The 72,089-nt window shown below is 37.1% G+C and overlaps 3 long non-coding RNA genes and 1 pseudogene across 3 annotated transcripts; 2 read left to right on the top strand and 2 right to left on the bottom strand.

Annotated features, from left to right (window-relative positions):
* Window positions 1-4,223: 4,223 nt before the first annotated feature.
* On the bottom strand, window positions 4,224-8,384 carry LOC111896243 (ribonucleoside-diphosphate reductase large subunit-like; annotated as a pseudogene).
* A 1,632-nt stretch (window positions 8,385-10,016) lies between these two features.
* LOC111896231 (uncharacterized) lies at window positions 10,017-16,173 on the bottom strand. The gene is made up of 3 exons (XR_002851836.3): window positions 14,476-16,173; window positions 11,653-11,880; window positions 10,017-10,612 (listed from the first exon to the last, which is right to left on the bottom strand). It is a non-coding gene; the product is annotated as an uncharacterized LOC111896231 (long non-coding RNA).
* On the top strand, window positions 11,682-17,800 carry LOC111896230 (uncharacterized). The gene is made up of 3 exons (XR_002851835.3): window positions 11,682-11,820; window positions 16,156-16,523; window positions 17,497-17,800. It is a non-coding gene; the product is annotated as an uncharacterized LOC111896230 (long non-coding RNA).
* Window positions 17,801-22,705: 4,905 nt separating this feature from the next.
* LOC128133050 (uncharacterized) lies at window positions 22,706-24,646 on the top strand. The gene is made up of 2 exons (XR_008231242.1): window positions 22,706-23,342; window positions 23,493-24,646. It is a non-coding gene; the product is annotated as an uncharacterized LOC128133050 (long non-coding RNA).
* Window positions 24,647-72,089: the final 47,443 nt, after the last annotated feature.

Consider the following 72,089-nt stretch of genomic DNA (forward strand, 5'->3'; position numbering starts at 1 on the left):
GAAAAGGTTTGCTGCAACGTTCATGAGTGCTTATGAACAAGTTTTGAGCATTGGAATAAACTCGCGCTTGCTGGAATCACTTTGGGTGATCGCAAGACGATAATATCATATAGTCTTAAAACCTAGATATATGGTTTATTATTTACTAATTGGTTGTACATTGATAATGCGAAACCGCATCAGTAAATTGATGTCATAAAACACATTGTTGTGTATAGTTGATTAGTCGATAAGTAGATGCATATAAGTCGAAGTTTATCTGTTACTTTTATCCTAAGAGGGTAAGAGCGATATCACGGCCACTCAATGATTTGATTTGACTTATGTGCCAGGCCCGGTCAGGACTGAATTGATGTGTTCAATTAAGTTCTATGTCAAATAAATCTGAGATCGAGAAAATAGTTGCTAGATAATAAGTATGACAATGTTTCATAAAATCGTCTGCACGATATCAAAACAGAGGACTGTACGATCCCTTATCTAAATGACAGGTTACTGATAAGATCAGAGTTGACAGCATCTTTGAGAGCTACGATTGCTGATCGGATTGTGTTTGCATTTATAGTTACTAGACTTATCCAAGTGGGAGACTGTTGGATTAGTGTCTAAGGCTGTAACTATATTTGGTAAGTACTTGACCCGATTGTGCATGGTCCTTTTAGGTTGCCTTCACCATAGCAACTTGACAGGATGATTTGTTAAGAGAGAAGAAATATTATTGTTAATATATTATGAGAATAATATATTAAAGGAATAATAATATTATTTGATTAATATAAGTCATAAATTAATTAGGAATTAATTTTGTGACTTAAAGAGATTAATTGAAGAAAGGGGTATAAACTGTCAAATGTGTGATAGTTGTATTTTGAGATAAGAATCTTTATGGATATGGGTTGGACGATTTTAGGGATGTGGATCACCTAGAAATCGTCCAAGGCTTATCTAGGAGGGATATTGGATTGCTTTGAGGCTAAGTTATCCAATTAGGGTTTTATGGTGAAACCCTAGGAGCTCATAGTATAAATAGACCCTTGGGGTTGTGGAAATCGACACCTTTGTTATTGGAGTAACCCTAGAGCCGATTTCCCTCTTCCTTACCTCTCTCAAATCATCTTCTTGCTAGTTGGTGTTTGTAAGCCATTAGAGGAGTGACAATTATGACTCTAAGCTCCAAGGAGAAGAAGGTTTCAAGCAAGTAACTCAAGGTACAATTCTAGATCTGTTTTCCTATGTTTTGATTGTTAGTTTACATTAGATCTAGCCATGAAAGTCTTGGATATATTGCATGTTCAATTAGAGAAACCTAGATCCAAGCAATTAGGGTTTGCGTATGCACATAGGAAAGTTCTTATGGCTCAAACCCATCAGTAATATTATACTTACCATCTTCAAACTGGTATTTCCATGCCTTAACAATGCCAAGAAGTTAATATCTTATTTCAGCATGGTGTTCATAAACAATGTGAAGAAGTTAATCTTGAATAAGTCATCACATTTGTGGGTACCTCATATTTTCTTCAAGTAGTTTGTAATATTATACTTACCATCTTCAAACTGGTATTTCCAAGCTTTAAGTAAAGGATCTACTTTCTCACAATTTTGCACTGTCTTGAAATCTAACCCGCAATTTGGTAGTCCAAACATAGAATGCATTGTATCTTTGGTAATCTTTACTTCACTATTTCTAAAACCTGATTTCACATGTGCTGCTTACAAAAATTTCAACAAGGTAATAACATAGTTTTCCCGACAATGAATACAGATCCATACCTATGAATCCACCAAACCCCGTATCTTTTACTACTTTCCTTTGTTCTTTTGATAGGCTTTTAAGCGCAAGATACAACGAATTTGGTGACATAAGTGTAGTTAACCTTCTAAATCATGTAACATTTTTTTACCTCCTCCTCACTCTCAATATATCATAGCATAGTCCTTTCCTTTTACCCCCTTAGTTATCTCATTTGGAATTTCTAAATTGATGTTTTATCATTCTTTGCCTTTGTTCTTCTTTTATTAGCTTCATATTCAATCTTTTCATTCTTTACTTTCACCCTTCTTTCATTAATAACTTCATCATCAATTTTATCCACAACCACTATTAGTCTTGGTAGCTTTCTATTCTTCTTATCTTCAATTACATCTTCTACCTGCTCTGTCTCTTCTCCTCTGTCTCTTCTGATTTCTTAAACAAATTTCTTCCATTATGACCTTTTCTCTTTTTTCTCTCATCAACAATATTGGAATCCAGAATAGCAAGACTTTATGATCATGTAAAAGTTAATCAACAAAACAATTATTAACTATATTACATAAACATAACAAACTTTTATACCAAGAACCATGATTCTTTTAAATTTCTTATACAAGTCATATCAATTCCTTTTTAGCAACAAAAAAAACACTAACTTGCTAACATAAACTACTTGTTCACAAATTGCTTGTATTCAATATCTATTTCCTTATAGAATATGATCAATAGAATTATTTTACTCAATAAACATAACCAAAAAAAATACAATTATTAACATTATTACATAAACATAACAAATTTTATACCAAAGTACATGACTCTTTTTAGTTTCTTATATCAGTCCTATCAATTAAGTTTTAGCAACAAAAAAAACACACTAACTTGCTATACTAATATAAACTTATTGTTCACAAAATGGTTGTATGCAATACATATTTCCTTATAGAATATGATTAATACATTAATCTTACTCAGTAAACATCACACAAAAAAAAACCCATAAATTGTCTTTTTTATAAAACCCTAACATACTATCAAATAGGAAGTATTACAAACCTTAGTTATTATTTACCTACACATGCAGACTAGAATACCATGTCTAACATATATTTTTATAAATCGACTATGTTGTATGAACAAAAAAAACCCTAACTTGCTATACGAATATAACATTATTGTTCCCAAAATGATTCAAAATCTTCTCCTTTTTGAATATGATCGCTATTGAAGTTTGACTCAGTAAACATAAAAATAAAAAAAATAAAAATAAATAAAAAAAAAATTCCACACATCGTCATGTTTAAAAAAAACTTAACTCAAAATCAACTTAGAAGTACTACATACCTGAGTTAATGTTAACAAAATTATCTTCATCAATCGATTGCAGTACTTTCGGTGTTTTAAAACTTCGATAGGTATGCACTCGCCTTCATTCTCGAAGCGCTTCGTAGAGTTCTCATTCCTGGTTTCCTTTTATGATACTAACATATTTATACCGGAATGCAATCGGTCGGATTATCTTGATTCTCAGAAAATCTTTCAAATTTTTTGATAGTTCCTCTTGCACCACAAAACGATTTTGTGGGAGAAGATGAAGGGGATATGATCGAATTTGATTAAGAAGCTAGCTAAGAGCGTGTTTGGCTTAGCTTTTAAAAGCTCAAAAGTTCTTTTCCAAAAAGTTACAAAAAGTCAGGAAATCCTGACTTTTCCAAAAAGTTGTTTTTCCTTGTATTAAAACTCCAAAAGTTACTATTTTGCCAAACATCTTTTTGTTTTTTTCTTTTACAAAAAGGACTTTTGGCTGTGAAAAGCTAAGCCAAACACCCCCTAAGTTTCCTTTTGAATTCTGTAAGCAATTTTACTATTTTAGCCCTCTCCGGAATTTGTAGTATTTAATTCTATTTTGAAAAAAAAAAACTAATCTTATTTATTAGTAGCATCTAATTGATTCATCCGATGGTTAATAGTTGTCCTCACGCACTCACTTTAGGGGTGTCTTTAATTTGAACCATCCCCTAGGAGAATAACGTTTATGGTCATGGCTTGACAGAATTGTAAAGAAGATGCTTAACCATTTCATTAAGAAGTAATTTATTTCCTTTCTTCCCTTTTCTGTATGTATAAATTCATGGCATTGCTTGCATAACTTGTTAATGAAGATGTTTACATAATTACAAGTTTTAAAGACTTATGAAACCAGGTACCCAATAACAGAATCGGACCCAAAATTTAAAGAACCCGTAAGCTGTTCCAATATTTTAGGAACTATTGGTTCAACGGTTTCCATTCAATAAGGGCAGGTACCCGCCTATGCTCAACCCTACGTATGTCCATTACGAGTGACATGAACTCACACACACAATATAAAATAATCCAATCATGTTCCAATTTAAAGTACATACCAAACTCTAAAATCTTAAACAAGACCTCAACGCATACGTTTCCAACCTCATTAATCAATTGACCAAACAATTTTAACTTCCACAAGTCATATCCATTCATTCCTCACAGTTCATCAAGAAACACATCATTTGTGTTATCTTCTTCATCACACCTTGCCTTTGCAATCATCACAATCATTTTAACTATGCATTTTAAAAAATGCGTACAATTTCAATCATTATCCTAACCTTACCTACACAAGTCAAGTATGAAAAGTAAGCTGCTCTAGTCCGAGATCGCAGGCAATACATCCCTGTTTTAAGCCCCTGATGCCCAGAAAAAAAGGCTAAATTCAAGAAATAGCGATGTACGTACAATTTTTGTGTATTATAGCATATTTCTTTCTATCTACAGCATTATACTTGCGACTTTTGTGAATGCTGCCCAATTATAGCCTTATACATGCATTTTTTTTCCTTATTAGGACAATGTACTTTGAAAAGACTGCCTAATTATGGCACTGAAAATTGTTTTATATTCGGATGACATTGCTATAATTAGGTTGAATTTTCAAACTTCAAAGCACAATATTGTGACAACACTGTTTTTTCTTGCATTTAATCCAACTATACTGTTTTAATCCCCTGATGTCCAGAAACATAAATATTTTGCCAACCAAATTAGCAGATAACAGAAACAAAACTTAACCCGGTGAAGTATGTCGGGTTAAATGCAAGAAATGGCGACATACTTCCATTTATTTGTTTGTTATAGCCTTCTACTTTTATTCTTTTCTATTAGAGCATTCACATTTTCACTTTTGTTTTCTTCTCATACATTGAAAAAACTGCCAGGTTCTAGCCTTATACTTTCAATTTTTTTTCTTATTAGGATACTGTACTTTGAAAAATCTACCAAATTATAGCACTGAAATCTGCTTTAATGACATTGCCATAACTAAGTAGATTTTTCAAAAGACAATGTTGAAATAAGGAGAAATAAAAATATGATTATATAGTAAACAAAATCAACAAAGGTATATGGGAGTTATATTTGAGTTGATGCAAATTTGAAAACATAATAAAGAAAATCAGGGAATGAAATAACTGCCCGATTCTAGCCCTATACTTTCCATTTACCCCAAGCGTTTAATTATTTCTCGGATTTTTTTTTTGGTTGAAAAAAAAAACACTTTCATGGGGAGGGGGTTGGTAGAAGATACATGGCTTAGTAATAATTTTAAAATTATAACAATTTCATAGTTTAACCATAACTAAAATAGTTGATATACCTTGGACCAAGCATGAAAGTGCAGTGCAGTGAGCTTGTCAAAGTTGGGTCGATCCACATGAATGTTGAGACTTTGACTCTGGTCAATGTAGCATCCATGGTCGACAGCCATGTCAACCAAAGTCCTTTGCTCGATCTCCCAAACAGTTCTGATTCCAACAACACCAGAAAAAGGTATAAAGGTAAGATAAATAAAAATAAAGGCATTGTAATTTAGATCATGCTTATAAATAGCTTTCAAATCTTCAGGGATAACAGAAATTTTCTGAACAGAACCGTCCGGGATCATGTGATTCATCAGATCAGGAGACCAGAGGCCCATTTGAGTTATGTCATGCAACAAATGTTTGTTCACAACAAAACATGTAGCACTACAAAACACAATTACCAGTCAACCACTATACATAATTTACTTAATAGTTAATCAATATTCCAACTACAAAGATTAAACATAATAAAAGCTTATCAAAACCCATATAAGGTGACATTAAAAAAAAATACATATTTTCCAGTTATTTAAAAGGAATAGAATCATAAGTTACTTCAAATCATGGATTTCATTAGAAGTTATTTAAATAAAAACCATATATATATATATATATATATATATATATATATATATATATATTGCAATTTTGCATTTCATTCCATAGTGGAATTAAAAAAACCACCCTTAGCCATGTTCTCTAAGAATGATCCATTCCATCACATAAATGATAAAACAAACAATCTTTTTCATTCCATAACGCAAGACCATAGAATTACGCACTGTGAAACTCTGTGACTCGAGATATTGGAGTTGTATGGCGCAAAGCACTCATTGTTTCCAAGAATTTGGCTTGTTAAAGCAGTTGGCATGAGAGCAACAAGAAGGGAATTTCGTACGCCATTCTTGGCTAAGATTTTTCCAGTCCCACTTTTCCGACGGCGTTACATCCCACATGTCTAGTTGGAGAATCCCCTAAAAGTATATTACAAAAAAAAATAACAGGGTATTAGCTAAAATTTCTTAAACCCTATGAATAATTCTACAAAAAGGTTACTTTTCCAACAACCCCTAAGATGGTCCATACTTTCCCAACCCGAAGAGCATCATGTGAGATGTAAATCAGATACATAATACCCTGCTAAATGACTGGCAAGGAACCAATCCACATTTGAATTGAAACTCTGACACTATAACTGTAGTCAGTTTCAAAGATACCACTCAAAACAAAGTGTACTACACCCTCGGGGCAAAAAGGTAAAAGAAGCATCACCCTTTAAAGTAAACATCCAAAGAGACACACCTTACTAACAGGACTCCCATTATATGTTTCATAGACACCTTCTTTTTTAGCTAATCCAGATGAAGCTTTCAGTATATGGCCTCAAATATGTCTTTATTCAACTGTTGCGCCTGCATTTCAAGACAAAAAAGAAAATAATAAATAAATAAATAAAAGTCAATAAGCAGCAAGCTATTTAAGAATAATTATAAAATAAATGAAGAAAACTATTTACCTCTGGTGAATCATATGGCATACCAAGCAATATGAAAGCATCTGCAAGACCTTGGACCCCAATTCCAATGGGTCTATGCCTTCTATTTGACATTTTTGCAGTTTCAACAGGGTAATAGTTCACATCGATGGTTTTGTTGAGATTTGTGGTAACAACTAATGTGATCTGCCCTACACAACACGCGCAAAGATTTACGATCATGGTGTAATAATAGATTCTAGGGATAAATGCAAGATATAGCATCCTACTTTCAATAAAATCATTATAACTTTCAAGCAGTGTCCTTTCAATAATCTACCCAACAATAGCATTGTTCTATAGAAAAATTCAAATTAGGACTTTATACTTAGAAAATTCAACAAAGTTATAGTAGTGAAAATTTCTTATAATATAATGGAGAAAAATTTAGATAGTGCAATGTTGTAATTAAAGAAAAAGTAGGATGTTAACATCAATGAAAAGTACGTTGCTATTTCTTAGCATAACCCGTGATAAGTTTCAAAGCCAGACCTCAGCTAGTTTGTCGAAATCAAAGTATCTGTTGCCAGAACCAATGCTACCAACAAGCTTTGATGGTTGAGATTCTGCTGAAACTCCCTGAAATAAATATATTAAATACAAGTTCAAATGAATCATAACCATATTAAAATGGGCTAATCATATTTACGAGTTAGAACCCACTTGATACGAACGAGTTGTACACTATTTGGCATGCATTGGACTCAAAACAAGACTTGGATACAAAAAGATCGATGGAACAAAGTGGGACTAGGACCAGTTCTCAATCTGTTGTTTGCGAAAATACATTAATTAATGACCTCATTTTCAAATCTATTTCTCTAAAAACATACCTTCACTCGAACAAATTGAGGTAATGCGATGGATGCCAGATTACACACAGCAGTTTCTGTTGGACTTGTGTACTCAATAATCTCAGCACACAGAGTCGAAGAATTGATGGTGCCAAGATTCTTTTGATTGCTTTTTCTATTACAAGAATCCTAAGAATGAAGCATCATAACTTAACTTATGAAAATATGAAAAACAAAACATAATATATATAACTAGAAAATCTTCCATCTTACTGAATTACCTTGAAGAGCATGTAAGGGGTTCCGGTTTCAATCTGGGACTTGAAAACTTCATACCAAAGTTTCTGTGCCTTGACAACTTTCTTAGCTTTCCCCTGGGTTTGTAAGGAAGATTTACTATTAACAGAAAAGAGCTACTCAGCTACAAATCGCATTATCGACTCCGTGTTAAAAGCAAGGAAACAAATAGCAGAATGCAGTTAACAGGAAATGGTGAGAACAAATCATACTTGGGGCTTGGGTGTCCCAGCATTGAGGAGGGTGGGAGAAGCATGAGTGAACCAGCTCTGTGAGGTCAACTCATAAGTCTTGATTACAGAATCAATGTCATCCTTATGAATCCCAACTGCAACTCTCATCAGCATATGTTGAGGCCTTTCGACAACCTTCCCTTCTATCTTCAAGAGATAATATTACTCTAGGGTTTTAAAACCAACATAATCATAATCAAGATCCCTGTCATATATAATCTCACTGTCCAACTTTTCAGCATGCTGAAACAAAAAGGTTATGCCATTAAAAATAAAAAATCAAGATTCACAATTTCAACTTATATTTTGTTGTTCATGGGTTAATTAAATTTGGCTAAAACAAGTATATAGAAAAACCATCAGTTATATATATATATATATATATATATATATATATATATATATATATATATATATATATATATATATATATATATATATATATATAGCTTGTGGGTGTGGATGCCGTAAGAAGCTCCAACACTGATTACTACAAGTAAAAAACAGGAAACATACATTCAGATGATTTAATAGTCCGTCATCCTGGATCAACAAATTTTGTCTGCCGACTAAAATTTTTTGTTTTTTTAGGACAAATATAAGAGGGTAAAGCAAACATGGAGATAAAAAAAAACACGAACAGCAGTGCAGATTATATCCGAAGAGCTCATCGTAAATAGTATATCAAATCAGAAGCGTATACATTAAATTAATACGAGACAGGGTGAAAAAATAGAATCATTATGCAACACCTCCGCCGGAAAATTAACATTGCAAACTCACAATAGCTGACGCCGATGGCAGATTTTGTAATCAATTGGTACCGAGGAGTGCAATGCAAGTTCGCATCTTGCATCTCAAGACATGATTATCGGCCTATGAGGCGCAAACCGTTGCATACTCTCAAATATGCAAAAGATAAATAAACCAGGTAAATTTCTAAATGGGTTGAGATTGGAAATTACTGAGCAACATAACCAAATTTGTCATGTTTTTAGAAAAATACATATGCTTAATGAAATTTTGAAAAAAGATCACATAGTCTAGAATACATATGTTTCGGAAACTCAGGAACAAGGCGAAATAAAGAAAATTTTCCTTCCCTCATTTTCTTTTTGTCAATCTTTTTCTTCTCTTTCCTTTATTGAATTTACAAAAAAAACTCGGGAACATCCCTCACTTTCTCTCCATTCCCATCCATATCTCTCCTTAAGTAGAACTCGGGGAGAAGGTGTAAAGTGAATGATATGACTTGTTATTGTAGTCCCCTACACCGCTATACGTATATATCATTACAGAAAATCAGAACATTCATTTTAGACTTCACGGCATTTCAGAGTTGCATTAGATTGCATTTGGGACTACTCTTAATTCGAAATATACAGTCTGACAAATGAAACAAACGAAGAGCTCCAATATTAATGGGTATATGTCCATTCTTTTGTAGGTTATTATGTGACTATATGTTTAAAAAAATAGTTTGAGTGTTTTTTGTATGGTTATATTTGATTAGCCGGAAATAATTCGTGTTGGCTCGATTTTAATGGTTGTTATGCTTATTGTATAATTATATGTGATTAATAGGACAAGTAAAACCATAAAATAATCCGCATCACTCCGGATGCATAGATATAGTCTGAAATACGTAGATATAGTCTAAAATATATAGAAAGTGTCAATTTTGGTGGTACTTAGGCTTTTTTTATGATTACTATTAGTATTAGCAACAACTAAGACAAATAAAAACTCTAAAAAACAACATTGTTATACTTTGAAATGCAAACATTTAGTTCGTAATACGTAGAACTTGTAAAATACGAAGAACGGTCCTGAATTCTATTTTGGAATAGTGGCCATTTTAGTCTAGAAACACTAAATAATTAGCTAATTTAAATCATTTTTATTGTAGCATGGCGATAATTACGAAACGGTTGTAACTACAACCTGCAAACCTAGACTGGTCAGGGAAATTATGGCTTGTTTACAGCCCACCCCCACACGGGTGGCGCTCTGTGGGCGTCTTGTTTTGGTGTGTGGGTTGATGAGTTGATGGGTGTAGCCAAAGATCGTACACATTCTTTTTGTTCTCTGGAAGATAGTCGGTAACAACTCTTGAACATCTATTTTCCTTAGAATAAAATTCTTTTACGACTCGTACTTTCTTATCTGGTGAATCCTTTTTCTTTAGCTTTTTGGATGGACTCTTTCGAAATCTGAATTTAAATCTTCTAGTTGTTGCTTTTCTTTGGTGTTGGAGACTGTTGTCATTTTTGTTTTGCTGGACTTTTTTCTTTTTGAATCTTTCTTTTCTTTGGTGTGTGTGTTCCTTTATTTTTCTGGTAAATGAAAATATACAATACATGAATAAGATAGAAGTATTCATATATGAATAGGCAAATAGGACAAAAATAGAACAATGATATATATATATATATATATATATATATATATATATATATATATATATATATATATATATATATATATATATATATATACACACACACACACACTAGCCGTTTACCCGCGCCAAGCGACGGGTGCGAATAATTTTTTTAGAAATTCGTTTTTAAAAGTCATTAGTTTTTTTGCGCAAATAGTTTAAAAAATAAAACTTTGTTATGGATTAAATAACTGCATATTTTTATTTTTATATATAAATTTACATTGTTGATTACAACCCTCATTAAATCATTGTTTTTTTAGTATAATTATGATTTTTGTTGTTTTTTGGTCACAACAGACGGGCGGCGAACAAGTTCACTTAACAATTATTTCCATTTGAAAATATGTTATATTTTAAGGAACACAAATTACTAACAATGAGCATGTTCAAGAATTCTACATGTTAGAAGTTATTTGTATCCTCTATTGTTTTCATTAAAACTATAATAAATTCTCTCTTTCTCCATAACCAGATAGTTTTTCTTTATAGCAATCAATTTCTTCTAAAATCATTTCATTTCATATTCTAATGAACAAAGTATATAGAATAGAATGGGGTATTAAAACTTATTTATACACTTTATTTTTTCATATTTTTAATTATATCAAGATTTCATTTTGGTATTGTAGTAGTTTGTTTTACTTGAGCTTATATGCCAAAATTCCGGTTTTTCTCTTACAACGAAATCTTACGGAATAAGGATCAACATTTCTTTCATTTAACAAATAAAGGAAATCGAGTTTAACAGAGAATGTGATCACGTTTTTCATTTTTTGGACTACATCAAAAGAGATGTTGTATGTAGTTTAGGGACTATTTTGTAAAATACTACCTAACGTTCAACCCTTTTTATTGACTTAAAACCCGTCGTATAAAAGCCAAAAAAAAAAACCCATAATTCACATTTAAATTGTTTTCATATATACAAACCTCCTTGGAGGGATTGAGTGTATCCTTCTTCCAAGTCGACACCCCTGCCTCTGGTTAGAATCGTAGAGTCGGAGCCGATCATCTTCCAATGGTCGACTTCTTCTATTACTCTGTCAACGGCGAAACATGGCTCCTAAATTTCACTAAGAAGACCCTTATTCCACCAAGGTAAAACTGAAATCTTCTTCTTCCTTAAACTGTTTTGTTTCTTCTTCTTTACATTGTCATCTGAAACCAACTAACAAATCAGTTATTTGAGAAACAGGTAATCTCCCAATAGTCAAAGACTCAATTTTATTAATCGATGAAAACCCCTAAGCTATGGAGCGTTATAATTATAACGTCGTGCTACAAATCCAGAATAACAAACACCCTAATTCAAATAATAGATAAAACTATCTTTAAATACTAACTAATAGTTATGAGCTGAAATAAAAAATAAACCCTTATCCCAAAACTTGAGCCTAGCCACGTCTTTGATAGACCCTCCCAAAACGCCTCTCAGTTGCAAAGACTGACTTATCATTACTCCCCTGCCAAAGTTGAACCTTGTCCTCAAGGTTAAACTCCGGAAACTGCCTGTTGATTGCAGCAAACAGCTCCCAAGTTGCTTCATACTCAGGCAAATCCTTCCATTTAATCAACACCTCCCGACCTTCAAGCGCCTCGCGCAACCCCTCCACCTGACCCGGTTGCAGAATCACTTCCATCTCATCCGTGAGGGTAGCTGGTAACTGTGGAGTAGCAGTACGATTCCCAATCGACTTCTTCAATTGGGAGACATGAAAAACGTCATGAATCCTAGCTGTCTCCGGTAGTTTCAGCCTATAAGCCACGTGTCCCACTCTCTCCAAAACTTCAAATGGCCCGAAATACCTAGGAGCCAATTACTCGTTCCTCCTCCTTGCCACCGTATGTTGTCTATAAGGTCGCAACTTGAGGAATACCTGGTCACCCACCTGAAAAGAAACATCACGCCGCCCTCCATCAGCTACACACTTCATCTGCTGATGTGCCTTTAGTAAATGCCCCCTCAGTTCCTGCAGCACCCGATCCCGTTCCTCTAAGAATGCTTCAATGGTACCCACCAGTGTCCGTTTGTTCCCGTAATATAGCAGCTGTGGCGGATCTCTACCGTACAAAACCCGAAAAGGAGTCGTTTTAGTGGACGTGTGAAAAGAGGTATTATACCAAAATTCTGCCCACGGTAACCACTTCACCCACTGTTTGGGCGCATCCTGCACAAAACACCTTAAATACGTCTCCAAACACCTATTCACCACTTCAGTTTGACCATCCGTTTGAGGACGGTACGCTGTACTTCTCTTCAAGGTCGTACTCATTGCTTTAAACAACTCCCGCCAGAATTGACTAACGAAAACCTTGTCCCGATCAAACACAATAGACTCCGGAACCCCATGCAAACGAACAATTTCCCTTATAAACACCCCGGCTACCGACAGCGCTGTGTAAGGATGTTTAAGAGGGATAAAATGGGCATACTTACTCAACCTATCCACTACCACAAAAATGAAGGTATTACCCTCTGACTTTGGTAAACCGTCTATGAAGTCCATAGCGATATCAGACCATACCCTCAAAGGCAATTCCAAGGGCTGAAGTAATCCCCCGGGAGCCAAGGTCGAGTACTTCTGCCTTTGACACGTATCACACTCCGCCACCCACCTGGCAACATCCGTCCGCATACCCTGTCAAAAAACTTCACGCGACAACTGCTGGTACGTTTTATGAACTCCTGAGTGTCCTCCCACCACTCCCTCATGGTATTCCTTAAATAAAATTGGTACCCAACGAGAAGCTTTTGGAATAACCAACCTTCCTTTGAATAACAGCCTTCCGTTTTCACACGTATACCCCACAACTTCGTCTCCACCCTGACTACACTTTTGCTTGATAGCTTGAATACCCGGGTCCACATCTAATTCCTTCCAAAGTTCCGCCCAATCCACCTGACAACTAGCATGTAACGAAGCCATAACTGGGACTTCTACCCGCCTAGACAACGCGTCTGCCACCCCATTTTCTTTTCCCGGACGATAAACAATGTCGAAATTATACCCCATCAGCTTAGAGAGCCATTTTTGGTGGTCCTCCGACACGGTACGTTGCTTGAGTAAGTACTTTAAGCTGCGTTGATCAGTACGAACCACAAACTTCCGACCCAGCAAATACTGGCGCCATTTCTGAATGGCAAAAACGATGGCCATGAGCTCACGTTCATACACCGACTTCAATCGTGCCCGTGCCCCCAAAGTATGGCTATAAAAAGCCACTGGTCTATCATCTTGGAGTAGAACTGCACCCAATGCATAACCGGACACATCCGTCTCAACTATGAACTCCTTTGAGAAATCTGGAAGTGTAAGAACTGGTACCTTTCTCATAGCCTGCTGGAGTTAAAAGCTTCAGTAGCTTCATTGGTCCAATGAAAACCATCTTTCTTCAATTGCTCTGTTAACGACCAAGCAATTTTCCCATAATCTTTGACAAATTTACGATAATACCCCGTGAGACCCAAAAAACCCTGTAACTCGCGCAAGGTTTTTGGGACCGGCCATTCAAGCATAGCACTGATCTTCGAAGGATCAGCAGCAACTCCTTCCTTAGATACGATATGGCCCAAGTACTCGGCCTGAGCTTGCCCAAAGATGCACTTTTTCTGGTTAGCAAACAACCGATTCAATTGTAACATCTCCAAAACTGAGGACAAATGTTGGACATGTTCTTTCTCGTTTTTGCTATACACGAGAATATCATAAAAAAAAAAACTAGAACAAACTTCCTCAAAAACGTTCGGAATACCTTGTTCATCAAGGCTTGACCACCATATCCCCCAAACGCTGCAGCCAAGTCATTCCTAATATGAGATCCGACCCGCCCAGGTCCAATAGAAAAAAATCTTCAATTATTTCAGTCTCAGGAAGGTTTAGTATGACCTCCTTGCAAGCCCCCCAACTTGTGTCCGTCCTCCCGTTCCCTAGCGTCACTGCCACCTTACGCCTACCCAAACTCTCCAACCCTAACCTCCCCGCTGTGGCCTTGGAGATGAACGAGTGAGTAGCCCCACAGTCTATCAATACCACCACCTTATTGCCTCCGATTTCTGCCCATATCTTCATCGTGTGAGGAGGGGTTAACCCACTCACTGATTTCAGCGAAACCTCCAAGGAATCAAAGTGAGCGTGCTCCTCCTCTTCATCCTCCGGTTCCACATCATCACCCTCCTCATGGACCATCATAACTTGCAACGATTTGTTTGGGCACCGGTGACCCGGCCCAAACTTCCCGTCACATTTAAAACATAACCCCTTAGCCCTCTTATCAAGAAATTCTGCTTCTGTGAGCCTTTTAAAAGTTGAATTAAGCCCACTCTCTTTCTTCATCAGCTGACTTGGGTTAGTATTAACTTGATTGGGTTTGGTTTGGAACCCGTGTTCCCCCTTAGACACAGAACCGGGTCCTGATTTTGCTGCCGTACCCGATTTGACAATTCTGCCCCCCCTTATTATCATCAATCTTAATTGCCACCCTGATTGCTTGTTCCAGTGAAACCGGTTCAGCAATTCGTACCTCCGCCCGGACTTCCGGTTTCAGCCCCTTGATGAAGGTGCACTCCATTATGTCGTCCGGAACACCCAATAACTGACCCGCGAACCCTTCAAATTTGTCAACATACTCCCGAACTGTGCCCTCTTGACGGATGTCAAGAAATTGCTCTTTGACACTTCCTTCCTGTGATTGTTGAAACCTCTCCAGCAACTTGCGTTTAAAACGAGACCATGAACCAAAAGGCGACTTCTCCTCCTTCCAACGAAACCATGACAGAGGTGATCCCTCTAAGCAGATTCCCACAGCTTTCAATTTATCCTTCCCACGGAATTGATGCAATTCAAAATATCTTTCAACCTTGTAAAGCCAGCCCTGTGCATCGTCCCCTGAGAAAATTGGTATTTCATCTTCCTACAATCACGGACCAGGTCTCGTTTCTTTCCCTCTTTCCCTTTCCTCGATCGCTTTGAAACTCCTGATCTTGAACTTCTGTCCGACAAATCCGAGTCTTCATCTGACTCGTCGCTGGGGTCTGATGGCGAGTCGTATTTGGATTGCTTCTTCTTAGATCCACCCACAGTCACCATTAATTCCGCCACCGCCTGGGTTAATTGTTGGATTTGATCAGCAAATTCCGCCTGGCGAGCCTCAGACGATTCCACAGCCTTGTTGACAACATCCTCCAAAGCCACAATCCGTTCGGTGTTGCTGCCTTTGCCGGAAAGCTTTCCCCCTCTATCTCTCTCACAGTCCCCACCATACTAACTCTTTTTGTACTTTTTTCCCAGAGGAATGAAGATGAAGTGTTTGTTTCTTTATCATTGCATCTTCCTACCACCTACTAATGTAATTAACCATTGCTTCTTTTTTTAGATCTTGTACCATCTTTTCCTTATATAAAAGTTGTTAATTGTTACATTTCATAATTTGTAGAAAACCTAACCAGATTTGTTGGGTTGTTGATTTTGGGGGGATTTGTGTCAATTGTTGTGAATATATCAGAATCTCTTGAAGGATGATGGAAAAAAATAAGAACAGGGAAAATACCTATGAGGTTAATTTATTTGATTTGTTTATTTTATCATTGAATTTCTTGCATTTTGATTCCATGTTTCCTTGCAAGTGAAGGGTTTGAGGATTAACTCAATATGAACTACTACCAACATCCAGAATGGTATGCATCTAATTAAAAAAGCAACATACAGTTAGGGTTTGAGGATGTTTACATTATCATTGAGTGTCTTGTATTTTTTATGGTAAACATCATATGGATTTTCACTTAAAGGCATCCCCAAGACTAAGTAAGTTATTTTCTAGCCCTAAACTAATTTATGCTTTCAATGTCAAAATGTCTTTTATATTTTGTTAATCTTTTTTTCATTTATGACAACGATAATTTAGTTTAAGTTATACAAATATGGTGTAATTATAGTCTTAATTTGTCAAAAATGGTATATTTTTACACTGAATGTGGTATCATTGATTTTTTTATTATTAAAACAAATCATCTTTTTTCATATTAGCAATACACTTTGAAAATATACCATTTACATCAACCTACATTAATTTTACTTCACTTTACAACAATGTACTTTGTAAATTTACTAATTAGAGCATCCTACTTTCATTTTAATAAGAAATAAAATAAAAGTAGGATTATGTGATCGGTAGATATTCAAAGTTCATTACTCTACAATGAAGTAGAAATATAGTTGGTTGCTGTAATTAGTAGATTCTCAAAATCTGATCTAGAGTGCAGATTTGTCATGAGTTATTTTTTTGGTGTATTAGGGTTGAAGCTTTAGATGAAAAACAGTAAAATAATTGGATTTTAACTTTTAAAGGTTAGTGTATTCGTACATTAATTTCTTACCAAAAAAATATTGGATTATGGCTGTTTTTTTCTTACTTTCTCACTGGTTTTAGTGTCACCGGCAAGAAGAAAGAAAAATAGTTGTTTGGCTACATCCATTAACGTGTAGATTTAATCTGAAAAAAAACACACATTGGTTGTCGGTTATTTATGGGTAGAAAAAATAAAATATAAAACAATGTTGTAAACTTGTGGATTTAAACACCAATTGCATATATATATGGTATAAAAAACAATTGCAGACCTGATATATTTTATCTGCCGTAATATAAGATTGATTGGTGGCTGATATAGGACACACACACACACAATTAAAGAGAGCCATGATATAAAAGGGGTTATAATGTATATTAATAGCATTTCACAAAGAACTTACCTATTAAGGTTTTTTCTTTTGCAAGGACCGAGAAAGAGAGAATGCAGGAAAAAAACGTTGGCTGTTTCGGGTCCTGTAAACACACATACATCATTAAGAGAGTGTAACTTTGTGTAGAGTGAGTTTGTGTATGTCTGTAGTTTTTTTTCTCTTGTATTAAAGAGGGAGATAGAGAGCGAGTTTATGTATGTAGTAAACACACCCAACACACACCATTAATCGCATTCACAACCTACATACATGTTAGGTTTTATGTATGCAAAACACACACAAACACACACCTATAATCTCATTCATAAAGACTATACATGTTTCGTATTTTTCCTGCAGGAACCGATCAAGATATTTGACAAAATAGGGTTTTAGATCGGATATATAAATAATAAGTAGGTAGAGATATCGTAAACAATAACAAATTTATCGTCACGTTTCCTATAAAAATAGGTTTATTATTTGAATAGGCATGCTTGACTTATTCAAATGATAATAGACATTGACTTTTTCAATTTAAACAATAATATATATTGACTTTTTCAATTTAAACGATAATATATATTGATTTTTTTCAATGGTTGACCAGATAAGTTTTATATTTTCTGTATGCATAAATTCATTGTATATATTGCATAAGGTCTTGTACCTCTTAAAATTCAGCATTTTAGGCTAAATGCTTATTAAGGTATTAGCTGTTTATCCGCGCCAAGCACCGGGTGCAAATAGTTTTTTTTGAAAATTAGTTTCTAAAGACGATTATTCTTTTGTACAGATAGTTTACTACATCTCAAGACATGATTGATTGTGCGTTATCAATTGTGCAACATGTTGTTATACACCACATTTAATGTGTAATGGAATTGTTCGTCAAACTTCATCAACTCGGAAATGATTCAAAAAGAATACACGTCTGATCAAATCATGTTCACAAACAATGACCTCAAACACTATGGGACGATTGCCAAAATTGTCTCTCTGAGATATGTAATAAATAGTTATGTAAATTATAATAATATATTAATTAACAGAAAATGACATTCATTTTATTGTATTCAAAGTACGATTAAGCATCAAAATGAGAACTATGTTCCGTTTAGCGTTGTCCCAAAATTTCTACATGAAAAGTTATCGACAAAAGGTTAATAGGCTAGTTTAAAACAATTTGAATTATTAAGTCTTTGGAATCAGAAAGATTTATTCGAAAACCGAGATTCAAACACTTTTGAATAAATGATTGTTTTTAAAACAATTTAGATTTATCCCTAAAACAAAGATTCAAACACTTTTGAATAAAAGACTATCTTTAGACAATTTAATTTTTCTTTAGAACGAAAATTAATATATTAAAAAAAACCACTTGGACAATACTTACGTAAAACAACGAACTAAAAAAATGTTGATTGACTTATATAAGAATACAATGGAAAAAAAAAACTTTATTATACAATTATCCAAAATCCACTATCAATTTAAACCATTAATAAACACCCATTTTCGAAGTGAACACTTTAATGGATAATAACGTGACATGATCATTTGTTTTAGCGAAATTGTTGACAACTTCCATCAAATGTCACAGTTTGGTGGTCTTATTTGACGGAGATGGGCTCAAATAAATAGTAATATAAATCCCTGCACATTTAAAATATAATTAAATTGTCATGTCTAAAAAATATTAGTGTTTGAAGTTAATAGAAATTCTTATGTGAACATTTCATGACATGGTAAATGCATCCGGGAGATTCCCATTAAGGTTTCTCCGTTTTCACATGTTTTGGTTTTTAAAATATATATATCCATTTTTTCAAAAAATAATATATAAGTTTAAATTTAAAGTAGTAAATATGTTTCATATAAAAAAATATTTTACCATATTAAAAAAGTTAATATATAAAAATGTTTGATAAGGATGAAAATAAGAACACATACAAATTTTCATATATTATAAAAGTACAAAGAATTTATATAAATTATTATCAAACCTCCAACCATGTGAAAGCAGCTAGTTAGCAACAACACACCTTCCATTCACATTTTCTATCAATGTTTTAAATTGAAAATTCTACCCAATTTAGTGGTGCAATCATCTCGCATCATTAACCTGCATCACCATACAAACATTAAATAAGAAAAAGATCATATATAGATTACATCAAGTCGATGCAAAAACAAACTTATATTTAGATGACATACTTATAATTGAGAAAAATTTAGAATAAACAAATTAGATGAAGATGTTAAAATAAACAAATAATACTTTGTATGTTATTGCTTCTTGCAACCTGAAACAGGGGAAACTATACTTACAACTTTGTCTATTAATTATGTAAACACGCTAACCATTATGATATAGATTAACATGTTCATAAGAGACATAATATTTCCAGAGATTTGATGTTTGCATCCTTCATTTACTACAACCCAAAAAAAATGTAATTAAAACAACATATTTATATTATAAGATTAAATTATCTTTTTTTAGTGAATAATTAACAAACATGTGAGCCTTAGACTTTGTTGAGTTGCTTCTTTTTTCATTGTGCAAAGTTGCACCTGAGGTATAGTTTCACTACCTTTGGTCCTTTTTTCTCTTAGGAGTTTTTTGTTCTTGCCTCTTCAATTATATATATTTACAATGAATGTAAATGTATAAATATAAATAAACTTGAAAAATTATTTAAAAATATCATTGAATCCGTGTGTGCAAAGTAGATTGCTATATAAAAATGCCAAGGATATAATTGGTATAAAAACATGAACTTGCCACTCAACCTAAGGATATCATAAGCAAAATCCTTGAGTGCATGTAATCCATCAATGTCCTTCCATCAACAGGTGAAAGTTAAAACGAATGAAAATTAGCCACCAACTTAAGAAGGGTAGTTTTGTCATTCGAATTTATATGCCCTCTAAACTAACTCATCAGGTGACTGCCAACAAAAATCAATCCCAAATCAAATACAAATTTAGAAACCTATATTTTCCCAATATTACCCTCCAACACCATATTATGCTAAACCTCCAGTTGATTCCTTAAGACGAACTTTCGTCACATCATGTTATTGTGCTCTGCCTATACAATCACTCCTCGCGAAGCTTCAAGTCATGGAATGGAATTTAGTATGAGTTAAACATTATATGATAATAAGTATTTATAAAAAACCAAGTAAAGGGCAGCATGGTCATTTCTTATGGAATAGGGACGGAAATCATTGAAAAACTCCAAAAAATTCCCAACAAGTGGTATCAGAGCGGGTTCTTGTAGATATCAACGATTTTTGCAAGAATCGATCTTGTTTATGGCGAAATTTTATCTTGAATCTCACCTTGTTCTTCAAGTTTTGTAATTTTTATGAAAAGAAAAAGTCTACTACTTCGTTTTATTGCCAAATCTTGTTCAGATCTGTTTCTTCTACCCATTCTATCATATAATTTGTTCTTAATTCGTGTTTTGGAAGAAAAAGAAGAAGAATTTCGTGATTTGTCAAAGTATTTGTGTTCAGATCTACTTTATCACTCTAGAAACCTTCTCAGATCCGTTTTCTCTCTCTAAAATCTTATCAGATCTACTTTCTCTCTCTTCAAGTTCTGTCATTTGTTGAAGATCTAGGCTGTGTTTGGCGCGCCACAGCTAGCTGATAAGCTAGCTTATTTTTCGAGCTTTTTTATGTCGTCGTGTTTAGTAAGCAAAAAAGTAGCTTTTAAGCTAGCTTATAAGTTAGCTTTTTGAAAAGCTACTTAGACTAGCTTTTTAGGAGCTTACCCCTTAATTAATTATAGAAACACATACTCCTACATGTCCTTTTATGTAATTTTATATATTTCAGCTAGCTTTTCAGCTAGTTTTGCCAAACGTTATTTTTTATCAGCTAGCTTTTCAGCTATCAGCTAGCTTTTTATTTAACAGCTAGCTTTTCAGCTATCAACTAGCTCTTCAGCTAACAGCTAGCTTTTCAGCTTGTACGCCAAACATAGCCCTAATGGATAAAACAAATTTATTGTTTGACTCCATTTTAGAACTTGGATTAAAGGTTACTAAACCAATCTATGGTGTTAACAAAGTGACCATGTTTCAAATCAGTGGTCGATCTATGTTGAATGATATTCCTGAGTTGTATAATCTTCTTGTTGATAAAAAAAAATATTTGCATACTCATCTATTAATTACTGTGAGTTAAGAGAAAATGAGAGAATAGTAGAACAATTTCATATTATCTATGGACATTTAGATTAAGAAAATAAACAGACGATGGAGATAAAAAGAGTTGAAAAGAAAAAGAAATATGCTCTTGATGTTCTTGCTAAAGTTCATAATGTTCGTCATGTTTCTGAAGAAAAGATGACTCCAGATGTTCTTGTTAAGGGGGAGTCAAGTGGTTCATGTGTTTCAGATGAGTTACATTCCGAATCTGGTACTTCAGAAGTCGAATCTCAAAGAAATTCATCTGAAATCGTGAAAGTGAAGACATTTTGTTCTATTGGAACTCAAACAGATGATTCTTTATGTTCTGAAGATGTTTTTGAAGGAATGATTCCTTACAAAAAGCCAATAATTCAAGATGTTCAGATTTATCAAACTCCTAAGGATTGTGTTCAAAGGTCTTCAAATGTTCAGATTCAGAAAGATGAAAAGGTTGTTCAGATCCGAAATTTGTTTATGAAGCCTAGAAATCAGAATAGAAGAAAGAAGAGGAAGAAGAACAAGATTAAACTGAAGAAGGTTTTGATGCCCAAGGTACAAGTACCTAATGCTTGTGAAAAAATTGAGAAAGTTGAAGTCAAGCATGTTCAAAGAAACTTCAATTCTCATTTTTCTTCAAATAAAATGGTTAGAAGTTAGAGAAAAGAGAAAAGAGAATTTGGTTGGTTTAATGAAATTTATGGAAATTTTTGTTTTCCAACTAAAATGAGGGTATTATTTTCAGAAGATGATAGATTTTCTTTAAATAAGTGGGTATTCAAGAAACCAAGTTCAATGTTGAACCTTAAATGGGTACCAAAAGTCCCATAAAAGTTTTGTCATTTCATAAAAAAATGAGGACAAAAGTTGGTGTAAAATTAGTTAAAAAGGTAAAATCTTGTTGAAGAAATTAAATTTCTTGATCTTTTAAATTGTTGGAAATGACAAAAGTTGAAAAAGGGGTGAAAAAGAGACATTTTCTGCAAAAGGGGTAAAATTCTGACATGTTGCAGTGAACAGTGGATGCAAACTGTCATATGTACTTTTAGCACGGGCTGATTTGGAACTTTTTAAATTCAAAAGATGAAGTTTGATCTGTACATTGGGTGCATTTGATTCTTCACTGATTCTTTAGGGGTGAAAAACGTAACTGTGATGATTTCCTTAATTTGTATTGCTAACGAAGGTACACATTTGACGACGATATATATGAAACGGATATGATGAACAAACAATATGCCAAACTCAAAGAAACGAAAATCGAGAAGCGAAAGTCATTGAAGCGAGCGTAGTGAAGCGAAGGTCAAGAAGCGAACCTGGGTTAGTGTCCAAAAATTGGAACCGAATGGAACCGAACGTTCGGTTGCGTTCGCTTTGGGTATGAAATTGAAGCGAACCTGAGATTCGCTTTCGGTCCTTGATTAATTGATTCGGAGCGAGAGGTTATGGATTCAGGGCTGCCTTGATTCGCTCCATTGAACTTGAAGTGAACCTCTCATAGTCATTGTTATGCAAACGAAACTGGGATTATAGATTCGAAACGAACCTGACAAATCAAGATGCGGAAGTTCGTCTCTCGTCTAAAGACACCAAAACGAAACTGAAATTGGAATAGGAGTTCAGACATTCGTTCAGTCCTCCATTTGTCGTCATCGATTCACAGTTCTTGGCTCAATTTTGAAATTGCATAAACGAAGGTACGCTCGTTCTTGACTGTATAACTCAAATTGGATTCGTTCACATCTTATCACAATCAATTCGAAATTGGGAGTTAAAACCGAAATCAGTTTCGCACTCCAACAATTGGTTTCGTGTTTGTAATCGATTTGGATTTGGTTTGAAAACAGGAATCGGCATTCCCAGGTTCATAATCGGATTATCGGACCTTTCAAATCATCAATCGGAATTGGAATTGGATATCTCAAATCGGAACTTCAAGTAGACTGTCGTCGGATCAAAACCAAAATCTGAAATCGGAATTTATTGTAGTAGAAATCGAAAGTATTTTGCTGATTTTGACTTTTTCTAGTCAAAAGACGTGGTTCATCCGTTCCAGTGAAGAAGATCTTGGTCCCTGCACCTTCAGCGTTTTGATTGTTCCAGTCCTCAACTATTTACAGACTTCACATATTTAACCCACCTTTGATAGTTTCAGCGTTAAAATGAAGAATATGGGTTATATTTTCAACTTTTGCCCCCTGACTTTTAGAAGTTCACAGATTTAATCCCATATCCACAATTCTTTTCAATTTCTTGGGATTCTATCATTTACCCCTTCTTACCAAAATATTTTCATTTCTTATCCTTTTCTTTGGTTTTATTTTTTTCAAACCCTTCTAAATAATTGCTTCTTATTCTATTCTTTTGTCTAAATTTAAATATCGGCAAATACCAAATTAATTTTTGTTATTTTTCCGGTTTTAATTTTTGAGAATTGGGTTTATTCTAAAGGGATTTATTTCATCAAATCTGACGGGTTTTGAAGATTGTTGGTGATTCTTCTTAACTTTTTGGATTCTCTCCATGACATTTGTTGAAGATTCAAGGAGGAGTGATGATTATTCAAGGGGGAGGTCGTATTTGGAAGATTGTTTTTATTTCTCTCGCTTTGAAGACCCCATGTGCTGATGAGTATCACAATTTAGGGGGAGAAATGCCAAGAAGATCGAAAATCGTGATCTTCATCAGTTTCAACATCTAAGGGAAGATTGTTGAGTATTTGAGATATTGAAACTAATTTGACATATTTGGTTATTTAGGGAAGCCTTTTTAGCATTAATCATTTTATGATTCCCTACGATGCCTTTATAGTAGAAGTTCTTAATCGAGCTCTTCTAAGACATTTGTTTTATTTTAAGGCATAGATTTTATATTTATGGTATATTTTTATTGTACCCTATAAATAATCATTAGGTTAACTTTTGGTGTAAGCTTTTTACCAGATTAGAGTTTTCTCTGTACGCTCATCTCATAATCAATATACACAAAAACCTTTATATTACTTGCATATGATGGTGATTGATTCTTGATTGTTCTTGAAATTCCGCATTCGTCATTTTGGATTTATTCCCAACAACCCCATTTTTGCCTTATATTATAAATGACCAGCTATGTAAATAGAAGTTTTTCATAGAGGACTATTTAGGATAAATAGTCTTGATGAAAGTCGCAGTGATCGTAAAAGCGAGTGCATACATAAAAAGAATGTATTAATATGACTTTGTGTGAGGAAGTTATGATTCTAGAAGTTTCAGTGCAATGGTGTGCGGCACAAAAATAGAAATAGAAATCGGTTGATTATTAGCCGAAACAATCTAAACAAGAGTCAAAGATCTTGTTGATACAATTCCGTCGATATAAAGACAAAACATATGTCGTACGGAAAATTTAAGATTTTTATCCGGAATTTAACAGTCTATCTCTGTTAAAAATATAACTTTAGAAATAAAGTGATAAATAGACTACTGAGTCTAAATCAAAATTACAGATCTCGAAGCGCGAGGCACGCAACAATTCTAAAAGGTGGGACGCAAACCACCAGAATTATGACACGTGGCATAATCCGAGAGGACCGACGTCCAGGAGCACGTGACACACTCCTTATATGTGCACGGCGCACTAGGAAAAAATCGCGTATAAATACCCTCATTTGTACCCTCGCTTTCCCACACCAAACTCTCTTACATATCTCTCCGTGGTCTGAATTTTGGAGTATTTTTTGGGAGTCTGAAGGACTCCACTTTAGTGAAACTCTGGGGCAAACGGCTGGGAAAATAGAAGTGCTCGATATCGAAGCCATGCCTACCATCTTCCTGGTTTTTGCTAGAAACTCTCTGAAAGTTAGGCTACACTTATTAAGCTTTTAGTGTAACTTATACTTATATTCATAGTCATTTTTATAAATGTGTAAACAAGATTTATCAGTAATACCCATCATAATATTGATTGATCTATTTACGGGAAAGGTATCGTGAATGGTCACGTTGGTTTTGTTGTTGGATTTCAGAAAGGATATATGTCGAAATGGTCCTACCTCCCAACTGTCATGTCTGGCTGATTCTTATTTAATAGAACTAATAGTATTCATTGAGATTAGTGAAAGATCTAGCTTTCATTACTAGATCGTCATAGAGATTGATAACTTATAGTATTTTAGGTTAATACTTGTTAAGCGTGTTAACCGCAAGTTGGATTGCCAGTAGAATCACCTAGATAGCTGTCAATCGTCTAAGTGATGGTCTGGGTGAGTTATCTCTCTATACCATGTAGTACAATATATATCCATGTATGTTAGGATAGAGAGCTAGTAGAAAAGAGCTAATTGTATAATCTTTATGTGGTTAAGTAGAGTAGAAAGAATAAATGTGCATGTACTAATAGAATTTAAAGTGAAGTCTCTATGTGCGTAATTGTTATGATATTAGATTTAGTTAGGGGATGGTGGTGGAACTATAAAAAGGTTGGGAGCCTATAGGGTCATATGTTGACGAAATGACATGTAGGCCGTAAGTACACATAGACACATGTTGATGAAATGACATGTAGGGTGTAAGTACACATAGACCCGTGTTGACAAAGTGACGTGTAGGCCGTAAGTACACATAGACCCATATTGAGACGAAATGGTCGGGTTGTAAGTCTAAGATACACAGATTATTGGTAGATCGTGAACCATTGTTTGTATGCATGTATATATATATATATATATATATATATATATATATATATATATATATATATATATATATATATATATATATATATATTGTGTTATATGATATTTTGGTGAACTCACCAAGCATCGTGCTTACCAAGTTGAATAAAAATGTTTTTCAAGTACTTCAATGTTTTGTGAGAAGGGCAAGGCTCAACTGTACACACGCGCATTCGCATCATGTTTTCCGCATAATGTAATTAACTAATTATACTTTGATATATTTAAATAAATAAAAAATGAAAAATATGGGTTTAAAATCGGGATGTTACAATATGTACAAATACATTAAGGACTAAATAAGTACAAACTGGAAAATATATTACCCTATTAAGTCAGTTTTCCGGTTTAACCTGGAGTGGCCGATTATAAAGACCGAATGTGGACACAAAACATGTTAAATGGTCAAATGTGAAAGTGTTAGAACCTGAAAGTGAACCTCTAGCAATCCTAACTCCTTATTCCGAAGTGTGTGAATTCCAAAATAAAGAGATGTCCGGAACCTGTCCGGACCAAATAAGAAGGAAAGAAGAATGAAGGCATTCCGGAGCTGATCCTCATGTCCGAAATGCATGCTGATGCACTTCATGTCCGAAATAATACTTGTCCGGAATGAAGTCATTTTTTCTTTTGTGTATTTATTACTTTTGTATTGTATTTGATGTAACGTTTCATAGGACTTAGTCTAAAGTTGTATTTGGACAATCAGAATGTCAGACTTATTTCTTTTGTCCGGTCCTATGTAAACACTTGGGTTAATTCGCTGTAACATTCACTCCTATTTATAGGAGTATTCAATACAAGTCAACTACGAATCTTTTTACTCACTTTTGGCATTCATACTAAGTTCATTCAAAACATTCTTGTTCTTCATTTATTAACTTTACCTTGATCATTTAATCACAATCATCATTTATGTCTTGATCATTTGTTGAATACATTAACTTAGACTTGTCTGGTCTTTCAAGACTTGACTAGAACATTTATTAGCAAGCAGACATTGATCTTAAGCATTCATTCAAGGTTTGTATTTTCAAACATTGTCCCTACGCATCGATCTTGTTCTCACAATTGGTATCAGAGCTTGAGTGGTTGTCCTTTAAATCCATAAAGATCAGATTATAGTTGGTTTGAAATTACCTTGGTGTTTCAACCATTTCCGTGTCAAGGATAAAATTTATTCTATATACCACTTTAGCTTGAAGATATCTTAACTTCAATGGCTGCTTCTAATCCTCAGCAAATGATTTCAATGCAAATCGCAAATAGTGTGGGTGGCCCTACACGTGCCCCATTACTAGTTGTGGAAGAATATGATCACTGGAAAGTTAGAATGGAAAGATTTCTAATTGCCAAAGATAAAGGTGAAGAAATATGGAGATCCATCACTGAAGGTCCACATGTTCCTGTAAGAACAGATGTAAGAGATGCAACTACTCAGCTCATGCGTGAAGATGAAACTCGCCCAGCTCCTCTAACTGCTGATGATATCGAGAAGCTGCACGCTGATCAAGTTGCTTTCTATGAAATGGTGTTTGGTGTTCCTCCCTCACTCTTCGAGCATATCAAGCTGTGCAAATTTTCCAAATAGATATGGAACACTCTTCAGGACCTAATTGAAGGTTCCGAAAACATGAAGGACAAGCGCCTCACCTCAGTTGTCAATGACTTCGACACCTTCACTACCACTCCAGGTGAATCTATGGCCTCCGCTTCCAGTCGTTACCGAATCATTGTCAACAACATGACTGCTCATGGGATTGTTCGAACTCCTTTGGAGTACACTCTCAAGTTTATTAACAGTATCGGCAAAGGATGGGGAAATGTGAAATCTTGTCTCTAAAGCAATGGTTCATTGAAAAAGTTGAAGCTCTATCAACTTTTTGATGAACTTCAAGGACATGAATCAAATGTTGCTCAGAACATAAGGGAACTCTCCGGAGGTCCTCTTGCCCTTGTTAGTTCCTTTGAACCAAGCATTCCGAACTCATCCACCTCGGATCCCTTCACACCCATTGTTCCATTGGTTCAAACTTTCGCGCCTACCTTGTCCACACAAACCTTAACAGTTAATGAATTTGAAGCCATGAACTCTGAACTCCGTTTTCAACAGGAGTTCGCCTTACTCTTAATGAAGTACAAACATCCGATAAACTCCTATTACAAACCATACCAAAACCGATTCAATGCTCCTCACCATAAAAATCCTCAACATCACTCTGCTCCGGAACCTAAACCAACTTCCTAAAATCCTCCGGCATATAAACCAAACATCACTAAACAAAACACTGCTCTAGAACCCTCTCAAAATTCCAAATCAGACAAACCAAAGATTGTGTGTCATAAGTGTATACATGCAAATCATTTTGCTAAAGATTGTCTAGCTGATGCTCCACTAAAGCCAAAGGTCAAGGACTCCACCTACTACATCCGTAGAGCTCACGAGATGGCTGAAAGTGAGAAAGCATTTGTTACAACTGTTTCAAGAGATGTTGAAGGATATTGGTCATCCGGAGATAATGATGACGACATGGTTACTAGAAGAAACATTTGTTTGATGGCAAGACAAACGGTTGAATGTGATGAAGGATACTGGTCTTTTGGGTCCGAAGATGATGATGATGTTACTGAATCTCACCACTGCTACATGGCCACCAACGATCCACCTGGCCGAAGCATCGTTCAACAGGTAAAATCTATGATCTCTGATAATAATTTTGATTTATCTCTCTGTGAACCTTATCTGACCCAACTCTAAACAGATATGAACACCATTTATAAAGCCTATGAGTCTGCCATAGAAGCCAGTGAGAAGAAGGATTGTGAACTAAATCGTCTTAGGTTACATTTTGAGGATAAAAAATTGAAAATCGAGTCTTTAGAGCATGAGCTTGTAATGTCAAATGATGAATGTATCATTTTGAAAGATAAATGTGAAATCACTTATTCTGAACAAAATGTTTTAATTGCTGATAACAAACGTCTTAATGCAAAACTAGATGCTTTGCATAATTCTGTTTACATGCTTGAAGCGGACATTCGAATGACTCATAACTTTCTTCATCCATGGTCTAAAGCACCCGATCTTGGAAGCAAGTTCCGAAAAGTAGTCAGTCCCTTGAAGGAATTGCAAAATTTGACATTCATGGGAGAGGTTCCGAGTATCAAACATTCGGACACCCCTGTTTCTCCCATGTCACCCCTTCCGGAGACTACATACCAATTTAAGTCCCTAATTCCTGGGTTCAAACCAATTGTTGTCACATGTCCTGATTCCACGTCTCTTCCGCCGCTGACAAACCTGGACCTGAATCGGACCACAAATTTTTATCACAGTCTTAGAAATTGTGTAGACTATGTTCCGAAAAGTAATCATGTGAACAATTGTGTGATTGAAGAAATTGATCGGGTGACAACTGAACCCACTACTTCTAAGGCTGTATGGGCATCCTTAGATGATAAAGTTGAAGTCTCAAGCTGTGTGTCCTCTGATTCTTGTGAATTGGATTCCTTAGTCATATCAAAAACTAGATTGGTTCCCATCACTCCTATGTTTAAGAATCCATCAGTAGGACAAACCTCAAAATCCTCATCTCATCCTAAGAGAAAATCAATTCTGAATAGGAAGGATATTTTAGATCCCAAAGTATAAGCTTGAAATGCTCATAAAAAGGAAGTTAAGACTAGATAAAATTCCAGGTTCCTTGTTAACTCCAAACCAAGTTCATCACAGAATACTCATGTATCCACTCATAGCCAAAACTCCTTTGTTCCCACTAAGATTCTCAAAAGATCTTCCGAACCTCTTGGTCATGTCGAACCTAAGAAGGTCATCAGCTCAACTCAGTCTCAAGCTCATGTAGCTGTCAAATCCATCCGAAATACTCCAATAGAATCTCGGAATGCTTCATCTGCCCTTATTGCAAAATCTGATGGCACAATTTTTAAACCAAATCTTTCAAAAACAAATGTGTCATCAAGAAAATCCTCAAATGAAAAGAAAACATCCTTAAAATCTTCCAAGAAAAATTGTGTGTGGAAAATCAAAACTCCCATTGTTGAAACAACAATTCCGGAGAAAACCAATGATACCAACCCTCCGGAAGTCAAAAATCCGAAGAAGGTAGTTCGGAAAATTCAAGTCATTGAATATGACTACTGGATAGATGAAAAGACATTAGCATTCTGTCTGTTTCCAAGGAATTCCAGGAATATCTCCCAGAAACACAAAGTTGTCCCTAAGTCACAATCAAAGTCTAAAGCCCATGCCTATGTCCCAAAATCTAATTCGGAGCCTAAAAACTCCATCACACACTAATTTTGCAGGCACTTTGTGCTTCGGAGCAAGAAACAATATGGTATATTGATAGTGCTTGCTCCATGCAAATGACGGGGCAGAAAGATTTTCTGCGAGATTTAAAGCTTTCTCCAAATGCTGGTTATGTGACGTATAAAAACAACTCCAACTCTCAAATTCGTGGTTATGGAACTCTCACCAACGGAAACTTCTCTAGTTCACACGTGGCTTATGTGGCTGATCTAAAACATAATTTGATAAGTGTTGCTCAACTCACTTATTCAAATCGACGTGTTGAATTTTGCAAAATGTATAGCTATGTAATGACCGAAGACCGGAAAAAGTGTTTAATCAAGTCGCTTCGCAACAAGAACATGTACCCGCTTGATATCAACATGATTATTGGCAAACCACAACTTTGTCTTCTCTCCAAAGCTATTCTTGACGTTAGTTAGTTATGGCACCGAAGGCGCTCTCATCTAAACTTTCGGTATATGAATGATCTTGTATCCGGAGAAATGGTAAGAGGTTTACCTCTTCTCAAATTCGAAAATGATCATTTGTGTGCTGCTTGTGAGTATGGTAAGCAATCGAAGAAGGGTCATCCTGTCATCATCGAAAAGTCCATTTCGGAACCATTAGAGCTTCTACACATTGATCTCTGTGGAGCATCCACTGTAGAAAGTCTTCATCATAAGAAATACATTCTTGTGATTGCTGATGATTTTACAAGGTTCACTTGGGTCTTCTTCCTAAGGCTGAAATCCGAAACAGCCTTAGAGCTCATAAATTTCATCAAAGGAATAGAAGTTCTTACAAAACTCCCAGTTAGGAGAATGCAGAGTGATAATGGATTGGAATTCACTAATTCCACCATTGAGAACTTTCTCACAGACAAAGGAATCGACCACAACTTCTCAACTCCTTATACTCCACAACAGAACGATGTAGTCGAAAGACGCAATAGAACTCTCATTGAAGCTGCTCGATCCATGCTGAATTTCACAAATCTACCACTCTACCTTTGGGCTGAAGTTGTATCTACTGCTTGCTTCACTCAAAATCGGAGTATCATCAATCGACGTCTCAACATGACATCGTACAAAGCAATGAATGGTTGGAAGCCAACTATCTCGTTTTTACATGTCTTCGGATGCAGATGCTTCATCAAGAACAACCGTGATCAGCTTACCAAGTTTCAACCCAAAGCTGATGAAGCCATTTTCCTTTGGTACTCTTCAAAATTGAAAGCTTATAGAGTTCTTAACCGGAGAACTCGTGTTCTGGAAGAAAGCTTCGACATTACCTTTGATGACAACATCGTTCGGAATTCTGGCCCTACTCACATTACAACTCACATTATGGAGTCCGATGCTCCTCTGCCAGGATGTCCGAACCCTCAGACAATTTTTGAAGTTGACTTTGAAACTCTCTTTGGTTGTTCCGAAACCGCTCTTGATTCGGAATCTCGATCAAGACCATCTCTCATTACAATCCCTACTTCGGAAGCCCCAGTCTCACAAAACATTTCCGGTCCGATCCCAATCCTTCCTCCATTTGATTTCGAACCGTTTCAACCTTCTCAGGTTGACGGGGAGAATGATGCTAATCCCTCTCTTGAATCAAATGTGGATGGCTTCCAAGATGCAGTTGCTGATTTCGATGATTCCAATCCGCTCAACAATGATGAAAATGAAAACTTATTTGATTTCCCTTCTGATGATGATGTCAACCTCTTTGGTTCAGAAGTTCAGTTGGAGCATCATCCCAACATTTAAACCATTCAGGGGGAGCAACTCAATTCCACTATTGATATCGGTTCAACGGCTGCACAAGAACTCCCATGATTACATGTTTGGACGAAGGATCATCCTCCGAACCAAGTAATCGGTAACCCCAATGCTGGTGTACAGACTCGGTCTGCTACAAATATTCAAAAAGAATGTCATTTCTCAGCATTCATATCCATGGTTGAACCCAAATCCATCTAGGAAGCATTGGAGCATGCTGACTGGATTATAGCCATGCAAGACGCACTGGCAAAATTTGACCGAAATGAAGTTTGGACTCTCGTGCCCCCTCCCCAGAATCATCACATTGTTGGTACAAGATGGGTATTCCGAAACAAGCTTGATGATGCAGGAGTTATCATCTGAAATAAAGCAAGACCGGTGGCTAAAGGTTTTACTCAAATAGAAGGGCTTGACTACGACGAAACTTTTGCTCCTGTTGAACGTCTTGAAGACATCAGAATCTTTCTTGCTTATATACCTCATAAAGGCTTCAATGATTACCAAATGGATGTTAAGAGTGCGTTTCTTAACAGTGAACTTGACACTGAAGTGTACCTTCAACAGCCCACGGATTCATTAATCTTTCCTTTCCAAATTACTGTTATAAGCTCCAGAAGGCTGTCTACGGACTCAAGCAAGCTCCTCAGGCATGGTACGAGACCCTCACTGATTTTCTCAAACGCTCCAGTTTTCAAAGAGGAATTCTGGATCCCACTTTATTCCGAAGATTAAATGGAAAGTATCTAATGTTGGCACAAATTTATGTGGACGACATCAATTTTGGATCTACGAATTCATCCATGGTTGCTAATTTTGCTAAACTTATGGTCAATCGATTCTAAATGAGCATGAATCGGGAGTTAAGCTTCTTTCTTGTCCTCCAAGTCAAACAGACTAATAGAGGAATCTTCATTCACCAAGAAAAGTACATTTCGGAACTCCTCAAGAAATACTCAATGGACACTTGTGCCTCTGCCAAGGTACCAATGGGCTTCGGATACAAGATTTTTGTCGACCATTCCGGTGTTCCTGTTGATGAAAATAAATACCGCAGAATGGTTGAATCTCTACTCTATCTCACAACAAGTCGTTCGGATATCATGTTCTCAACATGTCTATGTGCCAGACTTCAAGTCAACCCACAGATGTCTCATCTTTTGGCTGTGAAACAAATCTTTCGATACTTAAAGGCACAAAAAGTCTCGGACTTTGGTACCCAGCAAATGAGAGCTTTCTTATTTAAGCATACTCAGATTCAAACTATGGTGGTCTTCAACTCGATAGAAAAAGCACTTCAGGTGGTTGTCAATTCTTAGGTGGTCGTTTGGTCAGTTGGTCATCCAAGAAATAGAACTGCATTGCACTCTCTACTGCCGAAGTTGAATACATTGCTGCCGCCAGCTGTACATCTCAAGTTCTGTGGATGAAATCTCAACTCTTGTATTACGAATACCGCTTTCAACGCATTCCGATCTATTGTGACTCTCAAAGTGCTATTGCGATTTCTCATAATCAAATTCAGCACTCCATGACTAAGCACATTGATATAAGGTACCATTTCATAAAAGATCATGTACTTAATGGTAACATTGAACTCATTTTTGTTCCATCTGACGATGAGATTGCTGATGTCTTTACCAAGGCATTAGACGAAACCAAATTCAATGGTTTTCTCAACAAAATGGGTATGATGATACCAGATCCTCAATTCTTTCAAGAGACTTGTTCTCTTTGATAGACGTATTTTGAAAGAAAATTAGTTCCGATCCTCTTTTCCGGAACTACTTTCTCTCTGAATACATAGGATCATTTTACTTGTCTTTATCTCTGACCTTCACTTGAGTTTGTTAAACTGTACAGTTCACCTTGTTTGTTTTCTATTTATAATCCACCTTGTCTTGATGACCGAAATATACTTCATAATCGAACTCCTGAATTCCTCCCCCGAAAAATGTGTCCCATTATGCGCTCCGGAATTCCACCAAGTGCTCCGGAATTTCAAAAGTGCTCCGGAATTTTCAAAATTGCTCCGAAATTTCAAAAGTGCTCCGGAATTTTAAAAATTGCTCCGGAATTTCAAAATTGCTCCGGAATTTCAAAATTGCTCTGGAATTTCAAAAGTGCTTCGGAATTTCAAAAATTGCTCCGGAATTTTAAAACTTGTTATGGAACCTTTTTCTTCAAACAAGTATGCTCTGGACCATGACTCTTTTCCTCCGGATCATTCACTATCCGGAACAATTCATCCAGAATACCAAAAGGTAATAAGGTGAAATGGTTTTCTCAACGGTCACTTTTCAGGAAGATCCTTATCTGATCATTCTCGATTTGCATGACACGATTGCACGCCCCATAAAATAGACATCAAATTGACTGTTAAATTCTCCATTTTTAGCCCCAAATTACCTTGCCCTTTCACCTCACATGTCAAATCACGTTCCCAAACATTAAATGCAACCCATTTATTCTCGGATCCTAATAATTTCTTTTTAACCCGGCCCATTTAGCTTACCTATAAATACCCTTTCAAAACCTCTTTTACCTCTTACGCTCGGAAAACCCTCAAATCTCCTAAATTCTCTCACTGTTCTTGGTGTTCTTCAAGAACTCATAACCTGCAACAATGGCGTCCTCTCCAGAACACACTCAAACTGCCCCTACTCCAAAGAAGTCAATTGCCAGAAAGAAATCCTCCAAGGGCTCTAAAGGTTCATCTTCCTCCGCCGATCCAAAACCATTCTTGAGAGACACCACAACTTTTTTCTCCGAACCCACTAGATTACAATGAATCTATAAGAGTTATGATTGAATTTATTGCAAACCACCCCATCTCCATTCCTCTCACTAAAATCCCTAAACCACCACTATGACAACCCGAAGTTCGTTCCTTCATTTGTAACTTTGTTTCGTTAATCCATTCGTCGTTTTCAAATTCATTTCCGTTTACATTATTAAATTAAGTCATTAATTTGTGATTGCTATTATGACTTAATGGGTGTCCCAACACGTTTAGGACTCATATTATCACCCCATTTTAGTAATCGGAAAAATTTTAGAATCGACCATATCGGGTTACGGTAACTTAATCAGGTGCGACCAAAAGCCACGTCTAACGTCGGTATCGGGTAGAATTCCATCGTGTCCCAAACATGGAACATATTTAAAGAGGATTAAGCTTCCATTTGAAGCTTTCTCTCTCTCTCTCACTACTCTCTCTCTAACCACTCTCCTCAATCCAACTTAAGGGCCAAAATCATCCAATTTCAAGCTCCAAAACATCAAGGTAATCATCCTAACTAGTTGTTCAACCTTTTCAGCTTCCAAATCCAAGTTCAAACAATGATTTAGGACCACATTCATGAGTTTACGGCCCTGTAGCATGCTTGGGCCGTAAACACATATAAAGAGGGTTTTTGAGCCTTAAAACCCTTCCAAACCAACTTTGGGGCTTAGATATGACTTAATGGCTTATCAAATCGGACTTAGAACACCTTGAACATCATTTTTGAGGAGTAAACATGAGTTTACTGCCCAATAACATGCTTGGGCCGTAAACTCATCTTCATGGGGAGTAAACTCAAATTCAAGTGTTTAAATTCCATTTAAACACACCAATAGCCTTGGATTAAATTCTAGAACCTACCACAATCGATTTAGGGGCCTTAAACATGATGAAAACCATCTCTTTGAGAGTTTACGGCCGTAAACCCCCAAAGAATGGGTTCCTGGGCTGTAAACTCACATAAACTAGTCAAATGATGCCCTAAATCCATTCTAAGGCTTGTATAACTTGTTTGAATCACATGTGATTGATCTAAGGCCACCAAATCATTAATATAAGAAAGGTATAGGAGCTTACGGCCGTAAACTCCTATTTTAGGGCCGTAAACTCCCTTTGATGATTCCTTTGGTGGTTTAACTCATTCCTATGCCTTAGATTAAAACATAACAACCTTCCTCAAGTGTTATTTGGCCATTTAGCAACATAAAACCCTCATTCATGAGTTCACGGCCATGAACTCATGTGGAGTTGGTCTAGGGGCCGTAAAATCCATGAGGAGTTTACTCTTGAAGAGTAAACACATTATCCAAAGTCCTATACGTCCGTAGATGTCACCCGGGTCACTCCAAACACTTGATTTGAAGTGTTTTCTTGTATTTGAGTGTATAATCATATCCAATTAGTGAATTAAAGTCTAATTAGATACATTTGTATATCATTTCATATTACGTAGGAACCTCGTGCATTATCAAGCCCCGAACTGACACACAGCGTCCAAATCGTCACGTTTTCTCGTCTGGTGAGTTCATACCCCTACCCTTTTTCAATGTTTTTCACTGTTTTCAGGGAGGAATACAATCAAAGTACAAGGGATACTTGTACTCAAAACTTGTTTTACATGTGTTGTGTTTCATATTTCATATGCTTTTAACACTGATAATCCTAACAGACAACCGTTTAGAACTTGCAGAACACTTATTCATGTTATTTGTGAAATATGTTATAAAATGTTGTATTTTATATTTTCACAAATGGTTTTCCACTTTATATCAGTTAAAAGCATAACATTTGAACTTTGAGCATGAAACTTAGTACACTGTTTTGTCCTCGGTAACACTCCACAGAGATACGCGAGTGGAGGATTATTGTATTATTACTACTAAATTTGTTATTCCTATAAATTGGAGACACGTCCTCGGTGAACACTCCACAGAGATACGCGAGTGGAGGACCGCACCCGTAACCAGAATCTCTTAGATAGGGAGCGTGACTTGAGTGTATAGATCTATACGGGGCTGACTACCCCACACCTGGCTGCTAGTTACAGCCGAACCGAAAGGTTCAAGGGTGACGAAAGTTATAAGGTGATGTGGACTACTTATTGCCATATCTAGTCTATCGTATGGTTATGGAACTCGCAATTTGGATAACAAAGATTTACTTGATAGTAATAATGAATAAAGTAATTAGATTACTTTGTACATATTAGTTTTATATACGTGTTAAAACTAATACATTTCATAAGGATAACCTGGTTTTCGGAATACATCTTTTACATTACACTTCGGAATGGTAACCAACTTTTAGGAAAATATGGGATTTTCCTGGGGTAACAATAGTACATAACCAAATTCACAGTATACACCTTTTACTTTACATTTCGGTTTGGTAAACAGTATACATCTTTTACATCACATTTCGGATTGGTAACCAACTTTTAAGAAAATATGGGATTTTCTTGGTGTGTAACTTTTTCAGATAACGGAAAGGAAACTTGTAGATTTTCAGAAAACAAAACACTTATGAACTCACCAGCTTTATGTTGATTTTCAAACCGCTTGTATTCTCAGGTCCGCATTAGACAGGGACCCGATGATTCCTTTTGGTGAAGACGGAATGCGTAGAAGACTCGTCTTACTTTTGTTCATATATACTATGTATAACACTTGAACAACTTGGTTTTCAAACAAATGTAAACTTTTATATGTAATGTAACGGTTGTTTACTTTGCATACTATGTACATTGGTTATGATATTCAACGTGGATTCCGCCCCGGAAATGTTTCCGCCTTCGGTTTTTGGGGTGTGACAGATTGGTATCAGAGCCCATGTTTATAGTGAACTAAGTATACCAAACCTTACATGGTATAAGACTATAAACACTAAGGGGCCTAAGTGCTCTGAACTAAAAGTATACTTCAAAGTATAAGTATTTTCAAAAGTATACAATTATATCGAACCGTCGAAATCCGTAACTACAAGTAGAACAAAACATAAGTAAATGGGTGTTGTATACTGCAGTTAAACCTGGGCAGTTGTGTAGTCGTGTCTAGGATCAATATAGCCTGGCCAACTATATTCATTCGAGACACGACCAACATGTGCTTGGGAGTGACTGTGGCGTGCGGCATGCCTAAAACTTACCCTAATACCACAAACATCGAGCTAGTGTCGTATCAAATCATGAAATACTATGGGAGTATTTCTCGAGCCAATCCTTTGTAGAAATCCTCGTTCACGCGTTGTTCCTTGATTATTCCTTTAGCGATAATTTATCTGCTTTGATAACTCTTTCCTGCTTTATCGCTTATTCGGAATATACCACCTCCTCCTGAATTCGACCCTGTGATGTTCCAGGCAGCTGTTACTGCCGCGGTGGCAGCTGCTATGTCTCAAATGAACACCGGTGGTTCCGGTGGTTCGGGAGGTGGTACCCAAACTCAACATCAAGAAGGTAGCCAGGGACACCGAAAGGAGGGTTCCTATAAAGATTTCATGAACGCAAAACCTACATCCTTTGATGACACTGGAGGTGTCATTTCCCTTTCCCGATAGTTCGAGAAAATCGAATCTATCTTTGAAATCTGTGCCTGTTCGGAATCCGATAAAGTTAAATTTGTAGCTTGTACCCTTATTGATAAAGCTCTGACTTGGTGGAACGGCCGATTCAAATCCCTAACCCTACCTGTAGCCAATGCCATGGGTTGGGAAGCCATGAAAGAACTTCTTTTAGCTGAGTACTGCCCTCGGGGCGAAATACAGAAGTTAGAGCACGAGCTCTGGAACCTGAAGATGAAGGGTTCCGATATTGCCGCATACACTTCTAGATTCGATGATCTAGCATTACTCTGTCCGGGATTGGTTACCCCGGAGAGTAAGAAGATAGAGAGGTTCATCTAGGGGCTGACCCAACCAACCAAAGGAAATGTTTTATCTGCGAGGCCGGATACATATGACAGTGCCAAAAGCTTAGCCTAGACCTTGATTGATCACAGTGATGACCACGAAGAAGCAACCACTACTACTGAACCGGCTAAGAGTAGTGGTCATAAAAGGAAATTTTGGAAGAAGAAGAAGGGTCAATCTTCTCAAGGATCTTCAAAGAAACAACAGACTGTAGCAGTCCATGCTGCTACTACTCATGTTGCTGCTGCTTCTGCTGTAGGATCCACAGCTCAAACACCTACTAGCAGGTATGCTGGTAACCTTCCCCAGTGTGAAAAGTGCAAATACCACCACAACCTTGGTCCCTGCCACGAGCTGTCATGCACCAACTGTGGTAAAAAGGGACATACAATCCGATTCTACAAAGTACCAACCCAATCTACAAATCAATCTTCGGGAGCAGGTGTTGGTCAAGCCTGATATAATTGTGGAGAAATTGGTCACTTCAAGAGAAACTGCCCCAAGAAGACTACAACTGATAACACTGGGAGAGTCCAAGCCATGGGACGGGAGGAGGCAGTCGCTAATCCCACCGTTGTTTCGGGTACGTTCCTTCTCGACAACTCTTATGCTAGTATCCTTTTCGATTCGGGTGCTGAAAGAAGCTTTGTTAGTCATACGTTCAAACATAATCTTAAACATAATCCCCAACCTTTAACTAAAACGTTTACTGTCGAGATGGCTAACGGTGAAAAAGAAAGCGCTAGTGAGGTGTTCGTAGGTTGTACCCTTACCTTGAACGACCATACTTTTCCTATTGATCTTATGCCAGTTTCCATAAAGAGCTTTGATGTCATCATTGGCATGGATTGGTTGAGTCCCAATCATGCTGATATCCTTTGTTTCGAAAAGGCAATCCGTCTCAACCTCCCCTCTGGTCAGACTCTCATAATTTATGGCGATAAACTCAACTCCAATCTTCGCATCATTTCCTGCATCAAAGCTCAAAAACTCTTGCGAAAGGAATGCCAAGCATTCCTAGCCCATGTCATCAACGAGAAACAGGAAGTTAAAGACCTCGCGAGCATCCCCGAAGTCTGTAACTTTCCTGATGTATTTCCTGAAGAGCTTCCAGGAATTCCTCCCAAACGTCAGGTCGAATTTCGCATTGACCTAATTCCTGGAGCTACCCCCATAGCCAAATCCCCGTATCGCTTAGCTCTAGCAGAAATGCATGAGTTATCCAGTCAACTCAATGAGTTACTCAGTAAAGGGTTCATCAGACCGAGTTCCTCGCCCTGGGGAGCTCCGGTATTGTTTTAAAGAAGAAAGATGGATCTTTTTGAATGTGCATCGACTACCGTGAGCTGAACAAGTTGACCGTCAAAAACTGATATCCTCTTCCTCGAATAGATGACCTCTTTGATCAACTCCATGGAGCCAACTACTTCTCAAAGATAGACCTTCGTTCAAGGTACCATCAGCTACGAGTTCATGAGAGTGATGTTTCCAAAACAGCTTTCAGGACTCAGTATGGAAACTACGAGTTCGTAGTGATGCCCTTCGGTCTAACCAATGCACCAGCTGTGTTCATGGACCTGATGAACCGGGTATGTCGTCCCTTCTTAGATAAATTTGTCATCGTGTTCATTGACGACATCCTTGTCTACTCCTGAAGCGAAGAAGACCACAAACAACACTTGAGGTCGGTGTTGGAAACCCTCAGATCCGAGAAGCTGTACACGATATTTTCCAAGTGTGAATTCTGGATTCGGAAGGTAACCTTCCTCGGTCATGTGGTAAGCGAGGAGGGTATTCACGTGGATCCGTCCAAGATTAAAGCGATAGAGAATTGGTCGGCACCGAAGACACCCACAGAAATTCGTCAATTCTTGGGTCTCGCCGGCTATTATCGGAGATTCATCCAGAATTTTTCCAGGATCGCCAAACCTTTAACCACTCTAACACAGAAAGTTGTACCCTTCTGTTGGATTGAAAAGCAAGAAACCGCATTCCAAACGTTAAAGCGAGCCCTATGCAGCGCACCGATCCTGTCCTTGCCTGAAGGAATGAAGGACTTCGTTGTTTATTGTGATGCATCTAATCATGGCTTAGGCCGTGCGCTTATGCAAAGAGGAAAGGTGATTGCATATGCCTCGAGACAACTGAAGGCACATGAGATCAACTATACTACGCACGACCTGGAGTTAGGTGCCGTAGTCTTTGCACTGAAGATATGGAGACATTATCTCTACGGAACCAAGTGTACAATTTTCACTGACCATAAGAGCCTGCAGCATATCTTCAATCAGAAGGACTTAAACATGAGGCAACGACGATGGCTAGAGCTACTCAGTGACTATGAGTGCGAAATCCGCTACCATCCCGGCAAGGCCAATGTGGTGGCAGATGCCCTTAGCCGAAAAGAAAGTTCAAGCCAAAAAATGAAGACGCTGACGATGACTATCCATTCCCACTTATCCATGCAAATCCGAGAAGCCCAGTTAGAAGCCCTCAAACCCGAGAATATGTCAATCGAAGCCTTGAGGGGACTGGATAAGAAACTTGAGATCAGAGGTGACGGAGTCTACTGTTTGATGGACTGAATCAGGATCCCAAGGTTCGTAGGATTCATTGAGATTGTCATGGAAGAAGCACACAAGACTAGATACTCTGTTCACCCGGGTTCGGACAAGATGTACCTGGATCTCAAGAAACAATATTGGTGGCCCAATATGAAAGTCGAGATCGCTACATTCGTGGGCAAGTGCTTGACTTGCGCCAAAGTGAAAGTTGAGTACCAGAAATCCTCGGGTCTGCTCCAGCAACCCGAGATACCCGAATGGAAATGGGAGATGATTACCATGGATTTCATCACCAAGTTACCTAAATTTCCGAGTGGGTACGACACCATTTGGGTAATTGTCGATCGTTTGACAAAGTCTGCTCACTTCATTCCGATCAAAGAATCATTTAATATGGAAAGACTCACGCGAGTCTACATCCAAGAGGTAGTTCGATTGAACGGTGTACCTGCATCCATTATCTCTGATCGAGATAGCAGGTTTACCTCTAGATTTTGGCAGTCTCTCCAAAAGGCTCTTGGAACCAAACTAGACATGAGCACAGCATATCATCCTCAGACCGATGGACAGAGTGAGAGAACTATCCAAACCCTAGAAGACATGCTTAGAGCATGTGTCATCGATTTCGGAAAGTCATGGGACACACATCTGCCTTTGATCGAGTTCTCGTACAACAAAAGTTACCTCACCAACATCAAGGCTGCCCCGTTTGAAGCCCTCTACGGTCGCAAGTGCAGATCCCCTCTGTGCTGGGCCGAGGTAGGGGACACGCAGCTAGCTAAGAGTCAAGTCCCCGACAGTGCTCTCATTGGTCCTGAAATCATTCATGAAACCACCGAGAAGATCATCCAAATCCGGGAACGATTGAAAGCTTCATGAGATCGCCAAAAGAGTTACGCTGATAACCGACGGAAACCTCTGGAGTTCCAGGTTGGAGATCGTGTCCTGTTGAAAGTCTCGCCCTGGAAAGGCATGGTACGCTTCAGAAAGCATGGGAAACTTAATCCGAGGTACATTGGACCCTTTGAGATCCTCGCTAGGATCGGTCCTGTAGCTAATAAACTCCAATTAACCCATGAGCTAAGTAACATCCATCCTGTCTTCCATGTCTCAAATCTCAAGAAGTGCTTATCCGATGAAACCCTAGTGATTCCCTTAGATGAGATCGAGATCAACGAAAACCTAAAATTTGTGGAGGAACCTATCGAAATCATGGATCGAGAGATCAAGCGTATGAAACAAAGCCGCATCCCGATAGTGAAGGTTCGCTGGAATGCCAAGCGGGGACCGGAATTCACTTGGGAGCGTGAAGACTCGATGAAACAGAAGTATCCACATCTCTTCCCAGATCCATGATTTGTATCTTAATTCTGAATTTCAGGATGAAATTCCCTCTAACGGGGGGATAATGTGACAACCCGAAGTTCGTTCCTTCATTTGTAACTTTTTTTCGTTAATCCATTCGTCGTTTTCAAATTCATTTCCGTTTACATTATTAAATTAAGCCATTAATTTTTGATTGCTATTATGACTTAATGGGTGTCCCAACTCATTTAGAACTCATATTAACACCCCATTTTAGTAATCGAAAAAATTTTAGAATCGACCATATCGGGTTACGGTAACTTAATCGGGTGCGACCAAAAGCCACGTCTAACGTCGGTATCGGGTAGAATTCCATCATGTCCCAAACTTGGAACATATTTAAAGAGGATTAAGCTTCCATTTGAAGCTTTTGCTCTCTCTCACTACTCTCTCTCTCTCTCTAACCTCTCTCCTCAATCCAACTTAAGGGCCAAAATCATCAAATTTCAAGCTCCAAAACATCAAGGTAATCATCCTAACTTGTTGTTCAACCTTTTCAGCTTCCAAATCCGAGTTCAAACAATGATTTAGGACACTTTCATGAGTTTACGGCCCTGGAGCATGCTTGGGCCGTAAACACATATAAAGAGGGTTTTTGAGCCTTAAAAACCCTTCCAATCCAACTTTGGGGCTTAGATATGACTTAATGGCTTATCAAATCGGACTTAGAACACCTTGAACATCATTTTTGAGGAGTAAACAAGAGTTTACTGCCCAAGAACATGCTTGGGCCGTAAACTCATCTTCATGGGGAGTAAACTCAAATTCAAGTGTTTAAATGCCATTTAAACACACCAATAGACTTGGATTAAATTCTAGAACCAACCACAATCGATTTAGGGGCCTTAAACATGATGAAAACCATCTCTTTGAGAGTTTACGGCTGTAAACCCCCAAAGAATGGGTTCCTGGGCCGTAAACTCACATAAACTAGTCAAATGATGCCCTAAATCCATTCTAAGGCTTGTATAACTTGTTTGAATCACATGTGATTGATCTAAGGCCACCAAATCATTAATATAAGAAAGGTATAGGAGCTTACGGCCACAAACTCCTAGTTTAGGGCTGTAAGCTCCCTTTGATGATTCCTTTGGTGGTTTAACTCATTCCTATGCCTTAGATTAAAACATAACAACCTTCCTCAAGTGTTATTTGGCCATTTAGCAGCATAAAACCCTCATCCATGAGTTCACGGCCGTGAACTCATGTGGAGTTGGTCTAGGGGCCTTAAAATTCATGAGGAGTTTACTCTTGAAGAGTAAACACATTATCCAAAGTCCTATACGTCCGTAGATGTCACCCGGGTCACTCCAAACACTTGATTTGAAGTGTTTTCTTGTATTTGAGTGTATAATCATATCCAATTAGTTAATTAAAGTCTAATTAGATACATTTGTATATCATTTCATATTACATAGGAACCTCGTGTGTTATCAAGCCCCGAACTGACACATAGCATCCAAATCGTCACGTTTTCTCGTCTGGTGAGTTCATACCCCTACCCTTTTTCAATGTTTTTCACTATTTTCAGGGGGGAATACAAGCAACGTACAAGGGATACTTGTACTCAAAACTTGTTTTACATGTGTTGTGTTTCATATTTCAAATGCTTTTAACACTGATAATCGTAACACACAACCGTTTGAACTTGCAGAACACTTATTCATGTTATTTGTGAAATATGTTATAAAATGTTGTATTTTATATTTTCACAAATGGTTTTCCACTTTATATCAGTTAAAAGAATAACATTTGAACTTTGAGCATGAAACTTAGTACACTGTTTTGTCCTCGGTAACACTCCACAGAGATACACGGGTGGACGATTATTGTATTATTACTAGTAAATTTGTTATTCCTATAAATTGGAGACACGTCCTCGGTGAACACTCCATAGAGATACGCGAGTGGAGGACCGCACCCGTAACCAGAATCTCTTAGATAGGGAGCATGACTTGAGTGTATAGACCTATACGGGGCTGACTACCCCACATCAGGCTTTTAGCTACAGCCGAACCGAAAGGTTCAAGGGTGACGAAAGTCATAAGGTGATGTGGAATACTTATTGCCATATCTAGTCTATCGTATGTTTATGGAACTCACAATTTGGATAACAGAGATTTACTTGATAGTAATAATGAAAAAAGTAACTAGATTACTTTATACATATTAGTTTTATATATGTGTTAAAACTAATACATTTCATAAGGATAGCCTGGTTTTCAGAATACATCTTTTACATTACACTTTGGAATGGTAACCAACTTTTAGGAAAATATGGGATTTTCCTAGGGTAACAATAGTACATAACCAGATTCACAGTATACACCTTTTACATTACATTTCAATTTGGTAAACAACAATATACATCTTTTACCTCATGTTTCGGATTGGTAACCAATTTTTAAGAAAATATGGGATTTTCTTGGTGTGTAACTTTTTCAGATAACGAAAAGGAAACTTGTACATTTTCAGAAAACAAAACACTTATGAACTCACCAGCTTTATGTTGATTTTCAAAGCGCTTGTATTCTCAGGTCCGCATTAGACAGGTACCCGATGATTCCTTTTGGTGAAGACGGAATGCGTAGCAGACTCGTCTTACTTTTGTTCATACATACTATGTATAACACTTGTACAACTTGGTTTTCAAACAAATGTAAACTTTTATATGTAATGTAATGGTTGTTTACTTTGCTTACTATGTACATTGGTTATGATATTCAACGTGGAGTCTGCCTCAGAAATGTTTCCGCCTTCGGTTTTCGGGGTGTGACAGCCACTTCCCATTCATCACCTTCATCGAGCCTTCACCAGCATTCAACTCGACAATGGTGCTCTAATGATCCCAATCCTTGGTGACAGAACAGTTCCAATCTACAAATCGACCTTTCTCAAGGCGATTGGTGTTAAAGCTAACCGAAGGGGTTTTAAAATTATTGAGCCAACGTCTAAAGAGTTTCAGACGTTTCTGAACTACATTGGATATTCTCAATACTACAGAGCGAAAGATGGAAACCAACCACAGAATTCACACTCCAGGATGAGGACCTGGATTCCAAAGATGAAGAAGTTCAAATCGTCTCCGGAATCCTGGGGATCACTGAAGGAGAAGAAAGCAAAAATGAAGACATATATGTTTCGGATGAAGATCCCAAAGTAGTTCTTGGTATTCAAGCTCCAAAGTTGTCCATTTCGAAGGAACTGACTGAAGAACAAAAGCAGATTTGGTCTGCAGTCTCATGGCCATCCTCTCTTCTGGACGCCTTTCAAATGGCTGTTAAAATGGCTAAGGAAAAATCAGACTTGACCGCTCAAGCCTTCCGAGCCACTCCTTCAGTTCAGCTTGCCATTCCGGAACCAGTAATCGCTCCAATCGACCAGGGCTCTCCCCTCCGGATACCTGATGACATTCCGGAAGAACCACTTCCAACTCCCACTCCGGAATTCACCATTGATGAAAACATGAAGCTGGTCATTGATGCGCTTCAAAGAGACAAATGGAAGAAACCAATGACTTCCGAACAACAAGCCTTCCACTCCGGACCTTCTCTCAAGCAAAAATATGGATGGTCTCAGGAGGAAATTCATAAGGCATCAGAGGACAGCATCCGGATTCAAGATTTAAAAGACAATCCCGATCTGATGCGTGGCATCTCTCCTCTTTACCGTGAAGGCATTCTTCAAGCATAGGAAATCTTTCCAACCCTTTACTATGACCTTCCCACCAATGACACTGATCAGATGGATCTTCCTCTCTCTCCTTACAACAAATTCTACACTAAGTTTGCTCCGCTTCACCCAACCGATAATCTGGAAGTGATCATCCGGACAGAGCGAGAAAGGCTCAAAACCTTCTATGAAAAGAATGCTCAACCCTTCAAGGAAGTGTGGACAAGGAAGAGGATCACCAAAGTTCAAGGCTTCGGAAGAAAAATTTTAGTAAAATTTGAGCTGAACTGTCCCCTATTCCGTTTCCACCTCCTCTGGATTAAGCCAACTCCCCAGGCCGTTACTGATGCAGATGTTCCTTCAATGAATCCGAATGACATCCTCACCCTAGCTTCTTACTTCAGAGAAAATCAAAAGGATGAAATCAGTATGGGTGCTTACCACACAACTCTCAGCTTTCTTAAAGATTACCTTGCTGAGTTCTGCCAATGTGACTACGAACTTGCACACCTCTATGGAACCGAAGAATTCGTTGCCAAGATCGACTTCGTTCTTCCGAAAGCTGAAATTCTTGCAGATGGTCCGATTGAAGAACCGGTTCTAGGGTTTGTCTACACCAATAGAAGACCAAACAAAAAGGATTTCTTCCGAGTCCTTAATAAACACCTAGTTCCGACCAATGCTCTGAAGAAGTTCATATCCCGGGCGTCCAAGTCTGATGCTCCGGAACAGGTCAAGGCAAAGTTTGTAAGTCAACTGGCGTGGTACATTGCGGTGCGAGAATGGTTGTTCAGAGCCTACACCTTCATCAAGGAAGAAACGAACTAAGCCTGCTGGATTGCTAAGTTCACTTAGGGGGAGATTGTTGGAACTTGAAAGTGAACCTCTAGCAATCCTAACTCCTTATTCCGAAGTTTGTGAATTCCAAAATGAAGAGCTGTCCGGAACCTGTCCGGACCAAATAAGAAGGAATGAAGAATGAAGGCATTCCAGAGCTGATCCTCATGTCCGGAATGCATGCTGATCCGGAACTAACCTTCATGTACAGAATAATACTTGTCCGGAATGAATTCATTTTGTCTTTTGTGCATTTATTACTTTTGTCTTGTATTTGATGTAACGTTTCATAGGACTTAGTCTAAAGTTGTATTTGGACAATCAGAATGTCAGACTTATTTCTTTTGTCCGGTCATATGTAAACATTTGGGTTAATTCGCTGTAACATTCACTCCTATTTATAGGAGTATTCAATACAAGTCAACTACAAATCCTTTTACTCACTTTTGGCATTCATACTAACTTCATTCAAAACATTCTTGTTCTTCATTTATTAACTTTACCTTGATCATTTATTCTCAATCATCATTTGTGTCTTGATCATTTGTTGAATACATTAACTTAGACTTGTCTGGTCTTTCCAGACTTGACTAGAACACCTATTAGCAAGCAGACATTGATCTTAAGCATTCCTTCAAGGTTTGTGTTTTCAAACCTTGTCTCTGGGCATCAATCTTGTTCTCACAGAAAGAAAAAAACTTAGTGACCAAATGTGTACAAATCAAAAAGTATATTACCCTTTTAAGTCATTATCCCATCACAAAACACTATGTATGAGGTATATTGATAGCTTTATTTAGACTGAATGTCTCATTTATAGCAGGGTGAGACTAAAAATCAACCTTTCAGGATCTTAAAACATTAAGGATTGCATTTTTGAAATTAAGACCAAATGTGCGAATTTAATAAAACCACATAGACTATTTCCATGATTTAATTTAAGAATTTTTTTTTAAAGAAAGTATTAATGAGATATGCGAAAAAACAAAAAAATTAGGTAACTCATGTTCTTTTTTCGAACGGAAGAGATTGTATAGAACCAAAACTAGCAAGAAGCTAGATGGGATGAAATAAAAACATTACATAATAGCAAGTTGAGGATTTTGCTGCCATCCAACCCGATTAATTTTTATTTTAGACCTACTGTTACACAATAAAAATGACTAAGTAACAATGTTATCAAAAACCACTGAAGGTGTTAGTTTAGAAACTCCAAACAACAACGCCTTCGTGAAATTTCAAATATGCCACCAAGCCATAGAAAATACCTTCCAAGAACTCTTTCACGGTGCCCGATAAACGAAGATTCTTGAACCACTCCAATCAACTCCATACGAAGAAATATTAGTAACCATAAGCCTCCACAATCTACTAATTTGAATAAAAATACTAGAAGTTAAGGAGCACCCAAAAAACAGATGAGAAACCGACTCAATCTCCAAATCACAAAGAGGACATAAAAGAGAAGGCACATCAACATCTCAATTATCAAGAATGAATGTAGTAGGAAGCATATCAAGGGCAAAACTCCAAGCAAAAACATTAATTTTTGTAGGGATAATACGAATCCACCTCGTTGGAAGAGACGAAACCGGAAGTAGCTTTTCATCAATATAAGCCCTTGCCAAAGCTACAAAAAAATCACCATTCCCCGATAAGGATCAGAACCGCCTATCTAAAACATCAAAAAGAAAGACATTCTCAAGTAACAACAACAAATTTTCCTAGTAGGTAGCCTCAATTATCCCTTTAGATGACATTAAAGAAAGGACATCAAAGTGTCATACTCAAATTTCGACTTGACATAAATATGAGTTGAATTTTCCAAATTTAAAACTCTTGGGAATTGTTAGTTAAGAGGAACACCCCCAACCAAGGATCTTCCCAAAACCGAGTAGAATCTCTATCCCCTATTTTTTATGTACAACTGAATCAAATTAACTCCCAAACTGCTCAAGTGTTAAATACCTTTAAGAATATCCCCAATGTAGACTTCTTATGAGAAGATCAAGAGCCATCTATGCAGCCAAAATTGCCATGGATTGATTTAATCACAAAAACCCACAAACCCATAGGTGCAGAGAAGAAGCGCCAAATACATTTAAAAAGAAGAGCACGATTTAGAGAAAACAAACTGCTAACTCCTAACCATCCAAATCGCTTCCGAGTAGTGACCTTCTTCCAACTAACTAGGGACAGTTTTTTCATCCAAGTCTGTAACATCCTCTTTGAGGACATTTGTTAATTCAGAATTTGGGGACCGTAATGTGACCATGTAAAGGCCTTAGGCTTCAACGGAATGGAGTTTAGACTCTATTGGCGGTGTATGATGCTAGACAAGTGATCTAACCCTTAGATTGTTCGTTGGAAGTTGAGGGGTAAAATTGGAAAAATTATGTTTCGGGCTTCTTGCATAAATTAAGGATTTTAGTTAAAGATGTTTTTAGTCATAAGTATCAAGATAGAATTATAGAGCTTGTTGATAACTTTCCGTGGATAAAAATATCATCGAAAACGGAGTTGGGACGCATAAGTTATGACCATTGGAAGTTAGCAAGGAAATGGGTTTTAGACAGTTGGTTGGGCATACTGCATGAAAGTGGCGCGGTTGTCCTTTGAGTATGTTGTGCATACATAATGGTATGAAAGGCATACTTATGTGAATACTAAACCCAATTTTTAGGGTTTGGATGTCACACCCCCAAACCAGAATGGCAGAAACATTCGGGGGTGGGTGACTTCACGTAGTACCATAACAGTTGAATATTGTAAAGAAAGTAACACAACCATCATAAATATAATAAAAACTTACATTGTTGCGTGTATTACATGTTTCAAAAGAATATTACAAATATGATGGATCAAAATGTTTTAATAATAGACGCCTTAGCGTTCCTTCTTCAAAAGCTGATGGTTACATGTATTACTGATTCCCAGAGAAATACAAGTAGTTTTGAAAAGGTGTCAACAATTAAGTTGGTGAGTTCATAAGCGTTTTTATACTGAAATTTGTATGTCCTTTAGTAAAAATAACCGAACGTGTTTCCCAGAAAATCCAATATTTTCTAAATATAGTTTGAAAAGTTCCAAAGGCTTGGAGTGCAATAGTATCTTTCGTGCTAAAATGATCAAGGTGTATTTATACTCAAATAATGTATTTACTGAATGTATTCAAAAGTTCGTAAATCAAACTTATTTTAATACTTCCGTGTGAGTGTTATAACCATGCTATTGACCCAGACTGCCTGTAACAACGTTCTTCAGGCGTTGTAGTGTTATGACGTTTGTCACCCCAGACCTACCGGTCTAACTGTAGCTAACAGTTTAGGTGCGGGATTGTCAATCCCATATAGATCTATACACAAGTATCACGCTCTCCCTCCAAGAGATTATGGTTTATAATACAGGACTTGAAATGCGTACTTGTGAGTACGTTGAAGTTGAATGTCTCACAACACTTAGTATTAATAGATTTACGAAAGGAAAAGTCTGTATTTCATGTAGATGAAAGTATTTCATTTTTCACAATGTTTACGTAAAGATGTAATGAATAACCCATAAACTATACCCATTATAGTTTATTAAAAGCGTATTCCATTTGATAACATAAAGTTGGTGTAATATCAACTTTGCATGTGAAGTGTAATATTAGTATAAATGTTGTTTATCATCCATAACAAAAAATCTAGATAAAGTATTTGAAAACATTTCTAACGACGTGTATTTTAAGTATGAGTTTATCTCGTGTTTCACTTGTATCCCCCCCACTAAAACATGATAAATACGTGAAAATGTAGGGGTATGAAATCACCTGGAAAGTGTGACGATTCGAAGAAAACGAGCTTTTTTGCTCGGGCGGTACTTCGACTAGAAAGTGGTGAGATTCTCGTGAATCTCGGGGCTTCGGAATTTCGTCGGGGCTGAGGTATGAAACCGGGGTGTCAGGGTCATCTCGGGATGCTAAACGGGAAGTAAAAGTGAGAGAGAAGAGAGAAATGGGGAAGGAAAGTCGGAGGTCTCGCATGGTATTTATAGGTGAGGAAAACTGCCCTCGTACGCTGGGCGTACGTCAGCGATGACGTCACGGTCTCCGGTCTTCGGATGGGATTGCAGTAAAGTGGTAGGGGCGACGTGGCCGATCCGAGTCCATGCATCTCGTATGCTGGGCGTACTCCGAAGTACGTTGGGCGTACTCCTTCGGATAAGCTTTGAAATGCGTGCCAAAAACTTCAAAAATGCGTAACTTTCGCATACGAGCTCCGTTTTTGACGTTCTTTATATCCACGCTAAAGTGAGAAAATACTGTAGAACTTTCATTTAGACTTCGTCGGCTAATTTTGACTTTATTTTTAATTATATTTTATTTAATAGGCCGAGACACGATAATTCCGTTAAAAATCCATAACTTCTTTATCTGACGTCCGTTTTTGTCTGTCTTTTTACCATTGTACTACTATTGTAGAAACCTTGAACTCTCGTTTAGGTTGCGTCGGCTAAAAATCGCTCTATCTTTATTTCGAGTTTTTAGCTGCCTACCGCTGTTCCGAAACCTAGAAAAATCATAACTTCCTCATACGAAGTCAAATTTGGGCGTTCTTTTTATGTATGCTCATGGTTTAACGTAATCTATGACTTTCGTTTAGATACCTAAGGCTAAAAAGCATTTTATTGAAGTTTCACTTTTTACGTTTAGCAGTGTTTTACCGGGTGTGTCGTGGATTTTCGATTGGTCATAACTCTTTCGTTATAACTCGGATTTGAGTGTTCTTTATGTTTTTGGAAACCTTGGCATGATATCTAACACTTTATGCATCCCAATTAAGATTTTAGAACACTTCATTTTTTACGCTAATTTTGTTGATTTCAAATAGTTTCATTATATTTGACTTTTTGAATGTTGCATTGACTTGAAAAATATCAGGTTGTCACATCATCCCCTCGTTAGAGGGAATTTCATCCCGAAATTTAATCTAAGACAGAGTTTATGGGTTAGGAAAAAGATGCGGGTACTTTTGTTTCATATGATCCTCGTGTTCCCAGGTGTATTCAGGTCCTCGCTTGGCGTTCCAGTGGACCTTCACAATAGGTATGCGACTTTGTTTAGTTCTTTAAATTTCCCGATCCATGATCTCTACTAGCTCTTCTACGAATTTGTGATTCTCATTGATTTCAATTTCGTCCAGAGGGATAACGAGGGTCTCATCGGATAAGCACCTCTTTAAGTTCGATACGTGAAAGGTAGGGTGCACGTTATTGTGTTCCTACGGTAATCGTAGTTTGTACGCTACCGGGCCGATCCTGGCAAGGATCTCGAATGGTCCGATATATCTTGGGTTTAGTTTCCGACGCTTTCCAAAACGTATTAAACCTTTCCACGGTGAGACTTTTAGTAGGGCACGGTCTCCAACCTGGAATTCCAAGGGTTTCCTTCTTTTATCCGCATAACTCTTTTCTCTATAGTTTCTCTTATGATCTCTGGTCCAGTGAGAGTGTTGTCGGGTACCTGACCTCTTGCTAGTTGCATGTCACCCACTTCAGCCCAACACAGGGGTGATCTACACTTACGGCCGTAGAGGGCATCGAATGGGGCAACCTTGATGCTAGTGTGATAGCTATTGTTGTACGAGAATTAGACCAATGGTAAATGGGTGTCCCACGCCTTACCAAAATCGATCACACAAGCTCTTAGCATATCTTCGAAGGTTTAAATGGTTCTCTCACTCTGACCGTCGGTCTGTGGGTGATAGGCGGTACTCATGTCTAGCCTCTTTCCTAGGAATTTCTGTAGTGACTGCCAGAACCTCGAGGTGAATCTACTATCTTGGTCCGAGATAATGGATATTGGCACACCATGCAGTCGTACAATCTCCCTGATGTATGTTCTAGTTAGTTTCTCTAGTTTATCCATTTCTTTGAATGGTAGGAAGTGCGCGAAATTGGTTAACCTTTCGACGATCACCCAGATGCTGTCGAGTCCGCTTTCCGTCTTGGGTAACTTGGTTATGAAGTCCATGGTTATCCTCTCCCATTTCCACTCGGGTATTTTTGGTTGGTGCAACAATCCCAATGGCTTTTGGTATTCCACCTTGACTTTGGCGCAAGTCAAACATTTGCCTACGTAGGTAGCAATTTCGGCTTTCATGTTCGGCCACCAGTACAATTTCTTGAGGTCCAAATACATCTTATCTGAACCAAGATGTATGGAGTATCGTGTCTTATGGGCTTCGTCCATGACAACATCTCTGAATCCGCCAAACTTCGGCGTCCAGATCCGATTCATGAAGTAATGAACTCTGCCATCCTTGATTTCAAGATTCTTATCCATTCCTCTTAAGGCTTCACTTGCCACATTTTTAAATTTCAAGGCTTCTATTTGGGCTTCCTTGATTTGTGTGGACATGTGTGAATGGATAGTCATGGTTAAGGATTTCACTCGGCGGCCCGAGTATTCCTTTCGGCTGAGGGCATCAGCTACTACGTTAGCTTTCCCGGGATGATAACGAATTTTGCATTCGTAATCATTTAGTAGTTCTACCCACCGTCTTTGTCTCATGTTGAGTTCCTTTTGATTGAGGATGTGTTGAAGGCTTTTATGATCGGTGAAGATTGTACATTTCGTGCCGTAGAGATAGTGCCTCCAGATTTTTAGAGCAAAAACGACGACTCCCAGTTCGAGATCGTGTGTGGTGTATTTTACCTCGTGCGTCTTCAGTTGTCTTGAGGCGTAGGCGATGACCTTACCTTGTTGCATCAGGACACATCCAAGTCCTTGGTTTGATGCGTCACAGTAGACCACGAAGTCTTCTGTTCCTTCTGGCAAAGATAATATAGGTGCACTACATAGGGCTCGCTTTAGTGTTTGGAATGCAACGTCTTGTTTCTCTCCCCAGCTGAAGGTTACACCCTTCTGAGTCAGGGTGGTAAGTGGCTTAGCAATCTTTGAGAAGTTTTGTATGAACCTTCGGTAATACCCGGCGAGGCCCAAGAATTGTCGGATTTCCGTGGGAGTCCTTGGAGTTGTCCAGTTCTCGATTGCCTTGATTTTGGAAGGGTCCACGTGTATCCCCTCCTTGCTGACCACGTGACCTAGGAAATCTACTTTCCGAATCCAAAATTCACACTTTGAGAACTTTGTGTATAGCTTCTCTGTCCTTAATGTTTCCAAGACCTGTCGGATGTGTTGACTATGTTCCTCCCTGCTCCTTGAATAGATGAGTATGTCATTTATGAACACGATCACAAATTTATCCAGGAAGGGACGGCATTCCCGGTTCATCAAGTCCATGAACACCGCCGGTGCATTTGTCAATCCAAAGGCTATCACTACAAACTCGTAGTGACCACAACGAGTTCCAAATGCCGTTTTGGGAATGTCTCCTTCCAGGACTCGCAATTGGTGATACCTATATCTTAAATCGATCTTTGAGAAGTAGCTCGCTCTTTGTAGTTGGTCGAACAGATCGTCTATGCGCGGTATCGTGAGTTTGTTAAGTTCCCGGTAATCAATGCACATGCGAAAAGATCCGTCCTTCTTCTTTACGAACACAACTGGTGCTCCCCAAGGTGAGAAGCTCGGTCTGATGAATCCCTTACTTAGAAGCTCATTCAGCTGGCTAGATAACTCCTGCATTTCAGCCGGTGTTAGACAGTATGGCGATTTTGCTACTGGGGTAGCTTCGGGAATCAAATCAATTCTGAACTCGACTTGACGTTACGGTGGGATTCCTGGAAGATCTTCAGGGAAAATTTCGGGGAAATTGCAGACTTCTGGAATGTCTTTAATGTCCTTCACTTCTCGTTTCTTTTCTACCACGTGGGCTAGAAAGGCATGATACTCCTTGCGAAGGTATTTTTGGGCTTTGACGCATGAGATGATTTGTAAATTTGTACTGGGTTTGTCACCATAAATGACAAGAGTTTTGCCGCTTGGCAGATTGAGGCGAATGGCCCTTTTGTGACAAAGTATATCGGCATGGTGAAGGCTTAACCAGTCCATACCGATGATGATATCAAAACTCCTTATAGTAATCGGCATAAGGTCGATTTGGAACGAGTGTTCATTTAAATTTAACGTACAACCTATGTACATATCGTTTGTGCTTTCCGTTTTTCCGTTTGCCATTTCTACCGTGAATATTTTATTGAGTGTTTGGGGTTTTTGATTAAGTAAGTGTTTGAATTTATGACTCACGAAACTTCTCTCCGCACCACAGTCAAAGAGTATGCATGCATAAATGTCGTTGAGGAGAAACGTACCCGTAACCACCGTGGGATCGGCTATTGCTTCGTTCTGCCCTATTGCCAGCACTCTTCCTACACCACCAGCATTCTTCGCCTTAGGGAAATTCCTCTTGAAGTGCCCAGTTTCCCCACACCCATAACATGCCTGGCTTACTCCAGTACTAGGAACTTGGGTGATTGGTCGCGCCGGTGCCTTACAGAAACGGGCAGTGTGCCCTTTTCTGTCGCAATTTTTATAGTGCATCTCCCGGCAATTACCGTGGTGATGGTAATTGCAGTTTTTGCACTTTGGCAGATTCCCTGCATATTGTTTTGTCGGTGCGGGGGTAGCGGGAACAGCGGCGGGGGTAGTAGCGGCATGGACCGCCACTATTTGTTTCTTTCATGGTTCTTGTGAAGTTTGACCTTTCCTCTTGTTCCAAAACTTCTTATTCTTGTTGTTGTTGGCATTGCTGTCATTGTTGTTGCTTCCTTTGGTTGGTTCCGGGACGACGGTCGTGATACCTTGGCAGTCCCATGATCGACGAGAGATTGTGCCAGTTCCTTGGCGTTGTCGAACGTCGTGGGTTTGGAATCTAGCACACTTCCTCGAAGCTGGGGCGACAGCCCCCAAATATACCTTTCCACCTTTTGGCTTTCCAGAATCATCATTCCTGGGCAATGTATCATTAAATCATCGAACCTATTTGTGTAGCTTGTGATGTCCGAGCCTACCATCGTAAGGCCCCAAAGCTCCTGCTCGTGCTTCTGAATCTTGCCCCTTGGGCAGTACTATCGTAGTAGCATCCGTTTCAGGTTCTCCCAACCAGTTGAGTTTGTTACCACCAGAGTTAGTGACATGACATGGCCATTCCACCACGTTAGGGCTCGCTCGGAAAAAGTACAGGCGGCAAATTTTACTTTGCTTTCTTCGGGGGATGAGCATATCTCGAGCACAACTTCTGTTTTCTCTATCCTTTGGGATAGAGCCATCACTCCCCCAGTTCCATTAAAGGGGATGGGTTTGCTGTTGGAGAAGTATTTGTAAGTACATTCCCCGGAGTGACCTTGGTTTTGGCCATTAGTAGAGCTATTTATTCCTCCTCCTGATCCATTGTTACTCACTTGTGCCATTACTGTGGTTACGACAGCCGTTACAGCAGCCTGAAAGGTAGCAACATCCATTGTTGGAGGGGGTGTTGGAGGTAGTGCTGGTGCTCCATTTGTATTGAAACGTCGGGGGTTTCTCCTTGGTGGCATGATTCTGCCACAAGTTAAGAGGCGAATTCTTGATAAGTCAATAGAAATGATTATGGAAGGTTTTAGTATTATTTGTTTTAGTCTTCAGCATTTCTAGTTTTTACATGTCAAAGGGACCTTTCAAAAATAAGTATATGCTTCTTTTAAGAATTTAATGGAATGCACAAGAAAATAATAAATGCGTGTCAATTTATTGATATTAGTATATGATACAACGATCAGGAAAATTTGACCTTATATAGGTCTAGGGTACATCAACGAAAATGGGGAAAATTTGACCGCATTCCGACCCCCAAACTGCGTTCTCACAATTCATCGGCTTTAGATTCTTAAAGGAAAGAGTAGAACTAACACTTATTTAATAGGTATATACTTAGTGCCAGAAGTACGCGCTCTACTCTAAGCGGGTGGCACGCTGCGGACGATAGTATGTGGTTGTGGAAGCCTTAGCTCGGATTACTTGACGTTCAACCTCGATGACGCGCCTCTCCATTGCGGCTTGGTTCCTATGGAGCTCCCTCACTTCGTTTCTAGTAGTAGTGATGTCCTTCTGCAGGGAAAAGGTGTGTTCTATTGTTTGCTCATGCTCTTCGTCCAGACAACGAAGACGTACCGCGGTGACAGCAGTGGTGGCCCCAATGTCTAAGATTTGGTTGGCATTTTCTCTTGCTTGCTCGCCTTGGTTGGCAATGCATCAGACCATGACAGGGATTGCTCGGTCAGCTAAACCCCCATTGCGGAGGTTATAAAAGCCTCGCGCCATGCCATAGGGTGGGCGTTGCCCTTGTTCCCTGCTCCATTGCTTCAGATCCACAGCCAAGCGGGGCGCCGGGCCCTGAAAGTTCCTTGGGGGATTTGCTGCTCCTCGGGGAGGATTTTAGATCTCAGGCTCCAAGTCTGTGCTCCCACCATCTCCTTCCTCTTCTATATCTTCGTCTGGGTCTTCCTCAGGATCCTCTTCGGATTCTTCTTCGGGAATTTCCTCTTCGGAATCCTATTCGGGTCGTCCTTGATCCAGCCTCCATTACCCTGCGTTCCGACCCCCGAACTGCGTTCTCACAATTCATCGGGTTTAGATTCTTAAAGGAAAGAGTAGAACTAACACTTATTTAATAGGTATATACTTAGCGCATTCCGACCCCCGAACTGCGTTCTCACAATTCATCGGGTTTAGATTCTTAAAGGAAAGAGTAGAACTAACACTTATTTAATAGGTATATACTTAGCGCCAGAAGTACGCGCTCTACTTTGAGCGGGTGGCACGCTGCGGACCATAGTATGTGGTTGTGGAAGCCTTAGCTCGGACTACTTGACGTTCAGCCTCGATGACGCGCCTCTCCATTGCGGCTTGGTTCCTATGGAGCTCCCTCACTTCGTTTCTAGTAGTAGTGATGTCCTTCTGTAGGGAAAAGGTGTGTTCTATTGTTCGCTCATGCTCTTCGTCCAGACGATGAAGACGTACCACGGTGACAGTAGTGGTGGCCCTAATGTCCAAGATTTGGTTGGCATTTGCTCTTGCTTGCTCGCCTTGGTTGGCAACGCATCAGACCATGACAGGGATTGCTCGGTCAGCTGAACTCCCATTGCGGAGGTTATAAAAGCCTCGCGCCATGCCATAGGGTGGGCGTTGCCCTTGTTCCCTGCTCCATTGCTTCAGATCCACAGCCCAGCGGGGCGCCGGGCCCTGAAAGTTCCTTGGGGGATTTGCTGCTCCTCGGGGAGGATTGTAGATCTCAGGCTCCGAGTCTGTGCTCCCACCATCTCCTACCTCTTCTATATCTTCATCTGGGTCTTCCTCAGGATCCTCTTCGGATTCTTCTTCGGGAATTTCCTCTTCGGGGTCGTCCTCGATCCAGCCTCCATTACCCTGGTTAGGGTAGTAGGGATCCCCAGGAATGTGAAAACCTATCATTTCTTCTGATCGAGAATAGGGGCAAGAGAATTATATATCAAACTCGGGAGTAAGAAGGGTAATTTTCTAAGGATAAATTTTATTTGATGATTCCTATTTCTAATTAAATACCGAGATTTGCATGATTGTAACAGTTCTTTTAGTTTTTACAAAATACTCCTACAGTATTTCAAAATTGTGAGTTTGATTCTAGTATTTAATTTGGTAAGTTTTCGACTTGTTGCTTACTACGACCATTCCTCGACATACGTTGGTCACATCCAGGATAAATATAGTTGATCAGGCTATATTTATTCTCGATTTGATTACATACCCTGAGGCCTAGTCGTAGTGTCGCAACTTGTCTTAATACTTTTTATAAAATTTCGATATGATACGAGACCGATGCATGTGTGTACTTATAAAAAAATGTATATCACTTTAAGTCATTAAAAGTATCGTTTATGAAAATGTTTTGTCAGAGGGTTTTTGGTCCCTTTGCATTTATAGTTTGTATATCTTATTTGGTTCGATATACTTAGTTCACTACAAACAATGCTCTGATACCAATCTGTCACACCCCCAAACCAGAATGGCGGAAACATTCGGGGGTGGGTGACTTCACGTAGTACCATAACAGTTGAATATTGTAAAGAAAGTAACACAACCATCATAAATATAATAAAAACTTACATTGTTGCGTGTATTACATGTTTCAAAAGAATATTACAAATATGATGATTCAAAATGTTTTAATAATAGACGCCTTAGCGTTCCTTCTCCAAAAGCTGATGGTTACCTGCATTACTGATTCCCTGAGAAATACAAGTAGTTTTGAAAAGGTGTCAACAATTAAGTTGGTGAGTTCATAAACGTTTTTGTACTAAAATGTTTATGTCCTTTAGTAAAAATAACCGAACGTGTTTCCTAGAAAATCCAATATTTTCTACATATAGTTTGAAAAGTTCCAAAGGCTTGGAGTGCAATAGTATCTTTCGTGCTAAAATGATCAAGGTGTATTTATACTCAAATAATGTATTTACTGAATGTATTCAAAAGTCTCGTAAATCAAACTTATTTTAATACTTCCGTGTGAGTGTTATAACCATGCTATTGACCCAGACTGCCTGTAACAACGTTCTTCAGGCGTTGTAGTATTATGACGTTTGTCACCCTAGACCTACCGGTCTAACTGTAGCTAACAGTTTAGGTGCGGGATTGTCAATCCCATATAGATCTATACACAAGTATCGCGCTCTCCCTCCAAGAGATTATGGTTTATAATACATGACTTGAAATGCGTACTTGTGAGTACGTTGAAGTTGAATGTCTCACAACACTTAGTATTAATAGATTTATGAAAGGAAAAGTCTATATTTCAGGTAGATGAAAGTATTTCATTTTTCACAATGTTTACGTAAAGATGTAATGAATAACCTGTAAACTATACCCTTTATAGTTTATTAAAAGCGTATTCCATTTGATAACATAAAATTGGTGTATTATCAACTTTGCATGTGAAATGTAATATTAGTATAAATGTTGTTTATCATCCATAACAAAAAAATCTAGATAAAGTATTTGAAAACATTTCTAACGACGTGTATTTTAAGTATGATTTTATCTCGTGTTTCACTTGTATTCCCCCCCCCCCCCTTAAAACATGAAAAATACGTGAAAATGTAGGGGTATGAACTCACCTGGAAAGTGTGACGATTCGAAGAAAACGAGCTTTTTTTCTCGGGCGGCACTTCGACTGGAAAGTGGTGAGATTCTCGGGAATCTCGAGGCTTCGGACCTTTGTCGGGGCTGAGGTATGAAACCGGGGTGTCGGGGTCGTCTCGGGATGCTAAACGGGAAGTAAAAGTGAGAGAGAAGAGATAAATAGGCAAGGAAAGTTGGAGGTCTCGCATGGTATTTATAGGTGAGGAAAACTGCCCTTATATGCTGGGCGTACTCCGAAGCACGTTGGGCGTACCCTCGTACGCGAGGCGTACGTCAGCGATGACGTCACTGTCTTCGGTCTTCGGATGGGATGAAACTAGAGTGGTATGGGTGACGTGGCCAATCCGAGTCCATGCATCTCGTACGCTGGGCGTACTCCTTCGGATAAGCTTTGAAATGCGTGCCAAAAACTTCAAAAATGCGTAACTTTCGCATACGAGCTCCGTTTTTGACGTTCTTTATATCCACGCGAAGGTGAAAAATACTCTACAACTTTTATTTAGACTTCGTCGGCTAATTTTGAATTTATTTTGAATTATATTTTATTTAACAGGCCGAGACACGATAATTCCGTTAAAAATCCATAACTTCTTTATTCGAAGTCTGTTTTCGTCTGTCTTTTTACCATTGTACTACTATTGTAGAGACCTTGAACTCTCGTTTAGGTTGCGTCGGCTAAAAATCGTTCAATCTCTATTTCGAGTTTTTAGCTGCCTACCGCTGTTCCGAAACCTAGAAAAATCATAACTTCCTCATACGAAGTCAGATTTGGGCGTTGTTTTTATGTATGCTCATGGTTTAACGTAATCTATGACTGTCGTTTAGATACCTAAGGCTAAAAAGAATTGAAGTTTCACTTTTTACGTTTAACAGTGTTTTACCGGGTGTGTCGTGGATTTTTGATTGGTCATAACTCTTTCGTTATAACTCGGATTTGATTGTTTTTTTTATGTTTTTGGAAACCTTGGCACAATATCTAAGACTTTGTGCATCCCAATTAAGATTTTAGAACACTTCATTTTTGACGCTAATTTCGTTGATTCCAAATAGTTTCATTATATTTGACTTTTTGAATGTTACATTGACTTGAAAAATATCGGGTTGTCACATTGGACCCTATAAAACCTTATTATCTCTCATCCTTATTTCCAGCCTCCATCCCCCTTACCCCTAATATCGAAACCTTAGCTCTTGAGTATGAGTTTTGAAGCCCGTTGAGTGATTTTTTAGTGTTCTTTGTGGTGAAGGAAGATCTTTGACGAAGTGGTGGTGCATTCAAGCTCTTGGATCCAGAATCTACACCTCATTGTTCATGTATAGAAGGTATAAAGTTCATACCTTGAGGCTTGCTTTGATGGATCTTGTTTAAGTTTAAGTTTATGTTAGTTTTGTCCCCAAACCTTGGTCTTTGTGAGTATGGACTACTCCACACCATTTGATATGCCCTTTCAGATGTTTTAGAGTGCTTGGTGTCATAAAAATGCAAGCTTGATCCTTTCCTTTCATCGATGCATGCGTTATGGAGTTTTTGGTGATGTTAGAAGTTAGGTTTTTAGGATTAAGCTCTCTTTAGCCATGCAAAGGCATAAATTTGGAGACTTTTTACTTTAGAATGCCTTTTAGGGTCTGTCACACCCCGAAACTAGAATGGCGGAAACGTTCCGGGGCAGAGGACATCATGTTTAGCATCACAACCAATGTATAATAACAATCATAGCAATGCAACCATTACGATGAATACTTAAATAAAAAATGTTTACATCAATTTGGAAGTTGTCTGAAACTTGTTTGAATTACATCATATAGTTTGTATGAATATAAACATTAAACTCTTTTTGCTCCAACTCCTCATAAATCCAGCAGGTACCTGTCTACTGATTTCCTGAGAATACAAGTAGTTTGAAAATATCAACATAAAGCTGATGAGTTCATAAGCGATAGTTTGTATTGAAAACTTGTTGATGAGCTTGTAAAAGTGTTTGTATAGTTTCAAGAAAATCTGATATTTTCTTTAGTGAAAATGTGGTGTTATCAATTATGTATAAAACCATGAATGTTCATTACTGAAAACTGTAGTGATATGCGAAAATACTACTTCATGTGACTAGCTAAGGCTAATCATGAAGTATAAGTATATTGTATATGAAATCCTTGCTTAATCGATTTTTGTTTGAATACCCTGGCTTCAGCTATTATACGAAGTGTGTGTTAATTCTATTTAGTATAAATAAAATTGTTGAAGAGTGCTAGGTTGTAAACTAAAGGTGATTTATACATAATGTGAGTCGTATAACCATACTTCATATAACTAGAGACCTTTCCAACGTTCTTCAGGCGTCGAGTTAAATGACATTTGTCACCCTGGGCATGCCTGCCCAACTGTAGCTAGCAGTTCAGGTGTGGGATTGTCAGTCCCGAATAGATCTATTCACAAATCTCACGCTCTCCCTGCAGGAGACTCTGGTTATACTATGATAGGATTTATCCATGTACCCCTAAGGGTACAATATTGAAGTAGCGCCTCACAGTATCATACAATCTAGTTTACACGTAGTGTTATAGCGTTTTACCGTAACGAAATCCGAATGTAGTGACAATTATAGTTATGAACACTAAGTTTATGTAGTAATGTAAGCCATTTCTGTCATAGTGTATATGTTTAGTAGTGAAAGTTTCTGTACTTGTTATGTTTTGAAAATCCCAAACTATACCGATTATAGTTTGTATGTATAACATAGTGAATATCGAGTTCGGAAAACTATGCAATTTTAGTGAAAATGTCCCTTATGCTCAACACAGTACAAAAGGGTTAGAATACGAGAATTGCATGAGTTTTATACTTGTTAAAAGCTCTTTGTATTAGTTAAAAAAAGTATTTATGTTTGGCTTGCATTCTCCCCCTGAAAACGTTTTAAAAACCAGTAAAAGTGTAGGGATATGAACTCACCTTGAGCGAATGGTTTTCACGAAAGTCCGGTACGTGATGTTGAGTGTCTAGTGAAACCTCGAACTCAACTTGATCCTAATACATGAAATATCACACACATAGGAGTCAAATGAAGGTTTTTCACCACTAGATACCATTGGAATTCACTCTAGATACTTGATACTATGTGTACCAAGTGATAGGACCTTGTAGGATTGAGTATAGGGGGTGTATGACCACCTTGAGTGTGTGTGCAACCATGGGTGTGCGGCTCAATGGGTGTGCGGCCGCACACTCATGAAATGAGGTGCCTTCGAATTATTCTCAGGGTCCATACTCACATCCACAAAGTGTTCTAGGTCTATACTCAATTGTAGTGCAAGATAGGGGTCTTAAAAGTGGGTTTGCGGCCCTATGATGAGTGTGTGGTCGCACACTTGAGTATGCGGTCGCATAAGGGGTGTGTGCAGCCGTACACAGGTGTGTGCAGTCTTACACCCCACAAATGATGCCCAAATTGTCCATTCCAAGGTGCAACAAGGCTAGGGGCATGTCTATCTCGAATATAGAAGTCAAACTCTCACTTTGGAGGGTGTTTTAAGGGTGTGCGGCCACCCTAAGAGGGGGTGCAGCCACACTCACTTCCAAACACGAAGGTCATGTCGATTTTGCACCCATAAGGCTTAGATAAGGTGGTCTTTCATGGATTGCAAGTTAGAGAATGAAGTACTCACGTTCTTGAAGATTTGGAAGGTTCAAAGTTGGAGAAACTTGAGAGAATAGAGTAGTGTGCTGCCAAGGAGTGAAAAGAATGAAGGGGAAAGGAGTCCACCCTTTATATAGGGGTGAGAGTGCTGCCCAAAAGTGAGTGTGCCGCCAAGGGAGTGGGTGTGCGGCCGTACACTCCTCCAAGAGGTGTGTATGGCCCGATTTTCTCACTATGCTACACTCTGACTCATCCCTAAACTCAACCTTTGTCACATACAAGTTTAGAACACTTAAATGAACCCTTAAATAGCACCAGAAAGCAACAAAACAAGTTAATTATTGATTGAATTGACTAAGTGTACAAGATAGAAGTTCCGGGTTGTTACAGGGTCAGATCTGAAGTTAGGGTAAAGTGTTTTAATGATTAAAAGCTTAAAAGTTAAGTTTGGGTTTGGGCCGTGTACTCTGAGCGCAAATATGACTAAGCCCAACGTAGTCAGTTAAGAACCCATTTTTTTGTCTTTGTGCTCTACGCCCACCATAGATCTTGTGTACGCCGCGTGTAAGGTCAAAAATGTTGACCTTTGACTTTTTGACCAAGTGTACCTTTTTGTTCAATTTGTGAGGGTTTTGGTCTTAGAAAGGGCAAAATGGTCTTTTGCCTAAATTATGGATTAGACATGGCTTGGGACTAGTTGAGTATGGAAAATTACCTTAATTGTTGATTAGGGTTATTTGGTGTAAATAATAGGCGGAGTCTAGTTGTGGCAGTTCAGGTGTGAGTTCTATCAGTCATCTGTGCAAGGTGAGTCTCTTCACTATTCTTACCTATGTGGTAGAATATATATGTGTTGACCAGCCGGGTGTATTTGTTGTTACTATGATATGTGTTACTGTGTGTACTGAGACTTTAGGTAGTCTCCAGGATTACTGATAATCCACAGGGTGTGCTGTTTGTCCACTAAGACTTCGGGTAGTCTCTAGGATTGCTGATAACCCATAGATATTATTTGTGTTGTGTTGTATGTGGTATCTTCAAAAAAACTCACTAAGATTTGTGGTGACGGTTTATGGTTTAATTGTTTTCAGGTTTTCTTATATTAAAGGAGGGGCATACCTCGATTACATTGCATCTATGGGAGATTGTGCACATGATAAGTTTTGATGATACTCTGATAATTGTTTTGATTTAAATGGTTTTATCTAAGATTTTCATAAGTTGTGAATTGAATTATCATTTAAAATTTTTAATGAAAAATTTGGGTTGAATCTCGGGGCGTCATAAAGTCGGCTTCAAAGAAAAAAAAATTCCTCAAAAATTCCATTTAAAAAAACGCATTTGGGGGATTTATACAATGAGAGATACTAAGTAAACAACAGACCCAAGACCGCCTTTTAATTATGGAGAATTCCGTATATATCCTTACTAAATATCTAAATATCATATTTGTCCGACCTAAACTTTAAATATTGTATTAGTCATTTTTAATATTTTAAAATATCGTATTTGCCAAAATCTATTTTTTATTAGTTTTAAACATTTAATAACCATTTTTTATATTTTTAAATCATTAAAACTAAATTAAAAACTAGATGGGCTTTCTTGCCCTTTGCCTTCTAAAATGACAAGAATTCTTAACACGATCATATCTCTAGCAGTCTTCCTTGCGATCAGCATTTGTGTTAACGACAACAAACAATTGCTGAAAAACAACAAACCATGGGTGGACTAAACTAAACAACAACAACAACAACAACAACAACAACAACAAAAACAACATAACCTATAATAGCAGTCAAGTAAAATCGCTTCACCAAAAATAGCAACCCACATACATAAAAATAGAATGAGAAGCAATAAGGGAAACCACAAATTAACATCAACAATAACTCTTGAATTCTAAGGGCTTCACCACAGCAACCGAAAGAAAACCTTTGAGTACTTCCAATTTTCACTTGAAAGTTTAAACAAACAAGAGCACGATTATCAATTCCCAAAAAAGAGAATTCTTAATGGAAGCTTAAAAGAAGATAAATTAGTTAAATTATTAATTAGATATCTTACATATCAAATGTCAATTTAACCTGAGGAAGAATCTAAAGTAAAATTGAAAAAAAATATAAGTGTTAGAAGGAAAACTAAGTTGTGATTTTGATTCATGATCTAAATGGGATTCTTTCATTTTTTTTTTTTGTAAAATGAAATGGGGAATACTAGGAGTTCAACTAATCGACTTACAAACCTTTTTTTTTTGTGGTATGCTGCTACTCCTTGTATAATCATCATCTAATAACAACATTAGGGCAAAATCAAAGATTGAGAGAGGGCAAGAAGGAGGAAGACAGAATTACAATTACATGTTGCCTATACTCGATTGGAAGAAGGAAAATGACGACAGGGGAAGAAGGAGGATGTCGAGGTTAACATCGATGATGATGGTAGAAAGATTGCGAGAGATACATTTATGAGTTCCTGCTAATTCTGAACGGAAGAGCATATAGTCCATCTGGTTCTTATATTAATTCTTATGATTTAATATATTAATTCTAAGGATTTAAGAATGTATAAAATGATTATTAAATGTTAAAACTATTAAAATAACAAATTTGGGTATATCCGATATTTTAAAATATTAATAAGGACAAATACGATATTTAGATTTAATGTTGGGAAATATATGATACTTAGAAGTTTACTAAGAGTATATACAAAATTCTTCATTTTAGTTATTATGCATCTTTTAAATTTGATAAAATTGTCAAAGTATAAGTTACAATAAATAATTAAGGGTGTACGTTTAATAAAACAAAATACCGAAAAAAAAATCTATATTTAATAATAGATGAATAAACTACAAAAATGGTCCATGTAGTTTATCAAATGTCACAAATTTAGTCCCTACTGTTTTTTTTGATGAACATGATTCCCATGGTTTCCAAAACTTGCATGGATGACTCTTTTTGTTTACGCCATTATTGTTCATCCATTAGTGTGAGTATTTTGTTCTTTTCAAGCAACAGAGACTAAGTTTGTGAGTGACTATGGGTAAACTAGAGGGACCATTTATGTAACTTTTTCTATATTTTATGTTTATGAGATTGTGGATTTTCCACCATTTACTTTTAAAATATCATTTTTAACCTTTCACTTTGAACTTTGAAAAATATTACTTTTACCCCTCTATTTTCTAAATTTTCGTATGTAACCACGTATTATATATAATTTGATTTTCATTAATAATTTTTGTTCGCTAACCTAAAATAAAAATTATTTCGCATGCTTATTTTTATATATTTGCCGGTACAGTTCAAGGTGGTAAACGTTTCGATTTTAATTTAGAAACTTTCTTTCGTTAATTTTTTTAAAAAAAGTTACATGGTTTTGTTATAAACTTGTCGGTTTAAATTCGAGTTTGTCTAGCTTTGGACGTAGTTTTTTTTTTGTTTTATTATAAACTTTAAGTACATTTTCTATATATGAGATAGGTCACAAATAATAACTTTCATTTGTTAATTTTAAAAAATATATTATATTCGAGTTTGTCTACGTTTCGACGTCTTTTTTATTTTTTTAACTTTTTTTTGTGTTTAAATTTGTGTACATTCATACATATCATTCGGGTCACATATAATGATTTTCGTTCGTTAACTTAAAAAATGTATTATATTTGAGTTTGTCTATATTCTGACGTAATGTTTTTTTACATATCAATATAGATTCGACTTCGTCTACATTTCGACGTAATTTTTTTATTTTTTTTAAATTTTTTTTTATGTTTTTGTGCTTTTTTTATTTAAGTGTTTTTTTTCGTCAAAACGTAACTTTTATCAATACAATCGTCAAAATTCAAATTATAAAATTCAATGCTTATAATTATGCTTGTATATATTATATGTGAACGAACCCATATGTAAGAACATACATAAAATAAGCATCAAAACGTCCAAAAAAATTTACATCGAAACATAAAAAAAACACTCAAAGTTATATCGACATGTGTAGAAAAGTAAGTAAGATTTTTCTCTAAGTTTAAAAAGGTACATTTTACAAAATGTAGACAAACTCGAAGATAATACATTGTTTTTAGTTAACAAACGAAAGTTATTATATGTGACTCGAATGATACGTAAGAATGTACATAAAGTTAAGCACAAAAAATGTAAAAAAAATTACATTGAAACGTAGAGAAACTCGAATATAGTACATTTTTTTAAAAATTAACAAATAAAAATTATTATATATAACCCGTCTCATACGTAGGAAATGTATATAAAGTTAAACACAAAACGTAAAGAAGAACCTACGTCAAAACATAGACAAACTAAAATTTTAACTGACAAGTTTATAAAAAAAACCTCGTAATTTATTTAGAAAATTAATGAAACAAATTTCTAAATTAAAGTCGAAACATTGATCATTTAAAATTATACCGACAAATATATAAAAATAAATACATAAAAATATTTTTTTTATATTAACGAATGGAAGTTATTAATAAAAAACAAATTATATATAATAGAGGTTAAATACAACAATTTAGAAAATAAAAGTGTCACAATAACATTTTTCAAAGTTGAAAGTGAACGATTTAAAGTGATATTTTAAAAAGTAAACACATGGTCAAATACAACAATTTAGAAAATAAAATTGTTACAATAACATTTTTGAAAGTGAAAGATTTAAAATGATATTTTAAAAAGTAACGGGTGGTCAACTCATAAACATAAAATATAAAAAGAAAATTACATAAATGGTCTCTATGGATAATCTATGGTCACAAACTCAATCTTTATTAATTGAAAAAGACTAAAATACACTCACACTAATGAATAAAGAATAACATCCTCAGTAGAAAACGCCATTCATATAAGTTTTGAAAACCATATCGACCATATTCATTAATTTTTTTTTAAAAAGACTCGGTTTATAACCTTTATAAACGAGAGAGACTAAAATCACCCTTTTTTTTATATATAGATCCCAACGATTGTCAACACCCTAAACTGATTCCTTCTAGCGTTATATACGGTATCGCCCTTGGAGTTTTAGAAAGATACATAAAATCCCTTATAGTTGATATTTCACATGGGATAATGGGTGGTTCTGGAATTTATCCATGTCAGTCAATGAGGTTGAGACTTCAAAAGCAACCTACCACTCACTAAGACAAAATATATATAAAAAAAATGAGTGGACCCAAGAACTGAAAGAGAAACCCCAAGCCTTAAATAAAGTAATAAACACAACAGGAACAGTGAAAGATTTCAGTAATGTGGACCTTCTTTTTCATATACGAATAAATTCACCATCATCCTCCCCCCTCTTGTAGAAGGATAATGACCCTACTTAATTTGCATGCATCTTATGCAACACAAAACCTTCTAAAACGTATACCTCTCGCATTCTTCACCTTTACCTTTATAAGCATTAAGTACAAACCCTGGTAAACATTTCAAACATTTCTATAAATTGTGTAGCTAGGAAATTAAACATGTACAACTCCAAAATGTATGTTGTATATAAAACTTTAGGTCCACAACTACTAACAAGTCACCTACATATTACATATACATGCATGTAAGTGTGTGTGTATATAATATATAAATATATGTGGGAGTTATTGTTAGTTTAATTAGGATTTATGAGGTACAAATTACCCCAAACAATACGAATTTTCAGAAATCCAAAAAATGACAGTAAGATATTGATTTGTCTTCTGCAATGCATCTGTGAATGAAGATATCGAGGGTTTTGTGTGTCGTGTGTGGACCTTTCAATTCGTTCACATCTCTAAAAGACAAATCCTCTTCCATTTGACAGCCATATTTGGGAATCCAAATATTTAAGGACATCTTCTCTCACTACTTTGCAACCGTTTTCGATCAATAATTATCTTACATTGTACCTCCATTTATTTGTATTTCGTTCTGTTATATGATCAATAATTTATCGTACACTGTATACGCATGCTTCCGTTGTTATCGTAAGATATATCTTCACCAAAATATATATTGATTGTGGAATTTTTTGGATAATGGAATGAAGCTTGTGGGCACATGATTATAACCTGAGAATAACATTCATAATAATAGCTTGTTCACGGGGAGTTTTTCATTTCTCATTATTGAAATACACGGCAGTGTATCATGATATAATAAAATTTAATTTTGATGAACTAGTAGTAGTGATAGGTTTAGTTATTAGTCTTTATAATTGATATTATTATTGAAATAAAAAGAAAACGATATGCATTTTAGAATGAATGAAAATTGTTTAGATCTAGTGCAGTGAATTAAGATATATATATCTATATTGCATGGAAAAATGGCATGCATGGCATTCTACTGATTACTACAACTGCATGCCATGTCATGCCAATCTATACTTGCATAAGATTCACATGGACATCCACCCTTTCAGTGGCCCATCACTCTTACTAATCTCGCTTACATTCCCACTATGAAGAAGCATCAGGTTAATTAGATAAAGTTTTTTCTCTTTCAATTTGTATAATTGATTAATAGTGGGATATTTAATATGATGATGCATAAATATATACCATTGTCAGCCGGTCCAAACATGTTATAGGACCCGGACCAAATTAAGGAAATAAAAATACCCTTCAAATATACGAATATAGCAAAATCATTTACAAAAATCTACTAATTTAAGGAAAAATACTTTTTGTAGCATTTAAAGATACAAAACCATTAATAATTGTATCAAGTTAAAAAATCATTGATTCAGAGGTTGTGTTGTATGCCTTCTATCCGGTTGGTCAAAAGTTTGAATCCAAGGGAGTCGATTTTCTTCCACGTTCTGAAAAAAAATAGTATCAATATCAATCTTGTCTAACATATATTTATACTTGCAAAGTAGTCAAATAATTCAATACTTTTAGTGACATCTATGACATAGTTTTTTGATAACTTCAATTTTCAAAAACCTATCTTTACGAATGCTACAATAATAATAATGGTTAATATGATTCTATATGCAATGAGAATCTAAACATTAGAGACTTAAGAATTGAGATAACATAATCAACTAATCCATTCTATTATTGCTTGATTATTTGGTATGGTGTCGGTTTATAATTAGATCGTCGAATCGATTTCTCCCATTTGTTTGCACTTACTCAACTTCTTTATAAACAATGATTATTATATGCATGATGTTGCTTCATCCCGCTTAAAAAATTTGGACATTTGAATTTGGCTCATTCACGTTTACTATAATTTATCTTATTTTATTTTAAAATTGGCTATTGAATATATATTAAGGATATACAACTAACATATCACTTAACATATCACTTATACAATTTTTTACTTAAAAACTAAATACTATAATAATCACCATCAATCCGTTTGAGGATATACAACTAACATATCACTTATACAATTTTGTGATTAAAATGCTCACTAGAGTGAATTTCATAGCACATAAAAATTTTGGACTGCTTAAAACGATGGACATTGGACAATCGTCCCTAAAACGGCCCATTTTCTTTTGTAATTTAAAGAAAAAGAAGACAAAACTAATAATGATCGAGTCATGAGGCGTCGCAAGCAAACAAGTTTAATGTTTGTTGTATATCCTCAAACGGATTGATGGTGATTATTATAGTATTTAGTTTTTGCATTCAAAATAAGAAGAATGAAGGGCATCGAAGTGGTTAACCATTATTTGTTGTTTTTGTAACACTATATTCTTACTGTTTTTATTTAATGAAAAGTGACGAAGGAATATATTTTTCAATGGTTAATCTTTTCTTAAAGAA

Source organism: Lactuca sativa, chromosome 3, assembly GCF_002870075.4.
Source record: "Lactuca sativa cultivar Salinas chromosome 3, Lsat_Salinas_v11, whole genome shotgun sequence".
NCBI classification, from domain to species: Eukaryota; Viridiplantae; Streptophyta; class Magnoliopsida; order Asterales; family Asteraceae; genus Lactuca; species Lactuca sativa.